Below are 60,948 nucleotides of genomic sequence, written 5' to 3' on the forward strand. Positions count from 1 at the left end.
TCCCCAGACGTCGCCTCTATTTTATTCGTTGGGAAAGATTATGTTATTCAGATGTTATTCAGGTTGTTTAATGTATATTTCAGCAGCAGAGGTAATGTCACATTTGTCAGTGCGCAGCCATGTTTAAACAGGAAGTGACGTATGTAGCTGCCTCCTCACATCAATGCATTTCCGGGACGCAAGATGGCGCTGCTGCACCGCTCACCACCATACTCACCACCATGGATGTATTGCGTCCATGCTCAACACCCTTTTCACCACTTGTTCAAAGCATCCATATACTTACACTGTGCAAGGATGTTAACATTTACAATTTATATTTCAGTCTGAAGTCATTTATTTACCATGTGCCTGTCAAATGTACCTGTGTAGAAATTGCACACAAGCTTTTAAACTTATTTTCCTCACTTTTGGTTAGAGGTGGTTCTTAAGTAGGAGTAGGAATACAACTGTGTGATAATCTGTTCTGCATTCACTATTTCAACGGAAGTATCATCAGCATGCCAGGTGTATCCTACTTTAAGCATCTAGAGTAGTTAAAGCTAACTCATAATACAGAATTTTAGGCACTATTGGATTATTATTATCAATGCTTTAAAGTGTAAACTGTATTTTAACCATTAAACTGGTCAAGGTGGAGCTAATTTAAACGAGGGCTGCTAACAATTATTTTAATTATAGAGATAATATATTGATTATTTTCTCAATTAATGGATTAGTTGTTTGGTCCGTAAAATGTCAGAAAGTGGTGAACATGGTGATAACTGTGTCCCAAAGTCCAGTGCAATGTCTTTAGATGTCTGTCCACAGCCCAAAGATATTCAATTTACCGTCATAGAAGACTAAAGAAAACAGAAAATCACATTTGCGAAGCTGAAACAGAGAAATTAGATTTTTTTTCCTTAAAAAAATGACTCAAAGATTAATCAACCATCAAACTAGTTGGCAATTAATCAATTGATTGACTAATTGTTGCACCTATAATTTAAACTACTAGCAGGCGGTTGGGTAGTTTAATTTGCGTCATATATCAACTGATCATTCATCTATAAAAATCATAGTAAATTAAGTTGTAACTACAGCTGTCAGATGGTGGAGTAAAAAGTACAGTGTTTTCATTTAATGTCTCAGTGCAGTCAAATAAATTAGCTATAAATGCCTGAAATGTGTGAGTGTGTGAATGTGCACTCAAATACAATGATCCCAACACATGAATGTAACGGCTTCTATTCCAGGTCATGGAGCTGGTACACATATATAATAACATCATAACATGACTTTTGTCATCCCCAACCCAGCTGACAAGTTTACAATGATACGTTTTGTAATATTTTGAGCTATCACTTGAAGTTGGGGCTCCCTCGACTTTAAGCTGTGCTGTCAGAAACATAGTATTTTACATTCTCTTTTCTGTAATTTCTATTCTACATGTGTTGTGTGTCTTACATCAGCACCGCATTGAGTTTTAAATCAGTTTCCACCGCTGACCCCAGCAGTAATGAAACACTGTGGTCATGAATTCAGGGGTCATTGCTTTGCCTGATGTCATCTGAGTGCACAGAGATTTCTGCCCACCGGGAGCACAACTACCCCCCCAGCCTTGGAACATGGTGATTTCACACTCCTGTTGTGTAAAGCTTGTTTTGTGTGTGTGTGTGTGTGTGTGTGTGTGTGTGTGTGTGTGTGTGTGTGTGTGTGTGTGTGTGTGTGTGTGTGTGTGTGTGTGTGTGTGTGTGTGTGTGTGTGTGTGTGACAAACACATGGTTTTCTATGAGGAGAGGTCACTGAAGACACACAAAAGAGATAGCCCCTTGTTTGTAATTCTGAAAATATCCTACTGTTCCTGCGTGACTCTTCATATATAAAGCTAGTAATGTGTAAACATGATTGAAAATTATACATTTTCCTTTGAATTGATTATACCCCTGTTTGATCACATTTATTTGAAAGGCCATATATATGTGTATATATACATGTGTAGACTATATTGCTACCATTTTAAATGATACACTGTCTGTTTTAATGTAGCCTAACAAATGACGAGCACAGAATACAGCAAAGATGTGATGGTGTTAGAAATTAAATAACACATTTCCAAAGAAAGCACAAAAAAGGTTAAAGAAAAAATACTTAAATGACCTGTGCAGCTGATCACACTCAGTGTTATTTAAAATAAAGCTGATTGACTGATTGTATGACACTACTTATACTATCTTTAATTGAAAAGAATAACAAGATTACAAGGCTATCAGTTTAAAAAGATTTGAAGACTTAGTCAGTTTGGTTTGTCACAGAAGTAATTTCAACCAGACAAACAACGTGACACAAAATACTTTCTTCTCAACAGTCAGGGCTGAGATTTCAAGAGAGAAGTGTCATTATTAGGTTGACCAAGTTTCTTCAGAAAAATTTGAAAATGAATAGAGGCTTTACACAGTAAGGCAGCAAACAAAATGCATCTTACATGGTGAATCTGCAATGCGTGATTATCTGAACGGTGACATTGATTCTAGTTGTGGCTCACTCTCTCGTGAGGACCCCATGCTCTTTGGGATACCAATACGAGTTGTTCCTCCTCTAATCATCTGTGACAGTTCAGTTAGAGACGCTCAGATGACCAGATATTTTACTAGGAAAAAGCAACAGCAGAGTGCTTTAAATGAAGAAGCCTCCTCAAGACATTGTGTTTGAAGATGTCTGAATTTAATTTCATGATGTGGAAGATGCAACTAATATCTTCTAAACACTGAGCTCGGTCTTACATTGGGCACTTAATAGCAACTCTCACCATATCTGTTAGCTGGTTTAAACAAACATTTGAATCGTTTTGGGGCCATGGGTTCATCATATAGTCCCATACTCACATACATCTTCTTAGTTTTTAGTGTAGATTTGTAGGATTTCAGGTAAATTGATATGTCTGTTGTTTCTGCATGTAATATAAACATAAAATACCTTTCTTTGATTTTAGAATATCAAAATTGCTTTGTTTTGAATCAATTCTTGCATGTATCTCTAAAGTTGAAGACATTTATATGATCTGTTTGAGATATTTGTTCACATAAGGGGACATCTCAACTTTATTATTCCAACTGATGCAGCACTTTGGTCTGACCTGTGTAAAAATAGTGTGTCAGCTGCTGGTATCTATGAAGATTTATACAGTACAACTTCCTTCATCAACTCTGCTTCTCACCCAGAAGTTGCATAAATTCAAACCTAAATAACAAGAAATGTTCTCTGATGTGGAACTAAGGAAGCCTAGTTGTGCATTAAAGTTCACACTTTCAGGTGTGATTTGTATCCATAACAACACCAGCGAAAATCACAAGAATTAATCTCCCACTAAATGCAGAACTTTTGTCAGTCGGGGAATTATACAAATATTGATTCATATCTAAAATAATCTCAAATAGAACCGAAAAAAACTAAAAAGCTTTTAGATGTTGCTGTTGTTTAGATGTCAATGACATGGAAGTCTGACTCTTCACTCTCTACAGATGGGTGGTTTTTCAGAAATAATCAACTGCTCCCTGTTTAAAAAGATAACATAGATTTTACAAAGGAATACCTTCTTAGACAATTGGCAGTATTTATATGGGCACATTACTGTATATCAGTGACACAAATTTGATCATCATGTTTAATTCTTAAAGCCTCTTTTTGTAGCGTCTCCTCTTTTGTATGACCCCTTTTTTCTGTTTTATGTGGGTTGGGAAGTGTCTGGAACAATGTCTGTTTCTGTGTTTGATGTGTTTGTGTGCTCAAATTTGAAAGCTTAAATATAAAATATAAAAAACAGAGAAGGAAATTTGAGAAAAAAAAGTAATCTTGCAAGGAGCTGAAGCAACTCAAAGCATTTACATGGAAGGTAAAAAGACACCTTAGACAGGACTTCCCAACACATAAAATACTATGAAGACATTTATGCAGGATGAGCAATGTTGACTCTCCAATTCACTAGCATGTCTTTGAAATGTGGGACGAAGCCATATGAGTACACACAAGAGACCCACATTAACACCAGGAGATCATGGAAACACCAACATACACCATTCAAAATGATGCAGATCCCAACATCATCCAGACCACCACAAGAGAAGGCAGAGAGAAATGACCCAAATTCAATTTTCTAAAATGTTGACAAGAATTTTAATGTGAATTATCACAGGCAGTCCAAACAGCTGGGGCTCAAACCTGTGTCGTTATGTTAACCACTGAATCACTGTGTCACCCCAACCTCTTTAATGGCTTAAACTATTATATGCTACTTACTTTCAACCACCATTTCTGTACCAAATAATACGTTTTCTAAGGTAGATTATCATGAAAACAGAGGGCCAAAGGGCTTGTGCTCAATGATGAACACGTTTTATGATTGCCCTTTTAAAATTAAATTATCTTCTCTTTCAAGATTAATGCATCAATACTGAAACTTCCATATTGATTTTAAGATTATTAGAAAGAAGGTTCATGTTGTTTTTTGTCCCATGAAAACCATGTACCTCCAAAACTTGAAAAAATTAATGAACAAGGGGAAAAAACAACCCTGTCTTCAGCTGTGTGACAATTCATTTTTATATAATACAACATGTTTTTAAACTGTCTATTTTGCTTAAGGAATGGGAGAATATCTGAACCCATTAAAGTAAATCGTAAATGCTTCAGTTTATCACCAATTTTGGACATAGATGGTTCTCACTGAGCAGTAACAAGTTGTATACTTTATCTCCATGACTCCTTGACGATACAGAAAAGGGTTTTTCTTTCAGATTTACATTTTTTGTCTATACTTGGGATATTCTGTTGGCATGCAGTTTAAAGAAAGCATGCATGTAAATTTGAATTTAAACAATTTTCAACCACATGGCAGTTTTATGTTGTTTTAGGTTTTTTTGTTGTTGTTGTTGTTGTTGTTTTTTTTAAAGAAACAGCATATGCATAAGATTCCTCAGCCTGGTTACTTGGAATAATGGATCTTTTCAATCACAGGCATCATGTGACTTCTAGTCTGTGAGCTCTTTGTGATGCCCTCTGCTTTTTTAAGCATCTGCGTCCAGCTTCAGCAGAGATAGACGTTATGGTTGCAGAGAGCACCTAATGGAAAGACAGGATTTGGTCACAGATGAGGCGTCAAGTGATCTCCCTTCTCTGGAAGGATCTTTCAGATGGTTGCGGTGAGACTAATTGTGATAGCATGCAAGATGGAGGCATTACTTTTATGTTCATTAACAAAGAGACTTTTTCTTTTTCTGCTACTTTTTTCCTAAGATTTGTCTACTCTTGCAGCCGCTGATTAAAGCAAAAATGTTCTGTGTTCTTTGGAATCGAGAAGCATGTGGTTGCTTGTCTCAGTCCACAAAGTTGTGAATGTTGTGGGTAAACTCTCACTTGACAAAAACGCTGAAGTCCTAATACTGTGTTTTGAACTTAGGTTAAATTTGGTTTAGTTATTTTGAAATGCATGTATTTCTCATTAATTATTTATTAAAGGTTAGGGTTATGGTTCGGGTTATTTTAATAAATCAAACTGTGGTGTTGTCAAAATGGTGCTCAGGCTGCCTTTTCACACATCTACACTTAAATATTGTTTTCAATCATTTACAATCTAAAACAAGCTACAAAAAAACTAAGAAACCACTTGGGGGGCTTAATGGGAAATCGTTTAGGTCTTCAGAGACCAGGATAAACCTGCATGTAAGACAAAAAGGAAACTCACAGCATAGTCATATAATGTATGTAAAGTTTGCATGATCAACTCATTAAAGTGGCATTGTAAATTATCTTTATTGGGTTTTGTTGACTTTATTTATCCATCAGCACGGAAAGCAGGAGGACGTGTAAAAATGCAGTCACTTAAACTTTATAAAAGCTAATGTTTGTGACCAGATTTTTACCAGTAGATGTTATATATATATATATATATATATATATATACATGTCACATTAAAATGTGAGTTCATTCGGGAAATTACTTTTTATTGAAAGTCAAAACAATTAGGCCATTTAACTTGTCTTTAAAACCACTGATGTGTTGCTTTACACTAAAGCTATTGTAAAGTTGTCCAGTGCAAGATTAGGAATGAAGACACAACATTTTAATTGTATCTGGTTTGAAGAAAAAAAACACTGTGCTCAATCAAAGATCAGTTAGATAGAGTCGTACATTAATAATGGTGGGATGTATTTGATAAAGTAATGTACTTAAATACAGTTTTAAGAAATATTTACTTTTTTTCTGCCATTTTAACTCCACTATATTTCAGAGGGAAACACTGTACTTCATTCGATTTATAAAACAAGCTGTAGTTACTAATTACTTTACAGATTATGATTTTACTGGAGTATAGAATATGACACATTATTGCAAGTAATGCTAATTTAGTAGTATGATATATAATAATCCATCTGGAAGGGACCAGTTGACTGCAAAATGTGTACTTTTACTTTCAAATGCAGGAATTGTAGTTGTAACTGATTATTTTACTCTGTGGTATTGCTACGTCTACTTTACTCAGAATTTTCTTTTAATTCTATTGTGTCTTCTTTCTGTTTTGGAAATGTCTCTGTTCAGCACAGGGGAGTAAAATGCACAGACATTTCAAATATGCCTTGTCCATGTGCAAAATTTACTATTGCACATGGATGTGCAACCCAAATATATATAATAGAAATGGGTTTAAAAACTGTAAACCTTTCCTTTAAGAATTATATGTCTCATTTTTGAATATCAATGAAAAAAATGTACTTTGTCAGACGATCCATTATTTCTTCAACAGGCACTTAATAAAAAAATAAACAGCCAGTAGAAGCACACAGGGTAATCATAGCTGGTTGAAGGTAATATTTGGTCAAATTCAGTCAGCACATCACATTGTGGTCTCTGCTATAGGGGGTCGTGACCTGCTTCGCTCTCCCCAGACCTCTGCTGGCAGAGCTGAAACGGCAGAGCCACATTGGTAGGTTGTGTGAGAGGACAAGTGGATTTGGCATGCACATCAGAGCGTGATACCCAAGCATTTTGGTCCTATCACATGCCACACACACACACACACACACACACACACACACACACACACACACACACACACACACACACACACTCAAGTACAACATACACACACAGAACATTCTTGGTCGTGTAAAATGGATTGTAACACTGGCCACTGTAATGAAAAGATGCCAGCAACCCACAGTATTCCTTTACAGTCAGACTCAGTAAAGGTTTCAATGTACTTTCAGTGTCCAGTGTTGTTGCTACAGCATAAACTGAGTTTTAACAACCATATTTTTTTCACATTGTAAATAATCTGTCAGTTTTTTGGGGGAACAAAAATCTGATTAATAGAAAAACCATCCTGGTTGCGTTCTAGTGAAACCTTTTGAAGGGATTTAGCACGGATTGGCAAATATCATCAAGGACAAATTCTTCCAATATGCTCGTTCACTCATTTAGTCTCAGACATGTTCATGCATGCTTCAGGGAAATCTGTTCATCTGTGATCTTTCACATTTAGGTGTTAGTGTAACCTGTTTGTTGAACACCCAGTAGCAACACAGAGATTACCCCTTGTGTAACTGTAATGATGCCCTTTTTTTTGAGGAAACTGACACTAAACCAAAGAGCTGCCTTATCTTAGGGACATCGTAGGCGGCCATGACTTGTTATACACCATTTAAAATGTTGCATTATCTCATTGCGTTTGTGCCGGTCTGAGGCGAATCATCAAAGACACGAGATGAGCGGTTGACTATGACATGGTACCTTGTTTATGCACAACTCAGAGTAGCAGGCATCGAATTAAACTCTCACGACCGTCCAACGCCATCCTTACATAAACAAATGTTAAGCAAACTGGTGTTGCGTTTGAAGTGGAAGTGAGTACATGATTTTATGTGACAGTAAAACAGAAAGGACTGCTTTATTGGTTTTCTGTTGCGTTTAATGGAAGAGGACAGGTGAGCTCTGCTGTGGGGTGATAAGAGCCTCGGGATATGCAGACAACAGGTTTCTTAGTACATTGTTCAGTGAGGATAAAGGAGCACTGTTTCTCTTCCCCATACGCTAAGGAGACAACAGCCATCATCAGTGCTTTGTCATGTGCCTTGTGTTTTCTACTTATTAGTTCCCAGTTACTTCCTGTCTTCAAAATGTAGGATCACTCTCATTTGCAGAGTTCAGATTGTCTGTATTTGTACTGAACATTGTCCTTCTCTCTCTTACAGCTGGCCCTTATATTGATCAAATGACATTTTCTCTCCCTTTCTTTCCTCCTCAGACTTCTATCTCTGGTGTCACATCACTAGTTGGTACTGCTCGTGCCAAGTGAAGGTGGTATTGAAAGTCCACAGAATTCGCACTATAATGAGCAGTGACAGGATGTCAGCCACTCTGCCATAGATCAATCCCCTGCCTGCTCCATCCACCTCTGCACCCACCTGCACCCATCCAGCTGAGTCTGCCTGTTTGTGTGATGTCACCCACACACCCCGCTCATTTCCACAGAGTTGTGCTCTCTGCAGAACTGATCGGTCGTGTTGATGGTGTTGCAACAAGGAGGCAACATTCACTCTCGCTTCTCATCACTTCATCCTGGTGTTACTGTATTTTCCTCTTATTGTAACCACAACTTCACCACCTTTTGTGTTTTTTTTCTCAGGTGTCCTTGACCATTTTGTCCACCCACTGATACCTCTGATCTTCTTGGAAATCCAGAGAGAGCTGCCCTCTCTAAGTGGCCTTTGGCTGTGTTTGATCGCTGGCTGAGTTATAGACGTCTCCATGACTTATAACTGAGACACCAGACACAGATGTCAACATAACATATGTTGTTTTTCCTCTCCCCTACCACACTTTGTGTGTGAATACAACACTTTATTATATAGGAAAGATTATGGGATGTCTTGTGTCTCAAACTGTGGTTTTCAAGATATTTGGCTTGGGGCCACTGACGTGAAAGGACCATTTCAAAAATACTGAAATGGTTCTTCATGCTGTAGAGTCTTTATGGTGGTATGACACTAGGATATCTGTTGTTCTTTTGAGAATTCATTAAATTTTCCAAACCAACTGCCTTGCAATTGCCTGACAATTTTATTATATATCTGTGTTTCTTACATATATGTACTGTATATAACCAGATAGGTGGAGACTGAACAGTGGGAGTTCAAGCAGGGTTCAAACGTAGGCTAACTTGTTCCAAATGAGTGTGAGGAATGCCTGCATCTCTGCTCTCCTTATTAACCAAACATCACCTTGTCAGGCCCTACATGCCTGTTCAGAGCTCCTCCCTGTGCCACACATAATGAGATGAATATCTCAAATCAGCTTTCTTTAATTAAAGTTACAACGCAAAGTAAGCTTTTCACCAGTCTCCTCCTATGAGCACATTTTAAACGCTCTCTCTATCGTGATAGGATAATTCCCATAAGGAAGTGATTAGACATTTGGATAATTCTGAGCAGATGTGAAAATGTCTCAACAAGTTAACAAGACTGCAGTGGAAGTGCAGACCTTGTCATTGTGGAGGTAAACTATGAATGGACATAACACCCTCTAAATCTGGATAATGACAAAAAGAGGTCACTTTTAGTCTCCTATATGTTTGGACAGTCAAACAATGAAGTTTCTGTGCACTCCATGAAATGTTTGGGTGGCAGCTTGTTATAGTGACCATTGTTTTATTACATGTGGACAGAATTCAGTGTGGTGAGGCCAGGGATCATGATAGAGAAGTAGCTTATGGGTTCATCTATTGAGCACTAGTGCAGATGTATTATTATTTATAAACATCTGTCTTCTTGTCAGCAAGGAACAGAACTTGCCTTTAGCATTAATATGTCCGTGAAATGGGAAAAAGCTTTTCAAAAAAAGTTTTAAAAAAAAGAAAAAAGTATTGCATTAGATTAATGAATGCTTTGATTTTTTACAGTTAAGGCCAGCAGGGATTGGTTGACTGCAGAAGACGGAGTATTTGTCTGAATGCTCGCTGTGATTTGGTGTTTGTTTAAGATCTAAACTGCGCAATACCTGTTTAATGTCTTGTTTATTTCAGTCCTGTGTTTTATATATTTCACTGTCTATCCCTTTCCTTTTAAGGAGGGCCCAGATAAAAATGTATGCTCATGTACATTTGGCTCCATTAATGGAATTAGATTTTTGTTTTTGGAGTGTATTTTGTTTATTGATATAAGATAAACTCAGCATTTACAATGCACCACATAAATGTACCAATTCTGACAAACAGTTCTCAAATGGCAAATTGTTTATCTTGTTATCTGATGCAAGAGTAAAATCTAATCAAAATATATTCTACAAACCATTCACTGAAGACAAAACGTGTTGTTTGGTTGCATTCACCACCCTCACCTCCTGAAAGATAAAAACACTGCTCAGATTTAAATAAAAATAATGTTTCTATACACTTAATTCCTGCACTTCTCGCCTTTGTTCAGCTCAGAAAAAGATAAAGCCTAAATTGGCGATGCCTCTCTTCAAAGGTGATTTCTCTTTGTGCTCCACAATGTGAATAGCTAAACATTGTGTATAGAGAAAATACATGTAGGAGAGAGAGGGAAAAAAGTGTTCACCTACAAGCAAAAAAGAAACTTTGTTAATTGCCGTGACACAAATAATGAGAGGCGATGTAGGAAAGTGTTTGAAGAGCGGCCCTGATCAAGATAAGATTGGAGACAGTATCACGAGAGAGGAAGTGTTTTTCTGTCTGCTGCTGCTGAGGGGAAACTTAAGTGACAGAGTTACTTATATGAGCCAGACGCTGAGCTGAACCCTGCAGAACTGACCAGGATAAATGGAGTTTAGGGTGTGCAGAGGACGAGTGTGATTCAGAAGCCATTCGTGGTCGGATAGATAAAATCTACATACATTAAGACTGTGTAACTGTTGTTTGGAGCCGCATAAAGCTCACAGAAATGTGGCCTTTTTCTCTTTTCTTACATATATCAACTGATAGAAAAAAGTAAAATGATAGTCGCCCACTAGTGGACATGGTGCCAACTCTTTATCCAAACAATGCTCTGAGAATGCTTGAGCTTTGTTTTTTTTTGTTTTGTTCCAAAGGTTAAGTTAAAGTAAAAGTAGCAAATAAACTGAAAACTTTTAATAAGGAGACTGTGATGAGCTGTTTTTATGCACTTACTAATCATTAAATCCTGTTCACTGAAAGCTGAAATTTAGCCTCATGGCATTATGATTTTAAATTCATCCCTGTGTTTGAAAATGTTCCTGAATATTTTTGTCATCACGAAAAAATATCAACACAAACTGTACAATATAGCGCAGTTCCAGATCTGCAGTATAGTGCCTTTTTTTCAACCTTTTTCCTGAGTGCGACTGCTTTCATTCAGCTCAAAAATGGTAGTTTTATTTTTTCATTTAAAAAAACAAACATTTTAGATTTAATTATGCTTGAGCAGATTTTCATGTTCTTGTGTCCACTTCCTGCATGTCTGCCTGAAAAAACAAACAAACAAAAAAAAACCTGAAAAATGAAAATCTAGTATAGCCTACTTGTTTATGTGGATGAAAATGTTGTCACAAACTAAAAAGAAAATGACTAAATATGGTTAATAGTGGACATCTTTCAGCCACAAAGATTTTTAAAAAAATTATAAAAAATGTATACCCATACTAATGTAAATGATTCAAATTTCTCTGCACACAGCTAACTCTTTTCTTTTGGATGTAATTATCAACAGCTGCATAACAAATGGATACCAGGCTAATAATCATTTGGATGACAGAGGCACGACCTGATGGTGTTGAAGCAATGGTACTTGCAGGAATACATGATTATTAGCTTTATTTGCGTGTCTGTGTGATTTCAAAAAACACAGCCTGTTGACTTCAGACGGAGTGGTGAAAATATTTGTGAAATAACATATTTTCCATAAGAGAAATTTGCCATTGTTTGGATTTCACATGATTTATGCTTGACTTAATCCAGTGCTCTCTGCGCCTTCCCAGGAGGGTGAGGCGGTCTCTTTGTGCTTCTCTGTCCCATGTGAAGCAAACCCAAGCGGGAGAGTGAGGGTCATAGCTATTCGGCAGGGTACCAGATCCTTCCCACCGGCACATCTGCATGTGAAATCGCCATTTCACCCCTCCACACTCCCTAATTGTTGCTAGAATTATTTGTGAAATTGCCTTCCACCAGGAGTGTTTTCCACGGCAATTGTCACACAATTTTATATGCACGGTGGGCCCACAGAGTTGACACATGCACCTCTTCTTTTCTGCCATATGTGCTCTTTTTATTTGAGTTTAATAGTAGTGTATTATTTTTTTTAACAATTACCTTTAAGCAATTACTCTTACGCGTACTCGGGGGCAAGTCAACCTGTTGTCATCAACAGCGGGTCGATCCAAATGTTGTAATTACCACAAAAAGCTATAGAAGCGATTTAGATGTTCATGCTGCGCACATTTAGTTAATTGAAAGGTTAACAAGCCAAAAGCATACTGTGGCCTAACCTTCGCTGAGCAGCGCTGCTTTTGCGCAGCTTCGTCCACTCATACAGCACATCGTCTGTTCGTCACTCAATTATTTTGGGCCGTGATTTTATTTACATGACGCGCTGTGAGAGCAAACGGAGTATTTGTGAACGAGGAACTTTGGATGTAGAGTTTCATTTCCAATATATTTATTTCAATCAATTAATTCAGACATTACTTTTTAAACATAATATTTCATTCTGTATTTGATTCTTTTTTTGCAGCCAATGTGAAGAATATAGCATTTTTAATAACTTGCAAATTATGATTTTTTTTGTATTTCTGGCTTTTCTGATGTGGCTACATGTGCAGTTTTTATATAATTCTCACTTTCTTGAGTTTTTCCTGGTGAAAGAAGGAAGGAAAGATAGAAAGGAGGCATCATTTTAAAAGCATAGTTTTTCTGCAGTTTTGAACCTCTCAATGTTGTGGAAGCAGACACATTTTTTGAACCGGTCCTGGCGTGTTGGGTTTTATGAGGGAGGCAGCAGTGAATTAAAAGTGGAAAGTGTCGCTCTGATTGGTCGGCTGGCTCCTGGCTAAACCCACTCTCTTTCATCCATAAAAGAAAGGCCAGGGAGCCTATGGGAAAGCTCGGCTGTCTCCTCCTACGACATGCACGAAAGTTGGCCACTTAAACTACTTCCAACCCGCCAGCAGACATTATACTGAACCCAAACTACACCAAGGGAAAAGAATAACAGTGCATTTTTTCCAACTCACATCCATAACTTTGAGTGCATCTACTCCATTTTTGCAGACTTCTCTTATCAAAGGTTGTTTTTTATTGTATTTGTATTGCTGCCGTTTCTATTTTTTGTTTTGGTAAATTCTTCGCACCAAAGGAGAGCATCACTTTTGTTTTTCCCCCGGTGGAAGAAGGGCTAGTCCAGTTTCTTCGCCTGGGATTGGGATTTGACAGATTGCGCATCTTTTTGAGCGTTTTGAAGACATTTCGTTTATTGACTTGGACTTTGTGAGAGTAACAGGCTCGAGCAGAGTCCGTTGTTGTCCGAGTAGCTAAATGATGGCTACATTACCCGGAACGATGCCTCGGATGGTGCGTCCTGCGCCAGGCCAGAACTACCCCCGAACCGGCTTCCCCCTGGAAGGTAAGAAAAATGACAACATGTGTTTGAACTTGTGCTGTGACAAAACTCATCAGTGCTCCACTCTGTCAACTCGTAGCACTATAGTCACACAGAGAGCACAGTTTGTTGCCGGCAACGTGCTGGGAAATAAAAAAGGTGGGTGAACACAAACGACCTCCAGTCAGTGACGATTAAAGTTAACAAGCTCCAGTCTGATCAAAACTCAATTATGGTGTCAGAAAATCAGCAGCTCGCGCTTTGAAAATCAACCCACAGCCTTTTGAAATATGTAATGTGTTTTATTTCTGCTTGACATTATCATATTTTCTATTAATTTATGTGTTCAATTTGTATTTATTTGTAACCTGGTTTAGTTTATTTGCATTCAGACAAATTCACTCTAATTAATTCCTCCTTATTTAACAGCATGTACCTTAAATATTTATGTTATGACTTTATTTTCTTTTGTGTGTATATTTTATGATTTTCATAATTTAATTTTCACAATACCAAGATTAATAATAAAGGCCCAGAAAAATATTGTTTTTTTTTAACTATCCTTTGTACTGAAATTGAAGCAATAATTTACATTTATAATAAATCAGATGGCAGTGAAAGCACATTTTTTTAAGAACATTATTTACATTTTACTTGTCCAACTATGACTCTTACACACCCACAAAAAAAGCAATCTAATTGTTAATTTCCCCCCCCATAACTTCTCTACTTCAATGCCCACCCTCAAGTTGTCTGAACATATGGGCGGAAAAAAGATCACTTTGTATTTCCATGCATTTATGGAAACAGTTTTCCCATTACGCCCAGTTCGTGCTCAAGTACTCTGAACTGAAATGTACAAAAACCACGTAGCTTGCAAGTTACTCGAGCTACGGGATTTGTTCAAGTGTCCTGCTGCTGGAAATGGCAATAATACACACAGCAAAGAGATGGCTCAAAGGATCACATCAATATTTGTACAGCATGACTAGGAATAATCAAGGTGGGAAGTGTCACCCTCTTTAGTGTCTCTTGAATGTGAAATTGGATCCTGAAGTGCCTCGGATACATCCTGTCAGACAGACTGACGCTAGATGAATTTGGCACGACGCTCTCTTGAAAATGTCTAATATGATAATGTGCGTAAATTGCGTCCCATTAAAAGTCAGTAACATTGCAAACATGCCTCTGTTTGACTTCATCACAGGCTAAATTGTAGCTTCATCTACCTTGAAGGGAACATTTTATTGACAGAGTAGGGTGCAGTGTTGTTGTTGTTGTTGTGTTTTTGTTGAGACTTGTGTTGTTTATTGTGGCGCAGTATCCACCCCTCTGGGCCAGGGTAGGGTGAACCAGCTTGGCGGAGTGTTCATCAACGGGAGGCCCCTGCCAAATCACATCCGACACAAGATTGTGGAGATGGCACACCACGGCATCCGACCCTGTGTAATCTCGCGACAACTGCGAGTTTCTCACGGATGCGTCTCCAAGATCCTCTGCCGGTACCAAGAGACCGGTTCGATTCGTCCCGGGGCCATAGGAGGCAGCAAGCCCAGGGTGAGTGGAATCCGTGAATGGGTTTGCGGGTCAGGGCAGCACCGTGATAGGAGGCGGAGGGGCCCGAGGCGCGTGACACCTGAGTGAGCCTAAATCTGATGTTGGGTCATGAGCGTAGAGTGATGGAGATAAAAACAACTTATGTTTGATGCACGACGTTTTGAAGAAATGTCTGCAAAAAATAACAAGCGTCATCGTTATTATTATCATTAAATGCCCCCTCGTGTAACTGATGACCTAAGTGTCATGACATCTATTTAGTCATCACGCCTCATTTAGGACCACCTGTAACATCCCAGCTGATGTTTTATTCTTCCTACAAACAGCCAATAATCAATATCAAAAAAACGAATTGCCAAAATCGAATTTAAGGAAACTATTTATGTAACAAACATATTTCAAAACATGTATATTCTTAATAGTGATTGATAATTCTGTATTGTTGACTATAGAACTAAACGGTAGGCTTATTTCTCTTTTTTCTATCATAGTATTTTATTACACTCTAGTAATTTATAGTTTGTCACAGGTGCTGAATATTTAGCTTTTAGTGTCGTTAAGAATCGTTGTCTCCTGTTTTGAGTCTGAAATAGAATATTCAGATATTAAAAAATGATATATATATATATATATATCCTAATTTTAAATGGTTTGTATATTTTCTGTATTTGTATACAACATGATCACAGTTGTGTTCATCTTTAAAACTTTCTCTTAATTAAAACTGCCTGAAATTTACTCTCTTTCCCTGTCTTTTTTTATTTTGTTTTGTTTCTTTCCCCCCTTTTTTCCTTCGATTCACACCATTTCAAACCTAAAGCAGGTGGCAACTCCTGACGTGGAGAAGAGGATCGAGGAGTACAAGAGGGAGAACCCGGGTATGTTCAGCTGGGAGATCCGGGATAAGCTGCTGAAGGACGGGGTGTGCGACAGAAGCACAGTTCCTTCAGGTGAGGCTTCATCTGGTAAGCTGCACTTTTTTTTTTTTTACTTATTACGAGCGAACACTGCAGCATCACTTCTGAACATCACTTTGAATCCAACACGTTTTTACTGATAGTACAAATGTTCCAGTATAGCAGGAAGAACACCTACAGATGTTTGACCCAGAAAGAAAAGAAAAAGAAAATCATCCTATAATTTTCTTGTTGGGAAAATGTGCCTGTGGTGCTCAAAAGTGAACTCACATTATTGTATTTAAAGTCTAATTTGACCCATATAGATTTTTATTTTATTTTATTTTAAACATTTTTCAACGCAGCTGCTTCATGTAAAACTTTTTTTTCCTATGCTATTTTTTTATGGTATCCTTCTTCAAGAAAGAAAAATTGCATTATAGGATTACTATGGTTCTTTTATGGGTTTTAGAGCTAATCACCCATTTACCTTTTTGTTGCCATTAGTGAGCTCCATCAGCCGCGTTTTGAGGGCCCGATTTGGCAAAAAAGATGACGAGGATGACTGTGATAAGAAGGATGAAGATGGAGAAAAGAAAACAAAGCATAGCATCGATGGCATCCTCGGTGATAAATGTAAGTTAACAGCAGACAATATATATATGGCCCTGTAACTCCTTTTGTCGATAATAACTTGTACATGTCTGAAATAACAAACTATTATTATTATTATTATTATTATTATTATTATTATTATTATTATTATTATTATTATTATTATTATTATCATTAGTGGTTAGTGTTATGTAGAGTAAATTACAGCCTTGTAAGCAGGAAGCAAATGTTTTAAATATACTTCCCACTTGACGTCCTCTTGGGAAATTGTCCCACATCCGAGAAGCTGCAGCTAAACGCAGAGAATGTGTTCTTGCTTTCAACTCAGAGCCAGCAGTTGTTCCTTCACTCAATTATTTATGAGAGCCTTGGCAGAAGGTATTTAGCTGCAGAAAATTAATTTGTGTAGCGAATTCCTCCTCATCCATTCATTCCTTTTAACGACCTCTAAAACGACAGCTGACAGTTGACCCATTTCACAATCGATGTCAGTTCAGTGACATTTCACCACTTGTCAGTTGAAGTGGAAATCAATGTTCATATTATTATTTGCTCTATTAGTAATGCTGCAAAGAAGGGGGAGACACAAAATAAAGCTTTAGATGCAGGTATGCGCTGTCAGTATTTGTCAATAGTGTTGTTTATAAGCTTATAATAACCTTAAAATGTATTATCTTCAGTTAAATGTAGTATCAATGTGGCATATTTTATGTTTTATGTAAGATTCTAAATATAATTATAATAAGACAGAAGGCGACATAATATTTTAATTTAAAATGGAAAATATAAGATTATTTTTATTCTAGGTTATTTTAATTTTCTTTTTTTACATTTTACAAGACAAATGATTTTATTGTAATTTTATTAACTCAGTGCTTCACTGTTGTCTTTAGCCATAGAGTGAAAAATGCCTCCAAACGACATCAAGGTTGGACTTTTTCATGATCAAACGTGTGTGAATGGGGTTTAGATAAAAGTCCTGTAAAAGCCCCCTCCCCTGTTTTTTTTTCCTTTTGAAAAAGACACTGCCAAAAAATTTCCAAACTTGAAGATGAACTTCACGAGCAAAAAAAAAAAAGAAAAAAGAGAAAAAAGAAAAAAAGCTCCCCTCCTCCATTGATGCTTTTCTAAAGTGAAGAGTCCGAGGTACAAAAGCAAATCCTGGAAAGCAGGGCAGCGAAAAGCAGAGGATAGGCCCGTCCATTCTCATTCAAAAATCTGCTAAAAGAGAGAGAAAAGTTTGGACAAAGGGAAAGGAGAGACATAAAAGGAGATGAATTATTCAGTACGCCCCGCTGGTAGATAGTTTTGTAATTTAATATAATGACCCGTTGGAGCAGAATCAGTTGATAGCGTGAAAACGGTCTCTTTTTTTCTGTCACACCACGCATTAATGTTATAAGAAAAATGTCACTTTGTTGCAAATATGCCCAGTGTCCATATAGATGGTTTGTAAACCCTGCTGGCTGTAAATGACCAACATTTTTGAGAAGTCTGGTCGTTACGCACGATTCAGCGGCCTAAAACTGAGAACACATTTGCTGGATAATGTGATAGTTTGACTTGTAAAGTGTAAAAAATCACTGCATTATTATCGACTTTCTTCTATTGGTACAAAATATCCAAGATGCCATAATGTTCCTGCTTCTATGTTTTTCTTGGCGCTGCTTGTGTTTTAAATTGGGGCTAAATTACGTTGCTATAAAAAGAGACGCACCCTCTGCGTAATGCAGTTTAGACTACCGGCATCCGGATGGCATTTAATAATGTTAATACTTATTAGAGTAAGCACTGGAAACGATGGTTGCTGAATAGGTGGCTGTGTTCGTGTCGGGTGTAATAGCTCGCAGGCATGGTAAGAAATGTATTTATCCCCAATCAGCCTCTCACTCTCCGAGTTTGAAGCACAGCCCTTATGTGGAGAGGGGTTTTAAAGCAGATTAAATAGAGCCTTTTATTTCTTTTCACTTTCATCTCAGAGCGGAGCTCACAGTGGCTCGCCCTGGGCACAAAATTCATGAGATTTTTTTTTTCGTTTACTTATCCAGATTTTAAGACTTTATTTATTTATCTATTTGTTTATTAGGCTTGTGTATTTGATTTTCTCAGAGGTTACATCACGGATTTATCCCTGCACTAATCTAGCTTTATTAAATGTGTATTTAAACTGCTAACCACATTACAATATTGTAAAATGTATTTTGCTGCATGCTCAGAGGGATGTAGTGGAAGGTAAACCATCCAAAAACTCAGTGTGTGCACCGAAAATAGTTCCACCTTTTCACGCTGCAGCATTAGTCCTTTTTAATTCTGGTAATTGTTTGTCGAGCGGAGTTTCGTTGCAGTCTGTCTGTGCAGAAACCTGTTTCTCATCCAAGGTGCGCACTTTAATGCTCATGCACGGCTGTTAAATGATGTGCCAAAGTTTATTTACGGGCAAGAAATTAGGGGAAAGCTTGCACCACATCTGCGCAAACTTGGCCATCCTTTTGTTTTTGCGCCACACTGGTCAGAAAGAGAGGGAAGGTGAATCAGCTGTGCGGCGTCCATCTGCCACACTGATGCGTTCCTACCTGGCCGTCAGAGTAGCGACAGGCGATGGACACTTCAGCAAATCGCAGGATTACCTGAGGTCCTCCATCTAATTAAACAGATGCCAGGTGGGATTATTTCCCAGCGTCAGAGAGGGAAAGTGACAGAGCAGCGCAGAGGTGTGAGGAAGTCAGACGACCCAAAGATCAAGGTTAGGATTGGTGGAGCTGCTATCCAGTGAAATATCATTTGTGATGCAGTGCTAAATGCACTTTATTTAAAACATATTTCGAGAAAAGAATTATTGTTCGCCTTTTCCATTCCTGTCAGTGTGTGCAAAGGTGCCTGTAAAGGTTTATTCCAACCAATTACGCAAAAATGGAGGCCAGCTGAGTTTTCTTCTTTCAAACACAACCACATTAACAACGATAAACAAACACAATCATTCCTGCTGTTATTAACGATAAATACGGCCTACACTGATGAAGAGTGTGCAGAGCTGCCCCCTCCGTGCTTCCCACGTCACAAACACACACACACGCGCACGCAACGCACACACTCACGCGTACGCGCTCACTCACACCCAGTCTCTAAGTGTATGGTAATATAATGTAGCTATATTTCGGGTCTAAAGCCGTGCTGAATGAGAAGGACAGGGGAATGAAGCGAGAGACCACTTCAAACAAATCCATCTGGAACAGTGTGTGAGAGAGATTCAGTGAAAGTATGGGGAAGTTATTTAGCTATTAATAACGTTTTTTCCTCAGGCATTGAGAGTGACTCCATCTGCACTTTCTTGCAGCTATTTGGCTGGGTGGAAATTGAGGGAGACCCAAATGTTGGGCAGAGATAACATACCCATCATAGCCCAGACCCTGCGCTGTGCTTCACTGCATTAAACTCGGATTAACCTCCCCTGTCCCCGCAGCCACTCAAGCCACATTTCACTGGAATTTACATCGGTAGGCCTACATTTCTTATAAAGAGGGCAGGAGCTGAAAGACGCACGATCGATATAGTAATAATAATAATAATAACAAAATTTTTATTAATAATAATACTGATAATAATGATAATAATATTTTCTGGGCGATTTGTCCTAAAGGAATAAAACTAGAAAATAATTCATATTTAGAAATAGGGATAATTGAAAATTGAAACAAAATTCATATTTTTCACTAAACAACTGGGTGCAGAGAAATTGGTTTTGTTTACAGCACAGATATATATATTTATTTTTCTTTCTTTAAAAAAAATTGTACTCTAAACAGTAAACAATGTTAATTTAATGGGTTAATTTTGAACGTTTTTTACGTCCAAAATAAAGATGTTAATAGAGCCAAATGAGTTACAGCAGCCTATAAGCCTTTTAATTTAGGCCCATATAATTTATGCACAATTGGGTGTCCTTCCATGTCTTTGAATGCTCTGTTTCTTTTTTTCTTCTTCTTCTTCTTCTTCTTCTTCTTCTTCTTCTTCTTCTTCTTCTTCTTCTTCTTCTTCTTCTTCTTCGCCAAACAATTATGATTTGTGTGAGACGTGACCACAGCTACCTGTCGTCTTTATCTTGTGATTTGTAACAGGATGACACGTCTCTGGGAGGATTTATGAGTAGCTTATAGCCTCACCAACTGCGCAGTAATACTTAAATAATGATCATAACAGTCAAATGAATAAACAGTGAGTTATTATCATGTAGGTGATGCTTTAATAGCTGTTAGGTCTTTGAGTGTGAGATGTGTTGCCTGGTAACGACTGAGACAGTAGTCCTGAAATTGTGTAACAAATCCACATTTTACTGTCGATTATAGGATAAAATCGGCGTTTTTGTTGACACTCTTACTCTGGACAAAAGTTAAATTGCAGCTCTGTTCTTTTTTTTCTCCATCTATTCATTTTGTCAGCAGGTGTAAGTAGAAAATGTGAGAAATATCCAAAAATGTCAGCCTTAGCATTTCCACCGGACATTTTATTTAAACTCAAAATATTTCGTTTATTTAAAAATAACGTGCTGCTGATGACATATCACGATATTTAATGACACCAGCCTCAACCAGTGTAACAAATTAGTTCCAGCAAGGTAACAGGAGCGTACCGTGCAACATAATAACATGAAACTCATTGCTTATGTGAGTAATGAGTAAGGCATCAATTTTAAGGAGTGCAGTTTAAGCTTGTAGGCCTACCAAACCGCAGATACATTTCACTGTCAGGAGCTTTAAGTGTCGGCTGAATTAGGCTGAATATATATATAAAAAAAATGGAGTAGGCTTAAATTCATTCTGTGCTGGCATTTGACTTTGATCACATCAGAAATATTCATGGAGGCACAAACACTGGCTCTGCCACCATTATCCAGGCTGACAGTGATACCTCTCAAGGCTGTCTATTAATTAAAGTGGCGCTTACCATGTGGGACGACTCCCTATCTGGGCACAAAAATGGTTTTTCCATCTCTTGTGGGGCTCTTGAAAAAAAGGGGGCAATCTTCCCTCTCCAGCTTCTTGTGGGAAATTTAAAAGTGTACATAGGAAGACATGGGGATTTCTAGCTCATTTATAAAGACGAGTTTATAATCCTTTCCTGCTTAATAACTTAAAAGGATTCAATTTCTCCCCTCATTTATGGGGTTATGATCACACATTGTTAGACGCAGATAGTAGCATTTCAAGGTTAACATTTCCTGCTCGAAAATATCAGAATATAAGCTGTAAGCCCATAGGTGCCCTTTGTTTAGCCTGCAGTTCCCCCCCACAAATGCTGATAGGCCCATTTTAGATGTTGTTACTATTAATGTGATAACAACGAAGAAGCCGAGGAAAGACCAAGTCGATAAGATGCTCTATGCCACTGAGCATTTTTCAATGATATGATATTTAATTATAGCATATAATTTCACCATCGAGAATTAAATTCAGTAGGCTTATGCAGACTCTGAGGATTGGATGTCTGGTTGGGGGTCTCAAACCATACGAGACAAATTAAACAGGAAGCGTTGCCCTCCAGGTATCCTGTCACAACAGTAGGGTGCTTCAGCGCGTCTCTCATTTCTGTCTGTGTTTTATTCCGCCAATTTTCACTATGGGGGCTCCTGCGCTGTGCCTGCAGGGCTGCAGGCCAAAATAAATAGAAAATCTCAATTTTTCATCTTCCTTCTTTGCTCAAGTTTGACTTCCCTCACGCACACTAGTACACACACACACACACACACACACACACACACACACACACACACACACACACACACACACACACACACACACACACACACACACACACACACGGCCAACACATGTGCATCACACATGCATGTCAACAGGTGGGGGTGTATTAGTAATAAAACGTTGTCCAGTTCTTGCTTAAATTTCTTCATCCAAAAGTTATTTTTTTTAAATTGCTTGTTTGTTTGAGTTTTTTCTTGGTGTAATTTTTCTCAAAGGGATGGGAGTTATTTTTAATAGTTAATTTATTTTAAAAATGCAGTTTATTCAATAATTTTGCAATCAAGCCCGTATAAGTGAATCAATTTCGTGGTACTAGAAGTGTTGTGTTTGTGCTGAAATAAGGTAAACATATATTTTTATACAACTTCCAGCGTATATAGCAATTCGTCTGGGAAATGTTGCTTTTAAGTATTAACCCATTATTCTATTATGGGTTATTCTAATATTTAGTTACAAATATATTATTATTATTATTATTATTATTATTATTATTATTATTATTATTATTATTATTATTATTATTATTATTATTGTCATTACCACTGGTGTCGTAACCAGCCTCCTGGCATCGCCTCAGACTTTTACATTTCCACTTCAGGCGTTTAATGTGTTCCCCAAATTGCTGCCGCTTTGTTAGCAGTAATGTTTAATTGGCTGGAAGAAGATGAATGAGACTGACAGGAATCAGCTGTCCAGAGATTCCCCTGTGAGTCTGACTCGGAAATCATAACCTGACCAGCTTTTCCTCCTCTGAAACCAGCTCGTTAAACTTGTCACATCTAATTAGGGTGTTAAAATGCAGCAAGTGCATCGGTGGGAAACAGTAGGTGGTTGGTCCGGGGCAGCCAATAAGGCCTTTTTGGGTCAGGTGGTGGAGGAGGAGGATGGAGGGTGGGTTAGCGGGCGGTCTGGGGGGTTTGGGGGGGGGGGGGTCAGCGTGGTTGGATGGTGATGTTGTTGAATTGGACCGCTGCAGGCTTTTATTTCTAAGCAGGGTTTTTTCCGCTATTACTTCAATTATGGCCAACCAGCGGGCTAAACAGGCCAGCCTGCGTGGACTGTAGCCTTGTTTTAATTAGGTATGAAATTAATTAGAGCAGACATCTATTAAAGACTTTTAAGTTTGGCAATTTTTTCTCCACAGAGTTTAAAGGTATAACAGTGGATTAATGGCTTACAGCCAAAATTACATTTTATTGCATCCCATCATTTGTGCTGCCTGTCTAACAGGTGTCAGACAATCTCAGATAAAGAAAAAGTTACATGTTTTTTCACCTTTAAGTTTTTTAAAATGTAAGATGTCAGACATATTTGTATTTTTTACAAACAACATCTACAAAATGTCAGCATAATTTTACTGTAATAGCTCCACAACCTTACAAAATAAAATACTTTGTCTTTATATGGATAGTTTTATTTTTTGTATACAATTTGTTTTTAACTTACTGCTGCTTAAGTTGTGCTTTCTGTGCAAATGCAAAAACACAATTGTCTTCGATTCCCATTATAAGAGGCCGCATTCTCTTTTTATTGAATACTTTTTTTTCTTGTATTGGTACAAAAAAGCTCTGTGATGTCTGACAGCCTACTCTCGCCATTGTTAGATGAACAGCACTAGAAAAGGAAGAGAGAAAGAAGAGGGAGGCGAAAAGGCCCTTCTGTTATTTTCTGTCTTGAGACTTGCTGCATAGGCTATTCAGGCAAGTTGATGAACTCCTCCAAAAAGTTTATTAAGGGGCTGAAAACAATAAGAACTAAAGCCTTTGGGTGCCTGGGCAGACAGTTTATAAACTAGCTGCTATTGTGCCTCAAAGGCAGATGCATGAATACTTTTGAATAGGGGCCTTCAAACTGACACGATCAGGCTGGACAGCAGCAGTTTTAAAGGGAGAGAGGGTGCTTCTGCTGCAGCTCAGATCTGTTTTTTTTTTTTTTTTTGCATTAATGTACATCTGCAAAGGAAGGGGTAGGAGGTGCTGGGCACTCTGTCATGGCCACGCAGGTTTTCCCGCAGGCTTTACACTATACGTGTGCTTTAAACAACTTTGGAAAATAAACACTTTCTTAGACTGTTCTCTGAAGTTAAATATTATGTAGAATCACAGCACCCAACCTGGAAGCCCAGAAAGTCTTCCCTGTGAATCATCAAGAAAGCAGATGGTTTAATGCACTGCATCATATTTATTTCTTACCACTAATGCTATATTTTGGGTGTGGAAATTGCACAAGCTGTTATGTGGAGACCACAAGCAGAGTGTGACAATTGGCCTTCTCCTGTTAAAGCTGAATTTCAAACAAAAAACGCTTCTTAAATCTCGCTGATCATTTATGCACCCAAAAGGCAGAAATCTGTTGTGTGCTTTAGCAGGGCGACGTGGCTTCACTGTTGATATATTTTTTGAATGGGGCACACTGGTTACGCGCACTCAAGAAGATACATTATTCCCCTCCTTTTCAGTAAACAATAGACTGTCACTCTTTATCCCTCTTCCCTCCTCTGTCCCTCCCTCTCCAGCTTTCTCTTTAGTCCTCTCAGTCTCTGGCTCTGTGCCTCACAACATCAGAGGGAGTCCAGTGATTTGTGACCCCAGCAACCCACACTTAATCTCGCTAAAGAGGGGGAGCATCCAGTTTGCAGCTTGACGGGCCCCAAATAGACCAAGCCTGCTCTGGCAGGTGTCAACATTAGCAAACAATTGGTCCCCAGTCCCATGCCCCGTACCCCAGTGCGACACTGAACCTAAACTATTTGAGGCGCGCTGAAAGGAGCCACATAATAGGGAATGTGGAGGGGAGGAGAGGAGGGGGAGGACAAGGGAGAGATTACACTCTCAGACAGCTATTAGCAGGGATGAGGCTTTTCTAAACAAACAAAAAAAAAGAAGACGATCAATACTGTGTTAGTTTACCAAGTGGAGTCATCATTGTGGCTTTGGAGTATTTATTTTCTGCTCCATTGTTTTTCTCGACTTCTCAAACGTCTGTGGGCCGTATTGGCAATCCAATTTAGTTTGGAGAGGGTCCCTGGGAGGCCTATTTCTTTTCGTGGGCAGTTCTGTGTTAGTTGCGGGTTTGCTTGCAGTGGGCAGTTCATTTGGTGTTGTAATGAATCCTGATTGGTGAGTATTACCTTCGATAGTGGACAATGACTGGGCTGTCCAGAGGGAAAACAACACTCAGGGTTGACAGAGCTCTGCTTAGCCCTCTGGGATTGCAGTCCGTCTTCTTCATTAGACAGGAGTGTCTTACCAAAGAGAGCAGAAGAAATAGGGAGAGAATGAGTTGACATGTGGACTGTTGCTGTTCTCGAGTGGGTATGTGTCTTGACATGAGGACCAATGTTTTTTAAAGGCCATTTATTTATCTATCACTGCTGATTCCTAGCCATGCCACAAGGAGAGACAAGTGTTCTCAGCGGGGGAGATTAGTTTCAAAGGATTTTAATGGAAAAACCTATAGTAGTTGTTATCGGACAGAAATCTCATTTAATTGGTTTGAGATGCCTTCTTTGCGTCTTTCCTCCTGGTCTCCCCGAAAAACAACCAGTTCAATTCAGGTAACATCCACTAAAACAAACCTCCTGGTGCAGTAGCTGGACCCACATCATTACAGAAGCTCCCATCCTTTTGCCTCAGTAAACAAGTGTAATTAAGTGACCTCATGACCTTTGCAGACAATGGTGCCTTTTGTCAGGAAGTACCAATAACAATGTCAAGGGGCAATAAAAATGAATCTGAGCATTCATTGCATCACAGAACATAGAAATCAAGCCACAAACACAGACTGGTGATGTTATATACTGTACTTTCCCTGTTGTTGTCGTCATGAGTTGAAGACGGCAGGTAAAAACATAATGTTTCCATCTTTTCATTTTGTCTGGAGTGGGTGAATTACCAAAGGGGACAAACAGTTTACAGAGTAATTTCGGCGGTAAGCAGTATCTAATTAACCATGTAATTCCATAAATCATAGTCATTTTGCCTAATAAGTTATCTACCAGACAACATTAATGTTGTTGCCGGCTGACAGATAATGCCAAAAAAATGCCTAGCGCTTGTGAAATTATGGAAATATTCTATAATGTAATTCTATAGTGTATTTATGTGGGACACAAGTCTTTGCTGTAGTTGCCGCTTTGATTTCAGCCAGATCTCACAGCAGATACATCAGTGGCCCCGTTGTAGCTATCTGTGGCTCAAATGGACCAAACACAGTCTCTTCTTCTGTGGTAAATCTTTGCATCTTTACTGAATACTTTGGCAAGTATTCCAAAAAATATACATAATATACAGGATCACATTAAACATAGTTTTGCAAGTATTTACTTTCTGAATTTTAGAATCATTAATTGATTAATTATGATTGATTATCAATGAATCAGAGAAAAATGGTTGACTTAGGTAGGGACTTAGGACTTAGATCTGCACTCCTTCTATTTCAAAGATCTGTTTTGGCTAAATATGATTGTTTTACAACATTTACATTTTATGAGCTCAGCAGTATTTATTTATTTTTCTTTTGTACGTAGTTTGAGGAACATGAAATATACTGTATGGTCCAATTGAAATTCCTTGCCTGTCTGTGGTAATCTTAGGACATTTTTAAGATGGACAGTGAAATAATAACCACGACCTTTGGCAGAAATGGATCTGTCTTGGTGATTAAGCCATTGTTATTCTGCCAAACAATAAAACTGAAGGACTGCAAAAATGAGTACACACTACATCAGGACATATCAAGCTTTATTATGTCCATGTTAAATTGTGCAGCAGATGATCAGGTCAGAACCACATAATTTATTGAAAGACATGTAGTTTCCTCCAATTCGTTTTGCCAGCTAGGGTTGTCAAACTCTGACAGCTGGCACTGATCGGGACAGTGTGTTGCATTATGTCCATCCACTGGTTACCATGGAGCTGCATTAGAAAAGACAAAAAGCATTTCTGGCTAATTTTATTACAATACAGGAATAGCCCACATAATGTGCAACAGTAATTACGTTTAGCACAGTGCGCCCGTGCTCTCCCTCAGTGATGAATGAGAAACATTGACCATGGTCTGCTAGTTTAAAAATCGCCATTAGCCTATGCTACTTAGGGCCAGAACATTTCACATTTTATGCTCTTGATCTGCTTCACCACTGAAATATTCATTTGTTTTAATTGTGCATGTTTTTGTTCATAACCACAAAGACAATAAACATGTTCCCTGAGTGTTGCAAATCAGAAATGTGTTTTTTTCCCCACCAAGTTAAAATGTGAAAGCGGTTGTCCAAACAGTGGGGTGGAGCTCCTGTCCTAGCCGACAAAATAACAACTTCAAATGTTGTCCCCTATTTTCAACTAATGGGCTTATTTCTGCATCGTCACTCATTCTCTCCTTGGGGAATATGTAGTCTCAGTATAAAAAGCTTTGCTACTGTGCCACATTACAACCCCTCAATATGGAGGGATCTCAGAAATGAATGCCAAACACTGTAATGCTTCACTATGCCCAGAAAAAGCTATTTACAGGAAATATTCATTAGATTATTGTTAAATATAAAGGAACTCTTTGGTAACAGTTTGTTTACCCACAATCCCATAAATGTCAGTGTACTATAGTAAGTCTATTATAAAAAATATGTCCAATGATTTCAGACTATCATGTTTTTATTTCTTCCAATTACAGAGACCACTCAATATCAGGATGCCCAGGAATAAAGTAATATTTAAACATAAAAAAGCAATTTTAGCACTAAATACATCAACTGTAAATGTAGTGTTTTCTGCAAAGATACAAACTGAACTCTACTGCCCAATAATAAAACATTATATAGTTTTATTTGGTTTGTTTACATCAATCCTGAGGGTTTTTTTTAAATTAAAGTTTCTACCATTCTTCACAACTCTTCTTTGCCAGTGTCCTCTATATCACACAAACTTTTCCACAATATTTGCTGCCCAGCTTTGTCCAGAAAATTAGGAAACTTCCCTTGGGCACATAAAAATGTCCGCTGTGCATTCCTATACTGTGCCCAGTAATCTCTCTTTGGCTTTGTTGAGAAAATGATTTGTTCCTCCAGGAGACCTCGGCTCATAGCCCTGAGACGTTACTGTTTGATTTCCTGCGTAGGTTTTTAGAGCTTTTTGCTGGGGGACCGCAGCTCTGGCTCCAGTGCCATTTGGCAGAGACCCCCATGGGCTCCTTTTTACTTTCTTGTGCTCTCTGTTAATTTCCTTACTTTCGCTGTGACCTCAATTAGCAAAGACTTGAGCTCAGGCGGTGACATTCTGCGCGTCAGAAGAACAAACCTGGTGTAAAGCTCAGTCTTACTGGGGAAGTGAGAGGTGGCTCTTTCTAACAAGGTTCACATTTTGTATCCTCTGAAGTCCATGTGGCTCTGTTAGATCCTCTGTAATCAGCTTTGTTCTAAAAACCGCCACAGTAGGACAGGAATGGATATGATAATTTAGCAGGTAAATTCATCTGTGCTTACAAAATGTAGCATTTTGCATTGTATGAATGATGGACAGAAACATTTACACAATGTTTGAAGTGGATTTACATCAAAAGAAATCTGTCAGAACAAGTATTTAAATATTAAAAAATAATAAAACTGGCCATTTGTATTGTATATAAATGTATTTAAAAATCATGAATAAATATCTTAGAGTCAAAAGCAAACAATCATATTGTCAGTAATATCCTACTTTTAGTCAGTAGCATATTAAAGAAAAAGAATCCCACCCTTCAAGCCCTTCACGCTTTCACACTCAGGCAGCGCAGAGGCATGGGGAGTCAATATGTCAGCGTTTATGGATGCCCTGCAGAGCTGCACAGGGCTGTCAGGCCCCTATTCATGCTCTAATGGCCCCCTGAGGAGCTCGTCTCTCTGGGCTGAAAAGGCCGGGAGGCCCAGTGCACGCCCTGTTGTTGAAGGTGAGCGTGCGCTCTCATGGACGCGCCGCGCCTTCATCCATATGACAAGAGCCATAAAAGAGCATCGCTCTAGCTGCTTCTCCCTCTCTGTCTCCTCTGCTTTTCTCTCTTGCGTCGCCCCCCTCTCCCACTTTCTCCCCACCTCAAACAGAGAAAAGGGGGCTAATTGTTTGTTGTGAGAGCCAAAGATTATAGAGCCTCCCATCTTTCTTCCTCCCCTGCCTTTTTCTCCTCTTTTTCAAGCCCCTACTCCTTTTCTAAAGAATGTGATTCTGTCCGAGAGACAAGGGAAGAAAAAGTATTGGAATTTTCCCGAGGAATGTTGATGTAAAAGAGCCTAAACTCTGACACTGGTGGTGAGAGGTTGTGCATTTGGTAGCAGAAGCAAGACGGACTTCTCTAGTTTCATCAGGTAGTTGTTGAGCCTGTTTGAAGTTTTTAAAAACTATTTCTCATACTGAAAAGTTGTGAAAATGTGTGTAATTGCTGCTGAAGTTGTGTGAAAATGTTATATCTTTCGCTATATCCCTTCTGACTCGTCATGTCTCACCACTTGAATCCGAATAGAGTTTGGGACAAGTGCCCTTGGCCCTCAGGCACCTGCTATAAACCAGTAATTGACATGATAGGCATGAGACAAAGCTGAATTCAATGACATCTGTCCATAAAGGTGAGCTGAAAATGATTTTATTTTAGATAGACGGTGGATTTTTAATATCCTTATGTATAGTTACACATCTCATTCAGATTCAATTTCAGCTAAATGTCAAATTATGCTCCAGAGAAGGTCACTGACAACCAGAGGAAATTTATGATGCACTTTGGCATGTTATCAAGTAAACAGTTAACTTGATTCTGCCACATTTTTTTTACAAATTGTTTAGCATATTTGTCTGAATATTTTAATCTAATATACTTTATATATACATGCATTCATACTGAGGCTAGGCTCACTTTGAGTTTTGTTTTGTTTTCCACTTGCAGGGAGATAACTACAGGAAAAGATTATTCATAGAGAATTTGTCTTTAAAGCATTCTGGTTATCGCTGTAGTCTATCTTGTATTCACATAAGGTTCCTATCTCAGATACATCCTTCGGTAAATGCCTTGAATCACATGCCTCCTTTAACTTGGCAACCCCTTTGGGATGAACAGGCAAGTGCATTAAACAGAGATGCCGCACCATTCTCAGAAAAATGCAAATTGGGAAGTTGTTAGTTATTTGATGTTGCTGCACGATCCCCCCCGCCCCCGAAACATCCCTCCACTCCAGTGTTGGTGGTTGAATCGCATGCAGTCCTGGGGACAGGCAGGGCTGTTTATATGCAGGCCTGGAGCAGCAAAGACAGCACAGAGACAGATGCATGTCAGAGATAGCAGATCCCATCTCAGGCAGATGCCTCTTATCACAGGCCTGTTTGCATAATTAGGCCTTTTGATATTCACCCCCTCTGACTGACAAAAAGTATAATTGAAGTATCAACTACGACAAAAGGTAGGCACAAAATAAACAAGTCAACATAAATAGGGAGAACAGATGTGGTGTTATTTTTGTCCCGTGGGGAAAAAAGAGGGAGGAAAAAACAGCATTTTAACTAAATCTGCTGTCAGTCACAGTCAACTGGTGTGACTCGGTGCTCAGAGGCTGGTCCTGTGAATGCCTGCAAAACACAGAGCGTGAGGCCTGATTGTAATTATGCTGGAACTAATATGCTTTTCAAAATGAGCCATTATGAGCTAATGCTGCACTGCCAAAGCCCTGTCTGTTTTTGTCCCTCTGTCTTGGATAGTTTGCAAAGGTATGGCTGATATTGAGGCCATGGGTTATGATGTCAGAGACAGTTTGACAAGGATGAGCGCTCCTTTTTTAATTTTGTTATTTTTTTATTTAGGCTCATACTGCTCACAGGTGAATTACAGATGAGGGATAAAACACCTAAAACCCACCTCACTGCAAGAGCATGTTTCTTTTTATGTTTTTCTTTATAATGTTTTTATTTTCTGATTATTATTACATAACACACCTGTGCAAAAAGATAATAATTTTGTTTGCTTTCCTAGTACATTTTGCTGTGTTTTGTCCTCATATTAGTAAACATTTGACTAGACGTATACTGTAGATATTGATTAGTTTACCCACTTTAATATTTGTATTTATATAGCCCATATGGTTTTTAGCATCATTTATAACTGGTTATTGCTTTTTAGATGGTATAACACATTTGTTTTAGTTTTTCCCCCCAAAAAAACTACCTCGCAGTATCAGTTGTCCTAACATGAAGCTTATTGCTTACTTATAAATATATAACCTTACATATCACTTGGTTAATTGCTGGTATTGAGCGGACAGCTGTCTGTTTAATCAGCATTACCTCAGCGTCTCGAGGGTAAAGGTGGAGAATTGGACTGGAGGAGTCTGATTGGTTGGAGGAAGAAGACAAGAAGGGTTTGGAGGAGTCGGTGGGGAAGGGGTGCAGCATGAGGAGGGGAGGAGGGGTTTGAGGAATCGGGGTGATGAGGATCCCATCTGTAGTCTGAGAAGTCTGTCTGAGGGGTCAGCAGAAGAGCATCAGGGAAGAGAGCAGGCTTTAAACCTCACAGTAACCTTAAAAGTATTAACTAGCAACATAAGTCCTTCAAGAGAAAGAACTTTGGTTTATCTAAAAGGCCTGGCTGGAACTCCACATCTTTGCCCACATCATTGTTAATCACTGCAACATAACAATCACCAATCGTGCAACCATAATTAGTTTGATAAGTTCAAGTGAGCTTACCTGTGCGACAACATTAAAAAGGGACTTCATTTTTACATTTTTATGCGTGCAGTTTGGACATAGTATTCAATGTTAAATTTGATAAAGATGGATAGGCAGAAAAGTTACTAAATAAAGTTTACTCAGTTGGTATGCAGACAAGAAGATACCTTGATTTCTGAGTGTGCTGTTGATGAACACTCTTCTCCCACAATGCCATGCACAGAAGAAATGGCGGAGCTGCTCACAACTGGAAAATACTTCAAACTATTTGTGAATGGTGGTGAAGGAGCTCCAGATAACACCTTGGAAAAACATAACAAAAATTTAGTCAGCCTGTTCAAATTATTATACAAAACATTAAGCTGTCTCTTTATGAAGTTTAATTGGCCATTGAATTTTAAAATTGCAGCTTTTGATATCTGATGGCATATTGAATCATTTCAAGTTAATATAAAACAGTTAAAATATTTATTTCTTAAGGATTAGTACTATATATTTAACTGTTTACATTTGATAATGTGAATTTGCAACATTATTCATCACCTTTTGCCCATGCAAAGTGATCGCCTTTTTATTTGTATATCAATTTTATGTAAAACATTTGTATCACTGAGCGGGTCAGTGATGTATCCCAGTCAACTGAATCTTTTAAATATTGCCTGTATTGAAACCATCCCTTTCTTAAGTCATGACATTCATTAAAATGTAGGATTGCTGTAATTCTTAATCTTAATCAAGCACTTACCTAAACAAAGCAACTGGCAAACCTGATTAATTTCTATTTATACTGACTGTGATTTTAAATCAATATCGGTGGAAAAACCTCAGAGAGCCCCTGGAGGAGAGTACAAGACAGTAATCATGCCCACTGGATGGCACATAATGAGATTCTAATTGGACAATAAGTAATGAGACAAGGCATGAGTGGTTTATCAATATCCCATGAACCCGTTGAATGGAATTACGCAGTCGTATTATACAAAGGTCTAATCAGAATGTACCTTTTTGTGCAGAGCGGACCATTAAGGAATTGACCTCGACACCCCTGCAGGGACTTTGTTTGCTCGCTCTTAATGTTGTCTTTGATTATTAACATAGGCACATGTGCCAGGGGATAAAAGAGGCATGATGTTTACATTTTTAAGTGTCGTTATCCAGCAAACAGACTGAAAAATTGTCTTTTTCTTTCTTTGTTCCTGTTCATGCTCACTGACATGTACCCAAGGCAGTTTTTAAATCATCTGTTGTCTATAGAAGGACAAGACTCTTCCAGTAACAATATCAGGCTCTCTCTTACATCAGAATGGAGGGCAGCCATGTGTTTTTAGCTATTTTCTGTCCTCTACACACCAAATGTAGTCAGCATATAGATGAGTTTTACATTCAAACTGCAATCCCAGTTGGCCCCATGCAGCGTGTGCCATTCTCCATTTTCCCTTACTCATTACAGGCAGGGCTGTTGACCTTGTGCTTCTGTTTCATGTACAAGAGCAGATGTGTTGGCTCTGGAGGGCTTAATGGAGAGCAGCAGTACACGCCATTGTCTGCTGAGGTTTATCAGTCATTAGCCTGATAGCATGCTAAATGTGACACTGATTGCCACAGCGGTTTACTCGCAAAACCAAAGTCTGTGAAAGCACCTCGAACAAAGGGTGAAGAGACAGTGACAGGGAAAAGAAAATAATTCGAGGAGGAGAAGACTTTGGTGTCTTTCTCAGAGCCCCTTGAGTATGTGTCTACGCTGGCCCCCACGTCTCCCTATAGGACACAGAGGTGACTTTGGAAAGTGATCTGCACACTGCCGGGCTGGTCTCAAGTGTCGTCATGGCAAGTTACTGGGCAAATGGATATACGCATCCTCATGAAAACCAACAAAGGGATATGTGGTGTATGTACATATTCAACTTTGTATGTTCAAGGGTGTTCTGCAGCAGAGTGAGCCCGTGCTTCAAGAATCAATCTTTATTAAAAAGGATAAGACTGAAGAATTGATTTAATGAATGCGGCCTCATGTCCTGCGGCCACATGTAATCCGCAGAGAATCATTGAGCATGAGCTCAGGGGGACAAAAAATGTTCGTAGAAGACTCATAGAGTGGCCTGTAATGATAGTCTCCATATAATCCCATAATTCCTTGTTTAATTAAACTCTGGAGCTGGCCTTGAGACTCCGCCAGCTCTGTTGCTCTTTTGTTCTCACAGTTGTTATTTGGAGGCTAGGTTTGAGTATTCTTTTGTCCTCTTATGTTGAAAGATTTCACTGGAGTGAGCTATAAACAGAGATCGGAGCTGGAAACAATGAATTAGACGGTAGGAACTCACTCAGGCGAGACATTCAGGTGTGCATTATAGTTTTCATTTTAGCTGAATAGTGAAGGGCCTCTGTCAGAAGCAAAAATCTCCTCATACACCCTCTTCTTCAATATCTCCCTTTATTTTCCCTCTCCCACACTTTCTGGACTGTGCATGATGCAATCCAACTAGCCCTGGAGCAACACTGGCACATCATGCCGCCTTGTCAATGTCTCAATGAGGAAATTATGAAAATATGAATTTTATGACATGAAATGAAAAGGGCCATGTAGTTTGAATAGACATGCAGAGGAGGTGAAAATGATGCAATTTTCTAAATTCAGTTATAATGGTAATGTGCAATGGTAATGCGTATTTGCTGTCAAAAATTTCCCTGTCGGCCTGGATTGTACAGCTTTGTGCTGTATCTATATTCCTCGAGCAAAAATTCAGCTTAGTTGAATGCCTAAAAAGTAATGTAAAATATGTTCTAATTCATTTAATGACAGCAGATGGAAACACACGGGACTGAATGGTTTTGGTGTGATATTGTGTTTCTATTTTATACACTTTGGCTGCGCTGTGTATGAGCAGTGTGCCCTGGGCCAATGAGAGAGAAAAGCAGGGTGAGGAGCAGCAAGGTGGCCTGTGCAGATTAACCCCTCTACCCATCAACACCCCCGCTCCCCCTCAGCCCTCTGCCTTAACTGCCTCTGGGGCCCCTCTCAGAGGAAGGATTGTGTATCAGGGCCTCCTCTATATTAAATAAATATCCACAGATTAAGATAATATTCTCCCAGTTGTATGTTGAGAGAGAAGTAGCTGTCATTTGAATCCTCTGTGTTGCCTGCCTGGCTCTCTTGAGAGTGCAGATAATGCACTTGATCAGTTTCAGTTCACATTTGATGATATTTTCTATAAACATGCATTCAGTTTATTCAAAGACTTCTAAGCTTGGTTTTTGTTCCATGATCACAAAGATGGCCCTCTGTCCTCTTCTTTTCACCTCAGGTAACCGCACAGATGAAGGCTCAGATGTAGATTCAGAGCCCGACTTGCCTCTGAAGAGGAAGCAGAGGCGCAGTCGCACTACCTTCACCGCCGAGCAGCTGGAAGAGCTGGAGAAGGCCTTTGAAAGGACACATTACCCAGACATCTACACCAGAGAGGAGCTGGCCCAGAGGACAAAACTCACAGAGGCGAGAGTACAGGTTAGACTCATGAGCACACACATTGCTCTGTTATAACCCTGCATGTTAGTTAAACCAAATAGTGGACATACATATTCTTCCACCTATAGTGGTATCAGGACATGCAGAATTTGTTGAGGTTTTGAGACATCCATCCTTCAGATTTCTGCATTCACCTCTAATTGTGATGCTGAGCAAGAGCAGAGTGCAGATCTTCTTTTCTCAAGACCAAAGTAATACCTTCCAGTGCACCTGCATCTGAGTTAATTGGATGTTTGAAAATCTCCTTTGAAAAACTGCATTCACCGCAGTACAGTAGAGGGAACTAACATTTTAAAAATCTAACTAAAACATCCCTTTCCAAAACCAGTGTCTTCCACACTTAGTCACATGCTTAAAAGGCAGTATTACTTCAGCAGAAAGTAGTTACAAGGACTGTTCACTGTGAGCTCTTTGGGTTATTCAAAGTGACTGTGACTTACTTGGGATAAAGATGTTGCTTTTGAAATTGAAAAGTATTCCATTCACCACCATTGAATTGGTGGAAAAGCAGATCTGTCTTTCTCAGAACCTTGACAAAACTATCTGCATGGCTGAATACAATAAGTGAGGAAATATGTTGTTTGTTTGTTTTTGATTTGTTTGTTTTTTGTAATATCAGTGCACTGCTCCTTTTAATTCATGTTTAGTAGGAGTTTGCTATGCTAAATCCAAAGACTCCACCTGACAACATCAATGTGCTGAGGTAGCTCAGTGCTGAGAATCATCTGGACAAATATTTCATCTTCTAGCATTCAGCCAGTAGTAGAAGTTCACAGTTTTCACCTTCTGCAGGCTGCACTGGGCTCTGCACTGCCTGAGCAGCAACTACCAAAATCCCCCTAAACACACTGCAAAGCATCACATGTGACTGAGCTCACATTCACTTATTAAACTATTGAAAACATAACAATAACGCCCTTCTTTTACCCACGGCAATAGTGTATCCATCTGTCAGGTAGACATTGCCCTTTTTATTATCATATTGCACTGTGCGTGTAAGGGAGTTTGCATGTTCGAGCGGTTTGACAGAGCTGCTCCCAATTTTCACACCTCAGACCCTGCAACCTGTCTAACAGCCCGCGCCATGCGGTTATATGTAAGATTGAAGGAAGATATGTACAGTAGAGTTATAGCAGCAGCTGTTCTTCCAAAGACAGAGAGAATGAGGGAAAAAAGAGAAGAGGAGAGAAAGGGAATGCATTCCTGATGGATTTCTCATTTCGGCCTTTGGCCAGGATCTCATCCCATCACTTTCAAGCTCGCCGCTGCTTGTAAAACCCTCCACATATCACACAGGGTTCCTCATCCTCTCCAGGGACCCAATGCCCCGACAACAACATTAATCAATCAGCCGCTAGTAAAAAAAAAAAAAAAAAAAAGAGGTCTGGGGCACCCCTCTCATTTTACCACAGTCGTTCACGCTCCCTCTGAACCCCCCAAACTCCACACCGCATGCTAAGTGTTCATCACACTACAAACATGCAGTTGGGGTAACTGATTCCACACATGTCTTTGTCCATCTTGAAACCCCCCAACACGCAAGGATGTCCTATATGTCTGAGTGTTTAATGCCTCACTCAAGGGAGGAGAAATTTATCTCATGGCTATTATAAAACAATATATAAGCTTTTTTATTTATGTGTGTGTGTGTGTGTGTGTGTGTGTGTGTGTGTGTGTGTGTGTGTGTGTGTGTGTGTTTGTGTGTGTGTGTGTGTGTGTGTGTGTGTGTGTGTGTGTGTGTGTGTGTGTGTGTGTGTGTGTGTGTGTGTGTGTGTGTGCGCGCGCATGTTTTTTCGAGAGGAGAATGCAGTAAATGTGAACAAGAAAAGCAAGTATCTATTTGAATTGAAAGTCATTTTTGTAAACACGTTCTAATGGTATTTAGAAAGAAAATTCAATATGGCGTTTTGGACACTGAGCTTCAGATTGAGCCACAAAAATTGTAAAAAAAATAAAAATAAAAAAAATAAACAGCTTGGAGGAAATTCTGCGTTCAAACATAACACTGCAAGTCAAAGACATCATGGAAGACTAACATCTTGAATTTGAGGATAAAATCCATGCATGTATTAGCACCTGTGTATTTATGGAGCCTGACAAAAATATCTAAACATGAAAGCAAGAGAAGAGAGAAAACAAAGTGACTGCTGCCTCTTTGCTGTTAGATAATAGATTTAAATGATGTCATGTGAAAACCTGAGGAATTTGAGTCATGGCTATAATTTGTTAATGCAGTTTTCCTCATAATCTAATTCTTAAAAGGCTTTGAAAGTCTAAAAAGGTCAACTCAAACTTAATTTTCTAGGAAGGTTACAGAGAAAGGGGCTCTGGTAGCCCAAATAAATAACGGCCAAAGCTTTGCTGCAGTTTTATGATAGTTTTGACATATACACAAATGAATCTCCACAGATTCATTATTTTTAAACTAATTCTGAAAAATGTCAACATTTAAAACTCTTAATAAACTAATAGATAATAAAACATAAACTAAATCTGGAACATTTTGGTTTATAAATGAACTTGGTGTGTGCATGTGTGTCTTATCACATATCACAGCATTCTGAAAATGTCCACCAGCTGGGCTTTCATATAGGTGCCCAAATGGCCCATCACAGGGCAGGAGAGAGGAGACCCTTTGGCCTGAGAGCAAGCTTCTCCAGCACAGCTGCAATGACGCATCTTCCAGATGTTGTTCAGAGACTAATCGGTGTTTGGGGTTGAGAAAGAAACGCAGGGGGTGTTGGAGGGGTCTCAGAGACTCATATTTTAACTCAAATTTATGTCCGCGGTCATGGTTCACTGTTATCCGTTTGTCATTAAACATGGTGATAATCTGGAAACCAGTTTTCTCTCAGGTTGGGTGCAGTCAGAGGTAAATGCTACTCATGAGGCCCCTCTGCAAACATGGCTGCACTGGCACTAAACTAACAGAGCCCAAAGCTGTGTTGTAAATTGAACCGCTAGATTCTTGTGAAAGTGATGAGTGTTTGGCTTAGCGCTGACTCACAACCTAAACTCACCGCCTCATAAACACAGCTAACTCCCTTGTGTCTGCCCTGGCCTGCCATTTTAAGATCCTTTCACCATCCATCTTTATCAGCCCCACTGTCCCTTTCAGCGGAGCTACCAGTGCTCCTTTACCACCACGAGCCCCACAATGGTTTTATCACCCCAACTGACAAATTGTGGGATATGATCCATATCTCATACCAATTAGTTCCAGGCTGTCTCAGTGGGAGGGGATACTGCCAAGTCTACCTTCAGTATTTCCTCCGCTGATGCAGTGTGTGCTGCCACTTTCCATCTGATAACCCACAGTTTTAACAGGAGCAGGCGGCAAAGCCATTCCATGAGCTATTAGAGAAGAGAGCATCATTTGTGTCCTCGGAGGAGTTGACCAGGTGGGGGTAGCGTTAGAACACAGCACTGGGGGGGGGGGGGGGGGGGGGGGGGGTGCAAGCAATAGGCTGCAGGCCGCTGTAAATCAACGCTCACAGATGAAGCAAATTACATTCTCTTCTATTTAGACTGAAGTTTTTAAGAGACTGACTCCTGAGTCTCGGCTGGGGCTCATCATCTCAGCATGCTGCCGCCGGCTCGCTTTACCAAATCTGTCACATAGATCCTCTTTCATTACCAATAAACATTCTGCATGTAGCTATTATAGTTAGTGGAATCTAATAAGGTATAAGCATTGCTTTTTACGAAGCGTGCAAATCAATTTGGTAAAAAGTTTCTCTCTTTATCTGTGGCTTGTGCTGGCCTGTTGATGCATGGAATGAAGAGAGGAAAAAAGACCTATATGGAGACGATCTCATGGGGCCCCCGTGCGCCAGACTATACCATTCCCTGCATACGTAAACTCATGCTGATGCTTTTAAACAAGTTTTTAACATAGCTAGTGAAAATATAATCCCATAGGTATATATCACAAGGTAATACACAATTTTCCTGATTGTTATAATATCAGTCAAGTACCAGCGGCAGGAGAGAATATCACAATGGAGCTGAGTGATGACAACCAAACCCAACAGGCAACTGTATTCCCGCCAGTATGGGTTTATGTTTCATAAAGGAATAAATAGGATTTATGTAGATTGTAGGGGAGAAATTGTTGCAATGCATCAGTGTGAATGTTCTAACAGTTTCTTATTATTAGAATTTAAATGACTTTGGTACAGTGCTTCTGTACTCCTGATACTTATCAAGCTAATCCCACTCTCCTCTCAAATTCACACTCCTAGCTACTTTAATTAGCATAGTGCCAGTCTGGAAGGCAAGCAGGGAGGGAATCAGAGAGAGAGAGAGCGAGAGGGAAGGAAGAGGGGAAGGAGAGAGGAGGAGGAGGGGAGGGGTATTGCGTGGTATGAGACAGAAGAGGATTTGTATGTTGAGGCTGGTTGCATCACCCCTCTGTGTTTTTGTGGATATGAAGTCAGCAGCACATTTTGTTTTGTCATTATCTCGGCTCTTGGTATTCATCTACCGAATGTTGCAAATTGACTCCTGAAAGGCGTCACATATTCAGTACTTCCCTTTGACAAAATGATTCATGGAGGATTGTCTGAACGGGGAATTCTGAAATATGAGTGATCCTATTTAAGAGAAACAACACAGAGACGTTTTTACTGCAGTGCAGTGTCACGGGTTTACAACGTTCAGCGTGCGTATTATCACTGATCAGCAATAAGAAAATGCAAAATGCCACTTGATTGCGAGGAATCGATTCTTTTGGCTGAGTGTGAATGTAAGATTAAGGGCAATGAAGCGATGCAAGCAGCCAAACTTGAGCTGTAGACTAAATCTGTGTCACTGTACTGAATGCCATGGCTGCTGAAGGTTTGTTATCCGATTGCGGGTTTGAGGTTTGCATCTAGACCCTCTTCTGGTCATGCTGTACAACAACCTTCACCCTTTGTCCTCCTCGTTTATGTATTCCAGAGCTTTTGTTTCACAAGCTTCTATAAGTCAAGCTTATAAGAAACCCCCTCCTCCCAAAAACTTCCTCCACAACCATTCAGAGAAGCAGTGCAGTCTTGTCCAAGTATATTTGGACAAGACTGCAGGGAATGCAGGGAAACCTTTTAGTCCGTGAAAAGGAAACAGAAGTGAGCCACATGAATTCAGCTGCACACTTGTAGGTAGATAGGGAGACATGGAGGAGCGCTGCAACTCTCTGTGCTGCAGATAATTAAACTGGATTGGGGAGAGCAGAGGAGAAAATGTGGTCCAAGGTGACTTTGTGATCAGGTTCCAGAGCGCAGCCTCAAATCCTCAGCTTCGGGCTGTGTGTTAGTCTGTGTGAGAGTGAATGTGTGTATGTATAAGTGTGCGCCTGTAATGTATGCATGTGTGCGATTGCGTTCATGGGCAGTTGTGCGCATGTGCATTGCCACTTGTGTACATGTTTATCCCAGTCTGTGCTGAGAGCCTGATGATAGTTGGAGTATAAGTCACTCAGTCAGTGACACATCCTCCTCTTGTGTCCCATTTACACAGGATATATTAAAGTGGACACACTGCATGTTTGTGCATGCTAACTCAACATAGTTGCTGCCTATTTGGTAGTTTAGATAGGTTTAGCGTATTAACAGCAACAGATTGTTTGCTCAAATAAAGAGAGAAGTCTTTCACCTAAAGTGGATAAGCTTTTCTGGCAGCTGAAATTAGTGACATTATAAGAACTAATTATGAATGCTTATAATGCCTGGTCCCATAAAGGCCCTTTTCACAACAAATTTAAATTGAATGAAGGTGCAAACCTATTTCGGTGTATGTTCGATTTTTATTATGACTCATATTTGCAAACTGATAAAAGCAAGAATATGTACATTTACATCAAATCTAAAGTTGTAAAAATCACAGAAAATGCTGGAGAAGTCCATTTTGAAGAGGAAATGTTGCGGAGAAGAGACAAATAAATATGTACTTGAAATATTTTTAGTTTGGAGTAGGAGATTGCATGACAAGATGCTGAAATGCAAAAGAGCAAAAAGAAATAGCAAAAGCAAACGTTTAAGTGTTTTGTGTCTGCCATGATGGAACACCTCCTTCTTAAGCTTCGATAACAAAGGGGGAAGGAAGTTAAAGTGAACATAAAAGAGGGGTGGGGTGAGTGGATGAGGTCGGAGGTGAAGTGGCACTGCGGGGTGGGGTGATGGGGAGTGTGTGGAAGGAAGGGGTGTGCCCCCCGTGCCCCTCCCCTGAGTCAGGCAGCTGTTTGTCTGGCCCAGTAGGAGCTTAGTTCAGACCTTGGACCACGCTCCACTTCATCCCAATAGCAGACATTTCACTGGAGCCACACACCGCATTTGTTTTGGAATAGCTGATTGAGGGATTCAAACAGTGTCTTTAGGAGCAATCGAGCTTGAGATAAAGATTTCCTGTTGGTTTTCAAGTTGCATAATTGAGGTTTGCCCTTTTCTCAAGTGCTGACACAGTCATCTCCTGTTGCATCCCATTTTCTTCCTAGTTAGCGCTCAGGACTAAACTGAGCTATAGGCAAAAATCAGCGGGTCTTTACAGAGGCAGTGACTGTGTGGATAAAGAGCCACATTCAAATTAAGATCTCTGTTGGGCTGAGATCCCTTGTAGGCCTATACGAGTTTATATGTATGTTTGTGTGTACAAAAAGAGGCAGCCCCAAAAAGCAGTGAGTATGTCGCATGTTTAAGTCCCCTTGAAAGTGTCCCTCTTTAAGACCTGTTTAAAAGGGACGCCCCCTCTTTGTATCCACTGTTCTCTGTGGCGTATGGAGGGGCTTTTGTCCCCCTCTTTCATGTGCACTCACAATAGCCCGGGCTGTTTGAAACACAACAGTAGATGAACTGCGCTGACAGTGTATTAAACTCTGATGAATTGCCTGTGCGAGGCATAGATCAATGTCCTTCAACCCTTAGCACACAGTGAAGTCCGGGCCTTGTCTTGGTTAAATGGAACAGGTTGCTGGCTCTTTTCAAAAGGCCTGATTATATTCATGTTTTGTTGAAGCAGAAGCCTTTTTAAAATGTGTAAATCTTTGCGGTTCAAAAGAGTCCTATTTTTTACCCTTTTCATTCAGGGAATTGACATTGTGTGTCTGCGCTTTGGTGCTGCTCATTTTGTGTGCATTTTCCTATTCGTAGCCTTATAGAATTGCGTGTCTAGACTCTAAAGTTAAAACATTTTCTATATTTTTTTTAAATTACTTCTTCAGCTTTAAAAACGACCACATTAAAATAGTGCAGTAATAGCGTATCAGTTAGCGTTTTTCCACGAACCCACAGCACAGTGATGGCCTCTCTCAAAGCATCTAATAGCTTCACAAACATACTTGAGGTGTGTGATGTAGAGGCTAGTGGCCTACCTCTGACCTTTAAATGACTTCTTTCCTCTGAAGGGGGCTTAGGGCAGCCTGTTTACACAGATCACAGCTTCAGCCACTTAAGAACAACAGGGACGGAACACTGAGCCTCTATGGCAGCTCCCACAGGGACTCCAGACTCTCAGCTACCACCAGCACTACCACTCACACTAACCGGCAGATTAATCACAGGTGGCAGGAGAAAGCAGACTCTATTGAGAGTCTTCACTAGTCTTTTCACTGCACAAGCTTAAACAAAGTTAAAAAAAAAGATCAAAACAACTTGTAGCCTGCAGGAACTTAACATTTAAATCTAAAATAGAGGTGTGTTTTTTTAATAAGGCTTTGTTTTGAAGGTGTGTGTATTAATCTTTTACTTTTTTGCTTAAAAACCTTCTCATGCAGGTGTGGTTCAGCAACAGGCGGGCTCGGTGGCGTAAACAGGCCGGTGCCAATCAGCTAGCTGCCTTCAACCACCTGCTTCCCGGAGGATTCCCACCTACAGGGATGCCAACTTTACCCACATACCAGCTACCAGAGTCCAGCTACCCCAGCACCACACTATCACAGGGTGAGACAGACACTTCTGCACTCACTCTCACAAAATATTTCCGTTCGAAACAATGCTCTATACTGACTTTAATCTAATTTTAGTAAAGATTACATTAGTCCTATTTATTTGTGGTATGCCTTCCATATTTTATGATTACGTTAACAACATTTTAAGTTATATATGAACCATGTGCAGCATATAAGAACCATGCAGCAAGTAGTTATCTTTACAATCACATCATTGTCACAGTGGAACAGAAACAAGCTTTCATCTAATTTCTTGCGGGTTAAAAGAACAGGTAATTTCCGTCTATTACAACACATTTAATGCAGAGATGTTTTTACTTGGTAAAGAATTTAGTGGAAGGACACTTAATGGTCTATGCCTATGACTGAATTAAATCTTAACTTACTCTTAAATATTGATGCTACTGTTTCATGATTCTTGCGTAGCTTCAGCTTGCAATTTGTATTCCCTTTGAATCCCGTCTTACCTGTGCACGGTTTATGTTGTTTTCCATGTCAGAGGGCAGCAGTACATTGCACAGACCCCAGCCCCTGCCTCCATCCTCCATGCACCAGGGAGGTCTGGGTGCTGACACCAGCTCTGCTTATGGCCTGTCGTCCAATCGCCACAGCTTCTCCAGCTACTCTGATACTTTCATGAGCCCCTCAGCATCCAGCAACCACATGAACTCTGTCGGCAACGGGCTCTCCCCACAGGTCAGTCCTGCAAACTTTACCTAGAGACGTGAGAACTATATATAATGCTCCCTTATATGAAGTGTTAACATTCTTCATCTACAATGTCTTTCACCTCCCCTCCCCCTCTTCTCACTGTTCAGAATATGTAATTGTATTTGAGTGAAATTAAAATTCAGGAAAAGCATGTTCAGCAAAATAACTGCCAGTGTGGGCTTTTATGTTCGCCTTACAAAGCCCTGGATTTATTTTAGCTACTCTAAATTGCTACATTTGTAAAACAATTGGATTAACATCAACAAATTAAAATTCATCTTGATAGTACCGCAAGTACTCAAGCTGCTCCAAACAGCGGTTTCGACTTTCCTGGGACGTCTAAATCCTGCACGGCGCAGTGAGAACACATGCAGATGAAATAATTAGCTGAAGCTTATAAATGTAGACCCATAATCTTCTTCACGTAATTGTCTGCAGCTGGAAGACTACAGTGCTATGTGTGAATTTGTTCATCACTTTACTGCATGATTGTACAGAGTGACAGAGGGGATGTGCTCTCTACATGTGAGGTTTTCCTGTTGGTTCATCCTGCTGGTCACTTAAGCAGCTTTTATCCCTGCTCCTGTCATGATATGGAGGAATTTACCCAGGCTACTTATGTTGTTGGGTTTCCTAATAGCACTTTAAAACTATAAAGGACCAATAATATCTACTCTATCCATCCTCCTTTTTGCCATTTTAATGTATAATACTGTATGTGCAGGTTTGTTTGCTTCCCTCTCTGAAAAAAGCGCCGGATTCCTCATGTTAACCTCTTTGGACACCTCCATTAATGAGCGTTTAAATGCGACTCTATGGTAAGGGTTGAGCTTTAAGTAGCACAGAATGAAAAATGATTTGTATTGATGCAAATCGTGTGTACGGAGTGAATTATACACAATTACCCATCAATACTGGCCAGTCTTGCCCACCCTCACCAACAAGATGTGGTTAACAGGCAGAAAATAAGATTGAAATGGTGTGTAAAGAGTTGAAAATGAATTTCAATGCTGCATTTGTCCACAATTACCCCGTCGTTCACACGTGTTTTATTGGGAGTTTTTTTTTTCTTCAAATATTTCTCAAAGCAGATTGGAAACATTCTTGGTATTACCCTCTTTCTTCAAAGAAGAAAGAATTAAGGATTTTGTGACAAAAAAGAGATTTTCTCTCCTGCTGGAGCGACGGAGGATAACATGGAGGCTCACAGCGTGTTTGATTGTTAATCGTGGCACAGGGGCTTTAACTGCTAATGCTCTTGCTGCAAACCTGCAGAAAAACACCAGGAACATGGAGTCTTTTTTTTTTCATTAATGGCTCTCTCTAATACTGGCATGGGGTGCACTGTCGTTTTCTCTCCATCTCTTCACAGGAATTCAAGAATGTGTTGGGATATTAAACATTTCCTGTCATAGTGAGGATTAGGATAGGAGCCTTTGGGCAACTGTACAGCATGGATTTTCAGTATTCAATTACTCTGTCAAGTGGGTTTGATGAAAGTCATTAAAAAAAAAAACCCACCTAAAATTCAGTTTATTTATTTTTTCAATAATTTATTTTTAAAATTAAATTGTGGATTTTATATTTTCAATTTTTGAGCAGATATATGCATGTTGTGTGGATATTTTGATGCCTCATACCATGTTTGTACTGCACAGGATTGAAATGTATTGAATGCATGTATAATGCTGTGTGGCATTCCTATCAGTCTCTCAGCATGGAGATGAATGTTCCCACTGACAGCAGAATCAGAGTTCAGTCGGTGGTGCAGTGTCCTGCTGGGCTGGGCTGCCCCTATCTGTCCCTCTCACTCCACTAGCATGCAGCTATCCACAGGAAACACAGAAAACTTGCACAATAAACATCCAAGTTTACTTCGTCCGAGTCGGACCTTGCTTTCTCTTTGCTTGCATTTAAACAAATTCTCCTCAAACGGCAAATAAGTCTCAGCTTTGGAAAATTATTGACACACATACGACACCTCACAGTTCATTTTTCATGATTTATAGCATGTTTTCACTCTCCTGTTTTCCCTTCCCCATAAATGGAAAAAAGCAGCACAAAGGGACTCTATCGAAATGGAAATGAGAATTTGATATTGTAAGGTACAGACAGCATCTGTTTGCAGGAGATATGCTTGTGCATTGGTATGTGTGAGCTATTTCTTCAAGTGTCTGGCATTGATTGGCCTAGCGGTTGCTGTAAAGATTGACAAAAATTCAGTGATTCCCAGTAAATGGGCTGTGGTGGCGAGGTGCCAAGTCTGTAATGGAATCCTGCAGCGTTCAGCAGTCCCGACAGGAGCTCGCGTCCATCCCAATCCCATAACCTATCCCGACAGCACACATTTTCCCATTACAGGCGGTGGAAAAGCCATCCACACTGAAACCGGTTGCTGTCATTGTGGGATATACAACATGTTTGGCTGGTTGAGGGAGGCAGTATATTAGGGGTGGTGAGAGTGAAGCTGTGCATGGCTGGGCAAAAGGTATGAAACCAGAAGTGTGTTTTGTTGTTGGTCTTGTTTCATTTAGAGGCACAGCAGGTGTTGGAGAGAGGGGAAGGCAAGGACACAGAGGACAGGCATTCCAGTATTTTTCAGCTATCTTTACTTGATGATGCAAGCTTATGCCTGCTTTTTCATCCTAGTCTTTTTCATTTTTGATATTCCATTAGGAACTTTCCTTTTTTTGACCTTTTAAATCATCATCATGATGCTGAAAATTCATATTATCCTTTTGTACTCTGAGAAAACAAAAGGACATAAAGAGGTCATGCTTTTACAACCAAAACACAGTCCTCTCACAAAAATACTATATATTTTCAACAAAACCTGGTCACATGAAACTCTAAAGAGCTTCTTAGACACTTTTCATAACAATTCTTTGAAGCAGTGTTCATGGGCATTACATTTGCGTGGAGACATTTGGGCTAAATTCCTCATTTTTGCATGACAGGGACACCTGCTGGGAGAGGAAAGAAAACAACTGCACTGGAGAGCTGAAGCCATGCAAGCAGCTCAGTGGCAGAGCTTGGGTTTCACTGTTCAGAGAAATTTCTAGAAATAATGACACTGAGGAATAAAAACAATGAAAAAGCCATTCCTTTGCAGAATAAAAGTGCACTGTTGACTGTGTCATGCATGTTTGCAGTGATGTTGCATGGTGTTTGCAGGTATTTTGTTATGATGGAGAGATGTGGATAGGGAGAGTCCAGTGATCTCTATAGTTGCTGTGGAAAGAGATTTTATTGCTGTCTTGATGAAGGAAGTTCACAAAGTTTTGTGAGGAACTTTTTTTTTCTGTTTTGCAGTTTTATGAAAGTGTTGTGTGTTTTGGAATGACAAGGATGTGTGTGTATATCTGTGGAGGGCCTTTGGGCTGTGTGAGTGGGCTGGGCCTCCACACACACACGCGCACAAACACACACGCACACACATACACACACACGTACACGGGATCAGAGGCAGAGCGGCTCTCACCCCTGCCTCCCTTTGATCTGTGTCCCCAGGCCTGCCTGCCCGCGCGGCGCTGCACCGTACCACGCACGCTGACACCATGCTCACCAGCGACTCCCCACAACTGTCTGAGAGAGATAAGCCAGGGGAGACTCCAAACTGTGCTGCTGCTCTTCCATTAGCTAGCGCAGACGCTTCTTTTAAAAACGGGATGAATTATTTTTAAGAAGCAAGCTCTGCCGTTGCCAAAAAAAAAAATGGAGAGGGGAAAATGTACGGAACAATCTGGAGCTCTGGCTTCATTCCGCCTCCCTCCCTGACTTCTAACAAGACATTCTGCACCTGAATACCAATGAGAGGGGGAGATTCATGTAGTCCCCCACATTATTAAAACTTGGGCATTAAGCCGCTCACCGGGCACTGTGTCAGCTGGCAGGCTCCACTGACAACAAATCAAAGGGGATGAGCACATAGCCTGCATTCATAGCTCAGCCACTCGCAGAGCAAGAGGGGGAATACATACTGGTTAATTAGAACTCCCATTAAAACAAATACTGTTTCAATTTGGCAAGTATAAAAAAAGATGTAAGAGGCTTTCAGAAAAAAGAGACCTGCTGTTGGCAGCTGCCAAGAAAATCCAGGGACTGTAAATCATATCCACTGGCTATACTGCTTCTGCACAGATTATTAGTGTTTGCTGTTGTTTTGCAACACTTTTGAACTCTGAGGAAAGATTCTCTGTCTGTGACACCAGAAACGTGTATGTGCACATGCCGAGGTTGCATTGCATTTGGCTTTCGTCTCCTGCATGATAACGTGTCTCAGTTTGTTTTTGCTGCTTGCAAAGACTGCTCCGCATGGAAAGCAGCTTTTATGAAGTATGACATAACTAATAGCATTGTTTCTCAGTCTAAACTCACAACTTTAATATCAATTTGAGCTATGAGAGAGCCACATCATGGACATACCTGCTGCTTTACATGCAGACCTCATGTGATAGTAGCTGAGACAGTATTTTAGCATACTAGCTGTCTCTTTACCTGAGCCATTTGTTGCTCACTCCATCTTTTATGTCTCTCGAGCACCCAAGTAAAGCCATTCTCTTTTCATTCCAAAATATTTTTGGTGGGAGCTTTGTGTATTCATAATCTATTTTTCACCTACCAACCTTCCTTCCCTCCATTTGGCTTTTTGTCATCCATGATGCCTTGCCAATAGTGCTTTGCTCTCTCTCGCTCTCACTCTCTCTCTCTCTTTCTCTCTCTCCCCACCTTCTTCTCTTGCTCCAACTCTCTCCCCTGGAGAGGCAGCTCTTCTCCCTACGCCCAGATGAAAGGCTATGGCGGACAATAAAAATGCTATTTAAATGCAAGGGTGTTTGTGTGCGGGTGAGAGATATTTCCTGCTGAAAGTGAGCTGCTGCATCCTGATAAATAGTAAATATAAGGGAATGTGATTTACATTTATCTTGCAGAGGCAGCCAATATGAATTTCAGTAAATCCTAGAAGATGGGGATTTAAGTAGAAAATGACTGAGACTGATTCACATGCTGTGTGTCCCACGCAGTTGAAATGTCTATAAGGTGGAGAGTGATACTGCCTTTATTAAAGTATAAGCACAGACATCGATCCTATCTAAAATACCTATTACACACAGGCATACACTGTGTCACACGCTCATCTGTGGAGATTTCAAGCCTCGTACGCGTACAATTTGAAGGTGACTTGCGCTGAAATAATATTGAGAATATTTTTAAAAATAATAATATCCACTTGTAATAGCAGGCTGCTGGGCAGGTGAAGTATCTGTGGGGCATACGTTCGTTGACCTATCTCTCTGGGGTCAAGGGTCAGGGTGCAGGGGGGTTATGGGATGGCTGGGGAGAAGAAGAGCTGGTTTGCTGTGAACCTGCCCCGCTAGCCGGAGGTTCGGGATGTTGTCTAGCTGCATGTGGTTCCTGTTAGTTCCAGATGCCACTCTGACAGGTGCATAGCTGTGATTAATACTCTCTCTGACTTTTTCTCTCACCCAAGTTTTCTCACTCTGTCCCCCTCCCTCTGTCTCTGTCTGCATGTCCCTCATTGGTTTCTCTGTCCCGATTCCCTTCACCTACCTTTCCCACTGGGAGCTCATGCTTGCGACCCCTTTGCAAAGTTTATTTAACACTCACAGTTTTTCTAGCCTCTGTTAAAAGGCTAGAAAAATATGAGTATCTATTGCCAGCATGGTTCATTGCACGTGTCTCTTTCTCTCTCCTCCTGTCTTCCTTCTGACAATAAGATGAGACTATGGGAGTTGGTTGGGTCCTCAGCTGGTTGTCTCATGCAGCAGCTCTCCCCTCTCAGTCTCCAGCTGAGAGCTATTTCACTATTTATTTACATGTAATTATGGCTATGAGGTGCAGATATTAACACTGTCAAGAACAATTTGACCTGACATTTTTCACTAGACCTGGCCCCTGCTGTTTCTAGCAAACAACCCCCACCCCTCCCCTCCTTTCTCTCTTCCTCCCCCCCTTTTCTCCTTCTTTCCCTCAATCCGCCTCGCTTTCCTCCTGGAGCTGCTACCTCGCACACACACAGGCCCTGCCTCGCTGAAACCACTCTCCTGGAATCAGAAAATCTGCCGTTTAATTTAGAAGAGGCGTCGGTGCAAGGTGCGGAGAGGCAGAGTCTGTGTGTGTGTGCGCGCGCTTTGAAGGGGCCTCTCTTGTTCCCAGTGGCTGAATCCATCCCATAGTTACTCAAGCATATCACTAGCAAAGAATAGAGGATTGCTCCCCACACGTTCTCCAATTGCAGTCCAATAGACGGCATATTAACCTCTGGTTAGTGCAGGGCCAAGTTTATAGCTTATACTGTGGGGTGTTTAAGGGGATGAGGGGGGGCTTCTTCCAGCTTGAGCAGCTGTGCTTTCTTGAACGCTAACACTAGCATTAGCGAACGTGGCCTAGAGAGGATTTAACTTAATTAAAATTTGAAAAGAGAGAGAGGGTTGAGGTGTGGACAACCCTAAAATAAATATGAATTATATCCCACTTCTGCTTGTTTTAGTTTCCTTTGTATGCATGAGCAGTTTCATAGAGGGAGAAGAGACACAGGCACAGGATGGCTAACATGTTGTGAGGAGTGACAGCTTGTTCCAGTGCCCGCTAATCGTCCTCATCTGTGCCTGACTTGTCAATGCCCAGATTCTGTCATTGCCAATCAGCCACTTAATTGAACACAATTAGCACCCCACCCCAACCCCCCATACGCACCGCATTCTTCAAAGGCCCATTTCTCTGCCTCCAGCACCAACCCCCCACCCTTCCTCCCATTCTACCTCTCATTCTGCTTCTGTCTCTTCATCCTATGGCGCTGGTGGAAGACACTTTTCAGTTTTTATTAATGTGCCTCGGCCAATTAACGCAGTGGCATGCAGGCCAGAGCACGTCATCTGCTGCCTGCCACCATCCCGGCTGTCTGCTGCGGCCCCACGCCACCCCTCGCGCCACCTCCACCGTGACCAAAACGCTTTAATTCAATTTATGCAATCACTGTTATTTTTAAATAGTCATTTTGTCTGCTCAGATGAGGGGCCTTACTGCCCGCTGGGCCGGCCCTCTCATGTGAGGGATGGGGGAAGGGTGGGACGTTGTGGGAGCAGGAGTCGACTGACTTGGGGAGTGGAGGGGGTCCCTGATATTTTCATTTACTATTTATTTCCTTCACTTTTGTTTTGTGTCACATTATTATATGCTTGATTCATATTTAATTTTAAGTATTTAGGGCAATGGGAATGAAGGGTTTATTTAATAAAGTCACTGAAGGAAATATAATATTTAAACATTTCTTTCAATATATACATTTTTTTAATATTCTTTATTTCATTTTTTTGGGCTCCTCTCAAAGTCAGACAGTTTCCAGACACTGGATCTGTGTGACTCCCGGGTCACAGAATTAAGCACTGTTCTCTTCCTGTAATCACACCCTCAGGACTGGCCTTCAAATATTGATCTGAAATTCAGTGTCATCACTGTGGATCTTTCATCATTCTCTGCTGAAGCGGGTATCAGCCGGGCAGATCTGCTAAGGTGCAAGATGCTATTCTGCACCACTCAGATAACTTACAGACATTTGGAGTGCTCATTTTTCCCTGTCTGCCCCAGTGACCTCTGCCTAACTTAAAGGTACATCTTGGGGGCATTTGATTTGGGCAGAACGGGGAGCTATCGGTGACAGAGGAACTAATCCAGTCTTGCGCAGATTAAGAGTATTTGTGGAGTGGGGTGTGTTGGCGCTGGCGCCGGGAATGGAACAGAAGGGGCTCCTATCAGCTCTCCAGGCAGGCTAGCCCTCAGGCCAGCACAGTCCTACAGGAGTCTTTGTACTTCCCAAAGCCTCCACTTTCTTCTCACTCACTCTATATCACTTTCTCTTCTCTCTTCTGCCCCCCTCGTCCTCTTTCTATAGGCTATCGTATTCTCACTGCTCCATTTCCTCTCTTTACACTTGTGAATTTGTGTTGTTTTAGTCTGTCACAAGAGTTCATGTGCCCACCTATTATCGCCAGGTGTTTCAATAGAAGACGAGCAGTTGCTTATAGATTGGAGGAAAATCTATACTGCTAACTATAAAAACATATACATGCTGCACATTTCAATATAAAATAGTTTCTCATCAAAAATAGGGCAATACCCCTGACAAATTTAAATTTAAAAATTGATGGTGAGCAGTGCATCTGCGTTCTCTTTCTCAATTGACTTTTTGTTTTTATTTTTTCTTATTCTTCAGCTCTGTCTCTGTCACATTGTTTTACTCTGGAAAGAAATTCAACAAAGAACAACTCGTCAAACATTCACGCAGACAAGAAAAAAATGTAATTTGGCTGTTGAAGAAATTAGGGAGGTATGAAAGGGGCTCTTTTTTGTCTCAAGTGTGCTATTTATTTATCTGAAAGGATGCACATTGTATCAATTTACAATTCCCATTCACTTCGCCACAGGCTGGAGGGCTCAGAAGTTGAGAGAATTAATTACTTTTTTATTATTATTTATAAAGTAATCTATCTGTAGAGAGGGAGTGGAAAAGGAGAGGGAGAGGGTGAGGATGGGTGGGTGTGGGGGGTGAGGGAGGCAGGGAACGCCCTGGAGCATTGTCCTTTAAACTAGGTCCTGGCTCACATTATCTCCCAAACCAGCACTCACACAACGTCAAACAACAAACGAACTCTGGGCTGCTAAGGACGCTGTATGCAAGGAAAAGGAGGGAGGTGGGGGGAGAAGGAGGGAGAGAGAGGGGGAGAGAGAGAGAGGGAGGGATGGAAGTCTTCTCTGTGAGGGTGTAAAGAGTATGTTAGGAAAAATAATGTGTTTTTTTCTCAGCTCTAAAATGTTAAGCAATTCAAACTCCACAAGTCTGAGATGCATCATTTCATATTTGAGTATCCCCCTGCTGCACTGGAGCTCTTTAAGTGAAACCCCATCAAATGCTGCATCGACAAATATCCATGTCAATTTGAAACCACATCCTCTTTTTCAAGCTTTGTGTGTTTTACACATAAAAATCTAACAAAAAGCTTTTCATTGCTCTCTCAGAGAAAATTCACTGGCTAGGAGTTTCAATCAATGCTGCCAGAATTCACTATAAAGTTTTGTTTTACATATTTAGTAACAGAAATATGTTGAGATTTCCAGCTACAACTGGTTTTTAAACGCTCATGTGACTGAATGCCATTTAACACCTGAATGTGGGTTGAAAGAACTTTATGGGGACATAAAAGTAGCAAAGCCCTGCAATGGAAAACGGCCTATATGGATAACATAAAAATACTGTAGATGTGGGTGGAAGAACTTGCAAGGACTTGTGCTGAGAGGCTAAAGTGACTCGAGCTTTGTCTGGTCTGACAATCGGAGCACATTCATCACAGTTTGGTGGAACTGATTTTTTTTTATATAGTGTTGTAAAAACAAAATATTACTGATTCAAAGTTAATGAGATCCTGACAGAATAATTCACCTTTCCCCTTCCAACAAAGATTCAATCATTAAGACAAAATCCTCTTGTGGAATGGACAACTGAAGGATAGCTACATCCTCACAGATGACAACACTCGTCAGACTCTGAAGTGGCCGACCCATCCTAATTTGCTAAAATAGCACAGCTGCAACAATGTCTATGATAAGAAGTCATTTTCTTTTGAAGAACTTTTATAAGCATGAATAATAATCGGGCAAATTGTTGGCTATTCTATTTCATAAGGAAGCGATGTAATCAAGCTTCAATTAAGCAATGACTAAAATGGACTCATGCCCTCCAGCTGTCTCTCTCAGGACACTTAACAAGCTCTCCACTTCAGCCATCGCAAACTATCAGTACGTTCTTCTCTCATTCTCTTCAGAGTGCGCAGTTCAGCTCCATATGGGAGGGAGCATCACATGTGTCCAGCATGAAGAGAGCCATGAATCTCCCTCTTATGGATAGATGTCACATGCTTTGTGTGCAGATGTGGAGGGGACGGTGGGGGTTTCCATACTGATAGAATTAACATGTGGAAATGACTAACCAGCCTTTATGTTTCTGATGTGCTTTGAGTGCTTCATATTTCCTGGGAGGCCTTTTCTAAAGATATGATTAATTTGCAGAATATAGTTAATTTTCCCTCTGTGGGATAGTCCTGTCTGAGTATCGTTAGTGCATCATTTGTGGACTATTGGGCTTGCCCCTGCTTTACCTCTATGGTTGTAGCCTGTGTGTGTGTGTGTGTATTTGTGTGTGTGCGTGCGTGTGTGTGTGTGTGTGCACGCATGAGTGTGTGTCCGTGTGTGCATGTATGCAAACATACTGTATGTCTGCGTGTGTATCACCCCTGGGTAACCACCTCCATGATGGGCTAATTGGTTTAGCAGCCAAGGGGCCAAAGGCCACTGCAGCATAGCGAAACTCAACATGAACCTGATGTTGAAAGGAAGGCTTCCCTGCTATAGGAGGGAAGCATGTGTGGGACAATTCTCTTTTTACCACCCCCTCCCGCACACACACACACACACACATATTCTGCTTTCCTTTTTCACTTAAAGAAACTCGCAGCATAAGAAAACAAAATTCTTCACAGTATTCTGGGCTGCTGTGCTTCAGACTGTAGTAACACTAGAGGTAATCTCTTCAATTTTAACATATTTTGAGACCTTCTTCTGACGAATGTCACATGCTATTACATTAATCTAGAATATTGAATTGAAAGCTTTTATGCACTATGAATAATATACACACTGTAATATTCAAGCGATCCCCAACCTTCAGTATCAGCGGTCCTCTCAGTAAGGTTTGTGGAGCCTACTTTGTGTGGGGATCTGAGGGGATCATTTACCAGTTCCAACTCCATTACTATTCATGAGATGGGTAGGCTAGGGGCGAGGGATTAGGGACTCCCTTGGTGCTTGTTGTGCTGTAGGCTCGGGCTCAGGCCTTAGGCTCCGGGACAGGGGCTGTCTGGCACGGATGGTGGGTCTATTATCACCCTGGGACCCTTCTGTCCCACAGCAGAACACTTACTGGCAGCGCCAGTTAATGGAAACAGTCTCTCTTGTTCCCTTTCTCCTTTTTTTAACCTCATCACCCTCCTTGTATCCTTACCCCTGCTCTTTAAAAAAAAAAAAGTGGAAGTTTTTCCCATTCCCTATTTCAAAGTTGAAATGGTATATTTCTATTGGTATCTTTACCGTGAAGTGCTAGGATGGCGCTATATTTGCAGGAAAAAAGTAGTTTCCCTCAACTCTGTCAATGCTTTGATCCTCAATTTTCCAAATTTCTAACATCCTCCGTTCCCCCTTTCCCCCAGGTGATGAGTATCCTGAGTAACCCCAGCGCCGTACCCTCCCAGCCCCAGCACGACTTTTCCATTTCCCCCCTGCACAGCAGCCTGGAGAGCTCCAACCCCATCTCAGCCAGCTGCAGCCAGCGCTCTGACACCATCAAGGGTGTGGACAGCCTGGCTTCCTCCCAGTCATACTGCCCCCCCACCTACAGCGCCACCAGCTACAGCGTGGACCCCGTCACTGCAGGCTACCAGTACAGCCAGTACGGTCAGAGTAAGTAAACCCTGCGTTCATGTTTGTGTGTGTGTGTGTGTTTAGCTCGATTGGTGCATAATCAAGTTTTTTTTCCTTTTTGTTTGTAGAAACAAATGCACATAATTTGTTAATATCCTCCATTTAAGTTGGCTAAATTTAAAAAGCCTATGAAATGATGTCAAACTCCCAGTTAAGAGAGCCTCCTGACCTTTGCACCCTGGTTGGTGGAGGCAGACACGTGCTCTTGATAAAGACCCCCTTCACCCCACCAACACCACCACCATCCTCCAAGAGAGCTGCCTTAGTCACACCCCACTCCACTTGGATGGGAAAGAGGAGAGGGCCACTTCAAAGAGCGGCACACCCTCAGGGGCCACAGTGTCCTCTTGCCCACCTCTCTTTCTCTCCCTCTTTCTCCAGTCTCCATCACACACACATACACACACCCTCAGGGCAGGAAAGAGTTGCTTTATTAGATTAGCATAATTGACTGATGCTGTCACAGCCATTCATGAGAGGTAAAATGAAGCACACTTCCTTAACAAGCCAGCCAGCGCCAGCTAGACGACATTTGTTTGTATATATTTGCAGGATCTCGTGGTGAACTGATGTATTGTGCATCTGCTAGTTTTTTTTTTTTAATTTTTAGATGTGTTTTTGTTGTGGTGTGTCAATGCATGTGAGCGTGCGCTGGTGAGAGTATGCGTGCCTATCCGTCACGTTTTGTGTGTGCTCACCAGTGTTTTGTCAGCAACTAGAAACTGATGGCAGTGAGGATGCGAGCTGATGTGAGGTTAATTAAGATGGTGATTGAGCACAGTAGATGGGTAATGAATGGAGGAGAGAGGAGAGAGCTGCTGTCTGAGGATGAAAATGATCGGCCATGTGGAGTATGGAGGGCATGAAATCAGAGATGCCAAGTGTAATGAAGACTGGCACATAGAACACACACAGGGACCCGTCTGAGTGACAGCATGGAGACTTTACCAGGATGCACATGCTCCGTGCCAGCAGCATGCCAACCTCAGACAAGGGACAGGGGAGGGGTTTTTATCTTTCGCTCTCTCTCTGTGAATTGTTTTTCATTTGACTCACTCGCTTCTGCCACAACTTATTTCAGCCTTAATCAGAGGAATGAAATGAAAGTGAATAGGACATATGTCTCAGGAATCTACCACCTGTCTGTGTGTAGACTAACGTGTTTTTTTCCTATTTGTTCCTGTGTAGCTGCTGTAGACTACCTGGCTAAGAACGTAAGCTTGTCCACCCAGAGGAGGATGAAACTTGGAGACCACTCAGCCGTGCTAGGACTGCTGCAGGTGGAGACGGGACAGGCTTACTAAAGCTCTGGGGACACACCCTGCACCTCTCCTTGCCCTTTGCCACCCTCCTCCATGCTCCATCAAGTCTGGACTCCAGCTCGCCTCTCTGCTGCTCGCTCAGTAGCCCGGCCATGACATCAGCGCTCTCTGTGCACCAGAGAAACTGACGCTTGTGGGTGTGACAAGGTTCTTTCGGGGAATGGAACTAAACTTTTTACACCTTTGTCAACCACCAGGCGGCTATGTACCCTTTCTTCTCAATCTCTGGGTGTCGCTGCCTGCTTCTTGTCCTCCTACCCCTGCCCCAAACACTGTTTTGTTTTCAGAGGGCCAGACAGGACCCCAGATGAGCCGAGGATGGTCGGCCGCCTTGGCCCAGGTTCCTCTTTGTCATGGCTGCAGTCCGGCACACATTTAGAGCCATCAACAACATGTACTTTGACCTTGCTGTTCATAGTAGTTAACAAAGCCAATATCATTTGAGCGACTCTTATTCTTGTTCCTTTTTGATATTGTTAAGATTATTGTTGCTGTTATATGATTATGGTTAATGTGATTTATGTTGTTCTTTGATTCCATTCGTATCTCTTTTTTCTCTGTTAGATGTTGGCGTGTAAAACACAGTGGATGACTGACATGATTTGGGAGTGAGTGTCTGTTGCGTATGCATGTTTGCGTGTTGGCACAGTCACACACAGAGAGAGGATGATTGTTTTCCAAGCTGCCGTTCCTCTGCCTGTTCTCTGAGCTCTAATGTTCGTGAGCGATTTGACCTTCCCACTTTCATATTCATCTTGACATTCCTAAAGAACTTGGCCACTCTGTGGGAAGTCTGGCTGGAGGAATCCTGCAGGGAATTAAAGCAGCGTTTTGGCGGCCAATAGCTTTCCCCTTCTAACCTCCATCCCATCCTTAGCCGCGGTCCATGGGGAGGGGGCATTGTTTGTAAAAACAGGATTGGAGAAATTAATGTATTTTGTTTAGAAATATGGACCTTGCCAAGGAGGGCTAACTCAATCTCCCCCCACCCCCTTCAACCCTTCCCAAATCCCATCTGCCAGGAAATCCTGTGTAATTTAAACAGTGTAAAGCAGATTAAATCACACAAATATAATGTCAAAGCTAATTCACAATGACCCTTCCCCTTACTAGCCAGTATTTCTGTTTTTATAGAGTCATTAGCACATTTTGTAAATGCACCTTCAGTTGGTTTCCACTTTCAGACTAAATAAGCATTCCTTCGAAACATTCCAAAGGCTCCATCTACAAATATATAAGCATTCCAACGCTTTCTGTTACGAGATTAAAAAGTACACAAGCTGTGCCATTCACATGCACTCTGGAAAATCTTATAATCCAGTCAGTTGTGAAAGGGCACAGGTAACACCGTTGATTTGCCCCCCCCCCCCCCCCCCCCCCCCCCCCCCCTGTTCTGACTGGAGCCCCTTATAATCCTCCGCTTTGACGTACTCACTCAAATGTACAAAAAAGAAGAGAAAAAATAAAGAATAGTGGATCTGAGACATTTGTGTAGCACTCATAGTTGACTTCTGACATGATCCAGGACCAGCGGTTCCCTCAAAATGTGTTTTTTTCCCCCACTGGCATCAGTGTGATGATGTACACAGAATTGTTAACTTTAAAACAGGATCTGGTCCTCAGTCGCCTTTAAAAACTGAAACCTGTACAGTAGCCGGAGCAGATTGTGTATTGTTTGTTTATAAAGAGTATGTTTTATACTAAAACAAAACTATGTTGAGTGGTAGGTAAGCAAGGGATCTGTGGAAGTAAATGTTTGATTTGAGTTTCCTTAACTGGCTTTTTTCTGTTGGTTTTGTTTTAAAATGTATTTAATTGGTTTACTTGTTTTGACCAAAAGTTTTGTTTCTGTTTTGGGCCCAGGTACAAATGGAAAATTTGTATAAATTAGAAAAAAAATGTTGATTCCATTGAAATTGTTCAAATGATGAAAATTGTATAAAAGAGGATAAAACTGAGCTCAATGGAAAATGAAAGCTGACACAGATAGACTCCCTGGACCACAGGACCGCTGTATATTTGGAAGGTGGCTGGATGAAACTTCATGCGTCAGAGCATTTTGAGGGTGTTTTTGACCACCTGATCTTACAGACTGATTATTAGCGCAGACCAGACCATGACTGGACCGTGGACCTGGACTTTTTGGTGTCAACGGTCCAGCATGACAACAACGCTAGTGAAGACAGCCTCTCTGCTCTGGGAAAACTGAATCGAGTCACATTTGATTTGTGGACCAATAAGACTTCAGGAGGAAAAGTCTTGCTCAAAGTAAAATGCTGACTCCGCACTGAATCGCAGCAGTTAAAACTGCTCCGCTTAGAAGCCTCACTCGTGTATATTTTAAAAAGGAAGAATTTTAGAATCGTCTTTAGTGTATCAAACCCATTTCTAACACTTGCGTCAATAAACATTTGGATATTTAAAGCATACAACTCCCTATCCCCCCCCCCCCCGTCTGTTTGAACCTTAACCTGTTTAGTTGCTTTCTGACATCTGTGCTTTGCTTTACTCCTTCTTCTGTTCCGCATGTGTGTATATTATCATGGTATAATTTATTCTGCTGTATGAAGTATTAGAGTAGTGGGAAACTTGTATTGGTATTTACTACCTTCAGCCTGTTGGTGTGTTTACTGTAACACTGGCGTAACTGTTATCAATTAAAGATACAAAACTGATTCTGCCATTTGTCTCTTTTTTTGTTGTTTGGATTGTTTTATATGTTTCTTTTTTTTGTGAATGTATTGATCTTTTAAGTTATATCATGAAGCAAGAATGCCAGAATTCCTCTGGTTCCTCTTCTCAAATGTGAGAATTTGCTAATTACACTATTGTGTATCATTATGAATTTAAAACAAAACAATTTAAGCAATTTAAAGCAATTTAAAGACATTAACTTCTGAGAAACTGTAGCCATTTAAAAAATATATTTCTTAACATTTAATAGACTAAAAATATATTGATTAATCACATAACTATCTGCAGATTAATAAATAATGAAAATAAATGCTGCTTGCAGCCAGATGCACATATTGTATGTATGCACACATAATCATATGTACATAGCCTGTGTATGTATGCATACATGTTTGTGTCCTCCATGTGTGGAGTCAGCGGGCCACCAGTGACTGTTCCAGTGCTGGTGATGTGATTAGGGAGTGATGAGAGCTCAGACGTCCCACACTCAGAGAGACAGACTCAGAGTGTGTCTGGTTGCAGCTGGAAGTCATTCTTTCTGTCTGCTGACCAGCAGCACTCTTCACTCCGCTGCTGGCCGGGGAATGCTGTCTGCAAATCTTTGCGGCATGGTGTGAATGCAGGGGAACTAACCGGTGTGCTGTGGAAGCATACTGCTGTGCTGTATGTTACACGTCAAAACAGTTGGGTTCATTCAGTGTTTACCGTCAGCACTGCTGGAGGTATGTCAAACATGTCTTAAGTATGTTCATGTGGTACAGACTGATTTTCAACTCATTTCAAACATGTTTGATATGTCTGCAGTTCTTGTAGCTATAAATTGTCTACACATAATCTGGTGTAAATTAGTCAAGACAGCAAATCATGCCAAATTGCTGTGTGAGAGATGTATTTACATTTTATATACCACAAAATAATAGCAAATACTTTACTGTTCATTTGGAATTAAATGGAACTAATTGAAGGCATCACTAATCACAAGTATTAACATCATTAACATCAAATTGTATTAGGAGATAAAAAAAAATGTTGCTAAATAAAGTAAGTACTGATCTGAATAAACTTCTATTTAGATGGTGTTATCGGTAGCTATCGTTCATGTTTCATACTTTGTTAAATGTTGA

General features: G+C 40.4%; 2 protein-coding genes across 4 annotated transcripts in view; one reads left to right on the forward strand and one right to left on the reverse strand.

Annotated features, from left to right (window-relative positions):
* The window catches only part of mrps16 (mitochondrial ribosomal protein S16), a 4,383-nt gene extending 4,267 nt beyond the window's left edge, over positions 1–116 (reverse strand). The window contains exon 1 of the mRNA XM_062415718.1: positions 1–116. This exon is cut by the window's left edge and continues 33 nt beyond it. The gene's annotated coding sequence lies outside the window, so the exon portion shown is untranslated.
* Positions 117–13,538: 13,422 nt separating this feature from the next.
* pax7a (paired box 7a) lies at positions 13,539–57,112 on the forward strand. Of its 3 annotated transcripts, none has more exons than XM_062443210.1 (9): positions 13,539–13,626; positions 14,924–15,159; positions 15,980–16,124; positions 16,563–16,691; positions 35,406–35,605; positions 43,374–43,539; positions 44,047–44,243; positions 55,538–55,787; positions 56,997–57,112. In XM_062443210.1, exons 1-9 carry the CDS (start codon positions 13,539–13,541, stop codon positions 57,110–57,112), a joined length of 1,527 nt encoding a protein of 508 aa, XP_062299194.1. The 3 variants fall into 3 exon arrangements, with proteins under 3 accessions (XP_062299194.1, XP_062299201.1, XP_062299205.1); XM_062443217.1 differs by having other exon boundaries at positions 13,542–13,626; positions 15,980–16,109; XM_062443221.1 differs by having other exon boundaries at positions 13,542–13,626; positions 15,980–16,109; positions 35,418–35,605.
* The last annotated feature ends 3,836 nt before the right edge of the window (positions 57,113–60,948 follow it).

Source organism: Scomber scombrus, chromosome 3, assembly GCF_963691925.1.
Source record: "Scomber scombrus chromosome 3, fScoSco1.1, whole genome shotgun sequence".
NCBI lineage: Eukaryota > Metazoa > Chordata > Actinopteri > Scombriformes > Scombridae > Scomber > Scomber scombrus.

Coding starts and splice junctions, on each gene's coding strand:
- pax7a (XM_062443210.1), top strand. CDS start 13,539: ATGATGGCTACATTACCCGGAACGATGCCTCGGATGGTGCGTCCTGCG. Junction 13,627..14,923: donor AACCGGCTTCCCCCTGGAAG/GTAAGAAAAATG, acceptor ATTGTGGCGCAG/TATCCACCCCTCTGGGCCAG. Junction 16,692..35,405: donor TGGCATCCTCGGTGATAAAT/GTAAGTTAACAG, acceptor TTTTCACCTCAG/GTAACCGCACAGATGAAGGC.